Below are 66,457 nucleotides of genomic sequence, written 5' to 3'. Positions count from 1 at the left end.
ATGTTGTGAGAAGCTGCGATAGCTCACTCCGTAAGAGTGTCAGATACGTAACCTAAAGTGAAGATCCGAGGTGTGTGGTTCGATACCTCGTGACGGTTTGTGTTTCTCAGAAAGCTAGGAAACAAGACAGTCTGTGCTGGCGTCATTTAGCAAAACACTGTCATAATTGCTCTGGATGTAATGCGACAGGACTGTGTATGTCGTTCAGTGAGGTAGCCACTAACTACTACAAGTCTCAAAATGACCCTCCTGTTGACGAAGTGATTAACCAAACAAAGAAACTTTAATCCAGTGTGACTTAGATATTTGGTTATTTGACGAAACCTTTTAATTCAGACTCATGTCGCCTTGACCTTTGCTCAGATGTCCTTTTGTTTAATTCTAACCAACGTTGCTTCATTATGTCACAACTTAATATTCCTTAGTGAAAAACTACATTTGACCTTGTCCTTTGACCCAATGACCTTGACGTTTGGTCAGTTGATTCCTTAATTGATGGTGAATAGCTTTGTTTCATCAAGTTATCAGTAAAAAAATTACCTTAATTCTTTGTAGGTGATGACCTTGATCTTTGACTTTGATTTTCATATCAGTGTGCATATTTTTGTGAATTGAACACTTTGTGTGCAACTGAGTGTCAACAAATACCAAAGTTATCACCAGGAACAAAATGTAGAGACGGACGGACAGACGGCCGGACGGACGGATGGACGGACGGACGGACGGACAAAGTGATTATCATAGAACACTCGTACAATAAAATACAAGTTTGTGACTGTAAAATGGTAACTTCGTGATCTTAAAACGTATGTCCTTCACAGTTTTCTTTATTTCAGGTTTAACGTAAAATAGATTAAATACGGAATCTGGTATACTATTCATTTAAGGGCAGTTTTCTTTGTACACTCCACACTCCTAGGATACAGGTTTGTTACAGGATGTGGAGAGAGGTAACAACTAAGATTTATTTCTCTTGAACTATTACACTGAAGTACCTTGTATTCCAATGTTCTCCGCTAAGGGGCGCTAATTACGATCAACACCGACAAATACAACTATCGTATTACATCTACGACAAATATGTGACTGGATAGATAATCTTTTCCATGGATCAACGTTCTAAGAATGCGTGGGTATTTAATGTTTGTTCATTTAGTTTCCAATGAGCTCGTGGGTGATTATAAACAATATTTAGTTCTGTTTAAATTAAGAGCAATCCGGGTGACCTTGGCAGATAAAAAAGTGTATCTGAACAATGAACCTTAATACAGAGGTACATTTTTGTTCATAACTATACTTGTTTAACAGCTTACCAGTAGATGTGGATACGGTCTAGAAGGTTATATAAATGACAAAGCGTTACCTATAAGCTGCGAAGGAAAGGAGTAAATTAAAAATTCAGAAGACAAATAGTTCTTCACAATTTTGTACTCACCGGTTAGTGCGATATGGTTGTTTCTTGCGACGAAACTGATGCAGTAGTTTCAAGCTCAGGTCAACACTCAGCGTGCTCACTGCAAAGAAGAAATCAAATTTGATTGACAGGAGGCTAAACTCAATTAATGCAACATACTTAACAGGGTTTGTTTGAAAATAGAATAGTTAGATTACTGTACGAACGTGTATCGTGGTACACTTTAATTGTTAAATATGTACTATACGGTCAGGGACGTTATCGTGGTACACATTAACTGTTAATATGAACTGTGCGGACGTGTATTATGGTACACTTTAACTGTTAAATAATTTTTATGTACTGTATGAACGTGTATCGTGGTACACTTTAACTGTTAAATAATTTTTATGTACTGTATGAACGTGTATCGTGGTACAATTTAACTGTTAAATATGTACTGTATGGACGTGTATCGTGGTACAATTTACCTGTTAAATATGTACTGTACGGACGTGTTTCATGATACACTTTAACTGTTAAATATGTACTGTATGGACGTGTATCGTGGTGCAATTTACCTGTTAAATATGTACTGTACGGACGTGTTTCATGATACACTTTAACTGTTCAATATGTACTGTACAGACGTGTATCATGGTACAATTTACCTGTTAAATATGTACTGTACGGACGTGTATCGTGGTACACTTTATCTGTTAAATATGTACTGTACGGACGTGTATCTTGGTACACTTTAACTGTTAAATATGTACTGTACGGACGTGTATCGTGGTACACTTTAACTGTTAAATATGTACTGTACGGACGTGTATCGTGGTACACTTTACCTGTTAAATATGTACAGTACAGACGTGTATCATGGTACACTTTAACTGTTCAATATTTACTGTACTGACGTGTATCGTGGTACACTTTACCTGTTAAATATGTACAGTACAGACGTGTATCATGGTACACTTTAACTGTTCAATATTTACTGTACTGACGTGTATCGTGATACACTTTAACTGTTAAATATGTACTGTACGGACGTATAGTGGTACACTTTAATTGCTGAATATGTACTGTACAAACGTGTATCGTGGTACAATTTTACTGTACATTTTAACTGTCAAACAGTGCTCCAGATAACTTTTTGACATGAGGGGTTTTCACTCCAACCCCCACAAAGCAAAGGGGTTTTTTACCCCTCATGTCACAAAGTGAAAAGTATTTCTTCAGTTTTCAACTTTTTAAACTATGTTCAAAAATACCGTATACATATTGGATTCAACAAGAGGAAACATACCAAAACAAAAAAGACCCGTAGTAAATTGGTGCCAAGGTTTTATTTACTTAATGTTAAAACATGCACAGTACATTTGACTTGTTGCTGTTTGTTTAATACAATTCATTGAACTCATTCATTAAAGAAATTTTACATGTGAATTTTATGCTGAAGTTAATATTTTACTTGAAAATTAATAGGTACTATTTTATAAACTTTTAATCATGTTCAGCCCCTAAAACCATGAAATGCAAACTTATAATACACATTTGTTTATGAAGCTGAAGACTTTTTGGCTTTAAATAACACACATAGTCTTCTTCTTTTTTAGCATTCCACAGTTGCACATCTTTACTTGGAGCAAACTCATTAATATCTGGGCCCAGCATGTTAATTTTCATTAAAGTATTAAAGTATTAATGGTTGACGTCAATATATATAGGTATTTCTGACTATTTTTTGTAATATAAAACTAGACATGCCCCTGTCAATATATATAGGTATTTTTGACTATTTTTTGTAATATAAAACTAGACATGGCCCTGTCAATATATATAGGTATTTCTGACTATTTTTTGTAATATAAAACTAGACATGCCCCTGTGCTTCGTGTACGGACTTACCTGTTTGGAATTGGGTCAAAAATTAAAACAAAAACACACCGGAGAAGGCTAATACATAATACCTTTATTAGAATTTATCAACAGTGAACTAGGCAGGTGAGACATTGTTTTCTCATTCAACAAAACATTTCCGTTTATAATTGGCCTGAGCAGAATTTCGAACTCGAAAAGATCGATACCAGTACTATACTGTACTGTCAGTGGTGATATTTTACAGCGGTACTTCGCTGTCATTGATGATTTCTGATTGTGTAATCATACTGCCTACAGACAAGCATAGATATATATATATATATAAATCCTTTTGAATAGAATAACACCCGTAATAATGATATTATACACAATAGCCTGATGCTAACAAACCGTTTGAGATCTAGATTTCTACGTTTTTCATTCAATTTCGTTGTGATAAATGCCTAATTAAATGGGATATCAACACTTTAATTTGTATAATTTTATGAGTTGACATTTTAATCTAGATTAAAACACCTGATACACATGAATTTCATTTAAAAAAAGTCTATTTTTGGAAATGCAAATTTTATATCTCAAATCTAGATTATAGTGTACAGAAAAATAGAATAGAAATAAGAACCGACCTATATCTACCGTAATTTTTTGACATCATTCTATTTTTATTAGGCCTAGCTGAGTAGTCATAACGTTGCCATACCAAATAAACCCAATAGGATAAAATAAATGAAATGTGGTCTAGATCTTGCACAAAAAAACATTGCCTCTAATTCTAGCTTTTAGAGCCACAACCTCTTGCATCTTTGCTAACTAAGATATGTTTCAATGCTGCTACATGTACAGTTCATCCAGTTGGGCATTCTAATTTTGAAATTGATGATTTGATATCATAAATTAACATTAAATATACATACATATATGTATCATGCAGTTACAGTTATGTATATGGTACATATACTATTGTGGAGAATATTTGATGTAATGTACTTACAAAAAAATATAAGTTAAAAACAAAATTCCACTTCAAATTGATTTGAACCGTACATGTGAATGAATGTGTTTTTTTTTTTATAGATAATTTGTAGCTACACAGTATGGAGAGTAAACATATAACATAGAGTGCTATATGAAAATCATGTTCACTCTAATAACAAGTATAACAAGTCTGAGCTGATATGAGCATATAATTCTAAGTTTTGAATGCTAATTATAAATTAGTTTGATGTGCCCGCCAGTGATGCCAATGTATATGCCGTATATATAATGGTATACCCTGCCCTGTCTACATCCGCATTCTCGAGCATACCCAGGTGTTTTTTTGTACTTATATATTAATTACACAATTGAATATGTTTTAATGGAAATGAAGTGTAACTAGCTCAGTAGCTAGTTTTTTAATCGGATACAAAATGATAGATACTGAAACCTTAAACCTATAGTCAAAGATGATTAACATCTAGTTTATGTTATCATAAAGACAGTCTTAGGAATTAAAATTCTGTGTATATCATGCAGGTGAAACATTGAGATCTGTAGGTTATTATTCAACCCCTCCCGCCTTCCCTTCCCCCTCCCCTGCTGATAGGGTGCGACACCCTTATATTACCTGGACAGTTCAGGCCTCAGGGAATCTTTCAATACACTGGTCAAAGTGCAAAAGATTTACACTGGCATGTTGATTACATCTTCCCAAGTGTGAGGAATTAATCTTAAAATATGGTAGAAATAACTTCCATAACTGTGAATGTATTAGGTGGCTAAAAGAGTAGGATGAAGTAAGAAATATGTCTTATTGTCCAGTAAATCTATATAAAACAAACTATGATAGCAAGGGAAAGCAAACGAATATTTCATACAACAAATTGAATCTAATTAGTCAATCATATATAGTTCATAATCTTACATCAAGGAAAAGCAATAATATTAACTGGTGATGGCGTCACTTTTTTCTTTTTCTTTTTAAAGATATAGATCTATAGAAGACCACATAAGAATGGAAATCATCACATTTTACTGTGCCCTGCATGCACTCACAATTTCTTGCATATTTTGTAACATGTAATTAACCATTGATAATATCTTAAATCATTTTTTTCTGATTTTGTGTTATCAAGTTCATGTGGAATTTAATTTGCATAATGAGGATTTTGGAGTTATAAAACATAAATAAGTGAAAGCGTTATGTTATAGCATAAATATAAAGATTCTAAAAAGTTGAATGATAAGCAACCTTTGTGTTGATTATTAAATCATATACATTTTATTCAAGTGTCTTCAATATTTTGATTTATGTCTTACATTAAAAGATTGATATCCAACTCAGACGGCAATTAGGCCGTGATTCATGAATGATTACAAAAACTAATTTGAAGTACTTCTCGGTCAAATAAACCCCTACTATTTTACATACAATACAGTTGTGCAACATGAAGAACATTTAGGTCCATTCTCTGAAAATGATGCCAATTTTAGGCCCAGTTTCCTCCGTTTCAGTTAACACACAAGTCCGTTTCGCCACCTAATACAAGGGGCGAAAATCCTGCACCCTCCAAGTCCATTAACCTTCTCCAGGTTGATACCGCTACCCTATCAATCAAATTAAGTAACTCTGATAGATCTATAATGTGTACCAGACAGAATGGAACAACATACACTCGTACTTTGCTTGTCATTAAGATTATTGGAAATGATGAATATTTACAAATTATTCTTCAATTGTTTGATAAATATTAAGTAAACTTTATACTCATCACAATAAGAAATTGTAGCTGAAAGGTTCTTGCTTTTTCTAAATGAGTCAAAATATAACAAACAAAGGGCCATAACTCGTAAAATATATTTAAATGAAATAAACGCAACTTCATGATATGGCATACCCAGTTTGAAAAAAAAGATGGTTATTGATGGTGGGAAGAGACCTCCGAACAAACCACAAATCAAACTGCAGTTCAGGAAAACACAATTTTATGTCATGGTTATGAAACATACCAAGTTTGAAAACTTTGAAGAGATTACCAAACAAACCACATTGATACATGATGCCCAGGCCAATTTAACGAAGTTCTAGAGTGGGCCTAGTACACAACTTATGCCATGGTATATGTATACTAAGTTTGAAAGAAATGGATTATTTAGTGTAGGAGGAGGTCTCCACACAAACCCAATGTATTTGCTACACAATGACCATATTTGACAAAAATGCAATACTGTTACTCAAAAAATGTGAATGACGACAACAAAGCCCATTTAATTTGGCTTTGGGGATTCGAAGGGATAATGTAACTCCAAAACGTTATATATTCCGAATATCTGTAAAGTAATGTTTTGACACCTTTTAACTCTTAGACGTGCACCAAAAAAATATTGTTTTCACATAATCGATAAAGTTTAAAGCATGTCAAAAAGCAGCTTTTTGTCACAAAATCTATTAATTTGACATGTGACATCCATTGATAAACAGTGCTAGTCATATGACATTGACGTTTATTGATCAACTGTACTAGTCATGTGCCATTCACATGTATTGATAAACAGCTAACACCAAAACTACTAACATTTGAAAACCAACGTAACCGAAACTGGGATGACAACATTAGCTTTCCATCTTCTTTGAAGAAATTAACTAATGAAATTAAAAAATGATTCCAGCTCTACATCTTCTTTGAAAAAAACGAGCTAATAAAATTCAAAAAATTATTCAAAGCAGTGACTTATACTGTCATGCATTTTAAACACATCTTTCAAATTTTCAATGACATGTTCCAGATCACAAAATATTACATAGTCAGTATACATATCCACTCACAGTAAAATCCATACGTAGAATTATCCAATATCAATAATACTAATAGCGAATCTAAATATAATATCAAAGCATTGTAGTCAAATGATCTCCATAGAATAGAAACCAGATAAGAGATGGCCTGACTGGACTGGTTTGTGTTTCTTGCGCATGCACCAATTATTATAACAGTGCTTAACAGGATCTTTTATTTGACCAATAAAGATCATTTAATGGTGTGTGCAAAGATCTCGCACTCGGATATTTTACTTATTATGTCAAGAAGCCACTGAAGCAAAAAGTATTAAACATAAACACTGCAATTTTGTTACTGAGTAGTTTTATTTTTAGCTCACCTGACTGAAGGGCAAGTGAGCTTATGTCGTGGTATGGCGTCCGTCCGTCCGGCGTCAATTTTTAGCCCACCATCATCAGATGGTGGGCTATTCAAATCGCCCTGCGTCCGTGGTCCGTGGTCCGTCCGTCCGTAAACAATTCTTGTTATCGCTATTTCTCAGAAAGTACTGAAGGGATCTTTCTCAAATTTCATATGTAGGTTTCCCTTGGTGCCTAGTTATGCATATCGCATTTTGAGACCTATCGGAAAACAACATGGCCGACAGGCAGCCATCTTGGATTTTGACAATTGAAGTTTGTTATCGCTATTTCTGAGAAAGCAATGAAGGGATCTTTCTCAAATTTCATAAGTAGGTTCTCCTCGATGCCTAGTTATGCATATTACATATTGAGACCAATCGGAAAACAACATGGCCGACAGGCAGCCATCTTGGATTTTGACAATTGAAGTTTGTTATCGCTATTTCTGAGAAAGTACTGAAGGGATCTTTCTCAAACTTTTTTGTAAGTTCCCCTTGGTCTGTTGTTCTGTATGTTGCATCTTGGGACCAATAGGAAAACAACATGGCCGACTGGCAGCCATCTTGGATTTTGACAATTGAAGTGTGTTATAGCTATTTATCAGAAATTGCTGAAAGGATCTTTCTGAAATTTCATTTGTAGGTTGCCCTCTGTGCCTAGTTATGCATATTGGATTTTGAGACCAGTCAGAAAACAACCTGGCTGACAGGTAGCCATCTTGGATTTTGACAATTGAAGTTTGTTATCGCTATTTTACAGAAGGTACTGAAGGGATCTTTCTCAAATTTCATATGTAGGTTCCCCTTGGTCCCTGGTGTTGCATTTTGGGACCAATCCGAAAACAACATGGCCGACAGACAGCCATTATCGCTAAATCTTAAATTTTATGTATAGGTTCCCCTTGTTTGAAAAGTACTAGAGGGCTGTTTCTGAATTTACACAGATTAGTAAGACTTAGAGGAAGGGAAAAGTAGAGAAAAGATCAATCTGACATGGAACCTATAAAGATCATTCAATGGTGGGCGCCAAGATCCCTCTGGGATCTCTTGTTCATTTAAACAACTTCTGCTAATAACCAAGAGGCCCAGGGACTTGATATTACACGTTTAGCAAAGATTCTTAGCAAAGGTCTTCCGACATTTCATGACGCCTAAGCGCACTTCTCTGAATATTCGAACAGCCTCTAGTAAAAGCATTGTCTTTTTTACATTTTAAACACAACGAGCATTTTAAGTTCAGAACATTACATCCCTCTGAGTCCGACTGGCCCATAATCTCTACCTTCAACCATTCGTAACATTTAGTCCATGGATCGATCGTTCCTCGTTTTGACAACGTCCTGTGATGCTTTCTACCTATTCCTTGAATGATTTTGTCTAGTACTTCTCTGATGAATGTTTCGGTATTACGATCTGGGCGTTTTTCTTTCTTCGAAAAGCCCATTTCAAACAACGATGACTGGTTTTTTGATAGCGCCATTGTTTATAATCACGATCTTTAAAGCGCTTTCTATGAACGGTAAAAATACGCTAAGTTTACAAACGTCTCTGTGACATGCTACACATACATTCTAAACAGTTGAAAAATAGAGCCGGTAACTGACGCAATTATCCGGATTTTATTACGTTAATGACGCACGTTCATGTTTTTTTCTTGCGTTTTTTGCATAAAATAGCGCGTAAAAACGCATTCACGCAGGAGCACTGTTTAAATATATTCAATCAGATTGTTTTTTTTTTTGAAGAACAATTGTTACTGCTCTTCATATGCTTCCTACTGTAGAGGTTTGGTTAAAGTGATATCTCCAACTATTTCACTTTCGTCCAACCCTTCATCACTGTTGTAAGCCATCCCATCCTCATCACTTTCAATGAAAACTGGTGGCATTTCATCAGAATCCTCTTGCATTTGACCATCCTTATTAGAAGGAAAATCCTGTTTGTACATCATCTGGTATAGGTGGTACATACATGGTGTCCTCTTTACAAGTGATGTCCAGTTTGTCCTCAGCCTCTAAATCATCTGATATAGGTGGGACATATATGGTGTCCTCTTTACAAGTGATATCCTGATTGTCCTCAGCCTCTAAACCATCTGGTATAGGTGGGACATATGCTGTGTCCTCTTTACAAGTGATATCCTGTTTGTCCTCAGCCTCTAAATCACCTGGTATAGGTGGGACATATGCAGTGTCCTCTTTACAAGTGATATCCTGTTTGTCCTCAGCCTCTAAATCACCTGGTATAGGTGGGACATATGCTGTGTCCTCTTTACAAGTGATATCCTGTTTGTCCTCAGCCTCTAAATCACCTGGTATAGGTGGGACATATGCAGTGTCCTCTTTACAAGTGATATCCTGTTTGTCCTCAGCCTCTAAATCACCTGGTATAGGTGGGACATATGCGGTGTCCTCTTTACAAGTGCTATCCTGTTCGTCCTCAGCCTCTCCGTCAATTTCCGCCGATTCCTTTGTTCGTTGTTGTTAACGATGGCGGTCACAAAGGGGACAGTGGTCAGTGTGGCTGATTTCAGTCGAAAATCCGCCTCTCCGTGCCGATTACGGCTGTGCATGATTTGACAATCAGTTAATTGTAACTTTTGTCACTATGATACGATAGCAAGATGTTTGTTAATATCAAAATTGTGTGATAAATAATAATCGTTGTTTTTTGGCAAAGATGGAATTGTCCGTCTAATGTTTCTATCAGGAACTAACTCACGTTCTGTGCTGTTCTCAACCACTTGTTTGTCTTGTGGCAAAACTTTCAGTTCATACTGTTATAGAGCAGTATCTTCTATGCTGCTGAAGGCAAGCAATGTCTGCTCTTCCTCAAATTTATTGACAACTGCAATCAAACCATTTTCTGTTTTAACAAATATCTGACACTGCCATATTTCTCTGGATAGTAATGTATAATGTGTGAGTTCTTGTTGTGAGTCCACATGTAATCTTCACAATCAATGATCCCAATTTTCGAAGTAATCCTGTGTGCTTTAAGCACATGTCCTGGATCTTCTCCAAATACATTCCTCTCCTTTCTTGTCAAGGTTTAATTCCTTAGAGCACCAATAGCATGATCTCTGTTTTCAGTGTATTCGCTAAAACCAAGGGAAATGGATCCCTTACCAAATCTGCTAACAATTCGCTCGTAAGTAGCTCACGTGAGAAACTAACATGTTTTGTTCACATGAGATCTTGTGAGCATTTTAACATGTAAATGAGGTTAAATCTCACACGAGCCAAGCATTGCTTACATGAGCTCACGTGAGTCATGTGAGCATTTAAACATCAAACACAGTAGGATTTTCATTAGTATTTTGTCTTTCTCTTAACATCTAGGCACTTTCTGTTAATCTAGGTTGGGTCAACTTGAAATTCATCATCACATATTCTGAAACAGAAAAAAAAACCATTTAAACAGAAAAATTACAAGTTTAATTCAAGTCTACAAATATATTATAGCAAGCGGCTGGGGAAATGATTCACACAATTAAATCAATACTCTTAGTCCAAGTGAATACACATATAGATGTCATACATTGTAGTCTAAACTTCTTAAAGTACCAAGAAGCAAATTTTTATTTATTTATTCCCCACATATTGTAAGCAAACATCAGATAACTACTTTTTTACTATTAAATCAAGGGGACCATAACTCCGCAAAATAATGTCAATGTCAATGTACATTCTATATTATCATATGGGACCAGTCTGTGTTACAGAGGAACCTTCTATAGTTTTTTTTATCATATATCAAAGGTAAACTTACGTTTTTAGTCATTCACCAATAGAATGACAATTTAATGTACATGACTTTATGTTTTGGACAACACTACTCTTATTCTTGTCTCCTGGGCTTGTTATATGGCTAGTCATTGGAGTCATGGGCATCATGGGCGCGTGCTTGTGGTACCGGTGATGGGAGTACTCATGAGGATGGGTCTACTAGACATAGTTGTGGCTGGGGATCCAAATAAATTGCCCTGCAAGTCATCAGTTTGCCTGTTCTCCCGTCTTAGAATGACAGCCTTCAGGTCATCAATCAGTTTCTTTGATTCTGAGGCAGCTAAAATATTTTAAAAGTTTATATGATGACTTATTAAACACGAACATACATCAGCCTCCCAAATCACACATACGCACTCACCACATGCATGCATGTCCCACGCATGGGAGGCCGTCCTTAAATGACCTTAGCTGTTAATAGGACGTTAAATAAAATAAACCAAACCAAACTAAACCATATTTGATTATCATGATGATACATTGATCTTATAAATAAGTAAATATTAATTCCCTCCCTTTGTAATATGATTCAACAAAGAAAACTTACTTTTGTTTTCTCGGTGTAACATTGAGACATGGCGAGTGTTGTTGATGTAGACTGTCATGGAGGGTGTTGTGTTGATGTTACTTTGAGACACAGCGAATGTTGCTGATGAAGACTGTGATGGGGAGGCATTCCAAGTTGTAGTAGCAACATCAATTCTTAAAAACTTTAATTGCTAGCTTAATTCAAGTCAAATATAGTCCATTCTGAAGCTTCTTTTAACCTTTAATGTAAATAACCTGATGTTTGCCGATTGGATGCAATAAATCTTGTAAATAAAACAAATATATATATACAATGTAAAAAAAATTAATCTGCTAACTTGCAAAAAGTAAGTCTTATTATTACTGTAATTTTCATTTAAAGTTTACTATGCTAGACTGAGGCATTTTAAACATGCCCCTAAACCAAATTATAATATAACACAGGTAGGCTGATAATCGGTTATAATCAAAAATTAATTTCTTTGGATTTCCAAACAAATATTTTAAACTTAGGTAACAATAACTCCTTGCAAGTTATTTCTTTATCTCTTCGATGTTTCCATGCAATCTCTGCAAAAGTTTTTGAATCAAATGTTTCAAATATCCATATCTTGGACAGGAACCATAATTTTCGCCTGATGCAGTGCTATGGCAATTATTATATATGTTATCATCATCGAAATATGCATCAAAACTTGTGTTTAATATGTAAAAAAATGTTCATAATATTTAAACATCTGCACTTTTTTGTATTTCATATTTGGAAAAAAAATGTGGTTAAACACAGTTCCGCATGATGTACGAAAACTTGAAGTTTTTGTCCAAATTGCATGATATTTTTTATTTATAAGGATGGCAACAAACTGTATCTCTGGTAGGTTAAGGCACCATAATTAACAAAAATGTGTTTCCCTCCCTTGAGAAATATCCGTATAAACCACACAAACAAAATGTCCGCAAATACTGAAGTAAAGAAAGTCTAAAAGTTCACAAAACAAAGTTCCGTAAACTCGGGAATGATAGAGCCTTTTTAGGCTTTTTCAAAACACAGAGATACAGACAGGTCAGCTTAGAATCTCCAAGTGAAGTTAAAAATAGCTCAAACTAATTGACATTCATAAAAACAGATTAGATAGTGGCCACTTTTCTAAGTTATTTTTAAGTTCATATCCTGTAAAAATTCTTCAAAAGTTCTTCATCCCAAGTATATTCTTCTGAGGTTCCCAAGACCTTGTTCCATCCTTCCATTTGACCAGGAATTCTTTTTTCTGTTTTCTTGCTTGCACTTTAAGCAGCTTTGCTGCATATACATGGTCTGGAAAAAAGCATACTCCATTTGAAAAACTAATTATTACCCGCGAAACGCGTTTGCGGGGAATATTAAATTGGGCTCCGTCCGTCTGTCCCTCCGTCCGTCCGTCCGTCCGTGTGTCCGTCAGAGATTCTTTTCCGGGCTATAACTCCATAACCGTTCAACGCAGCTCCTTGAAACTTTCTGTATATGTCAGACTAGTGCCCTAGTTGTGCCTTTTGCTATTGCGGACCTTCCATTTTCGGTATTTTTTCTGTCACCATGGAAACTTAGACAAAAATACCAAATTACTGTTTCCTTTTGTTTCCGGGCTATAACTCAAAAACCGTTCAACGCAGCTCCTTGAAACTTTCTGTTTATATCAGACTAGTGCCCTAGTTGTGCCTTTTGCTATTGCGGACCTTCCATTTTCGTTATTTTTTCTGTCACCATGGAAACTCAGTCAAAAATACCAAATTACTGTTTCCTTTGGTTTCCGGGCTATAACTCAAAAACCGTTCGAAGCAGCTCCATGAAACTTTTTGTATGTATCAGACTGGTGCCCTAGTTGTGCCTTTTGCTATTGGGGACCTTCCATTTTTGGTATTTTTTCTGTCACCATGGAAACTTAATCAAAAATACCAAATTACTGTTTCCGGGCTATAACTCCATAACCGTTCAACGCAGCTCCTTGAAACATTCTGTATATATCAGACTAGTGCCCTAGTTGTGCCTTTTGCTATTGGGGACCTTCCATTTTCGGTATTTTTCTGTCACCATGGAAACTTAATCAAAAATACCAAATTACTGTTTCCTTTTTTTTTCTTGGCTATAACTCCAAAACTGTTCAACGCAGCTCCTTGAAACTTTCTGAATATATCAGACTAGTTGTGCCTTTTGCTACTGCGGACCTTCCATTTTCGGTATTTTTTCTGTCACCATGGAGACTTAATCAAAAATACCAAATTACTGTTTCCTTAATAACTCTTACTTTGAGCTTGATTTATACATGTATTTGGGTTTTCATACCAACTGCGGGGCGCGGGGGATAATGCCAGGCTTTGCGGCTCCTTGTTTTATATCAATATTGGAATCAGTAGAAGACTTTGATGTGAGCACAAGTACTGTCCACAAGCATATCACTATGAGCTACCTGTGTCTGGTCAAAAAAATTGAAGGTAGTAAAAGAAGAAGAAGTAATTCCCTGATATAGAGTTACCAAATTGTTTATTTGTTTAACGGTTGGATCGCTTTCAGCTTGTAGATATCCCATTTAACATATATATTGCGTGTTTATTGTTTGCGGAATGTATTCATTGAGACCTGCGTTTTTGGTCGGAACGGGTATCTGTCTTGGCAGGCTGTTCTGGGTTACTTTTGTTGTTTTGACAGGAAGTGTTGCCATGGCTACTGGATTTACAACCTTTACAATTATTGAGGAAGTAAAATTTAGGTCTTGAACAACCTCTTGGACTATTGACATTGTTACATATTTGTGTTCCATGTTGGAACACGATCTCCCGACCTGGTACATTTGTTCCTATAGTTTCGTATTTGTGTTCCATGTTTGTACACGATCTCTCAACTAGTACATTTGATCCATATAGCTACGTATTTTTGTTCCATGTTGGAACACGATCTCTCAGGTGAATGACATGTTAAAGTTGGAAGTGAAAACTCGAGAAATTGTTCATTGTGGGGGAAAGGGAGATATCTCTTAACTGAAGAAAACTAAGATTATTTAAACATGATCTGTATATATCACACAGTATAAAGGCTTCTAAAATTAATGTTAATCATACTTACCAAGTATAACACTTTAAATGCAATTATTGAATAAGGTGGGCCTGTCAACCATTTCCTCATCCGTGCATACCTGGCATATAATTTTAAATCTCTTTTGGACTACAATTAATCTCATTGTTTTATTATAAGTGTGTATTGGACAGGAAGGGAAAAAGAAACATTAACGTTATGTTTTGTTTTCTTTCATCAATTAAAATGTTTTTGTTCTGATTATGTGATTTTATGCTGCATGTGTTGCTCCGTTTTGTTAGCTGTGACATGTGTCACTCCTTTTTCTTAGCTGTGACATGTGTCACTCCATTTTGTTAGCTGTGAAATGTGTCACTCAATATTGTTAGCTGTAACATGTGTCACTCCATTTTGTTAGCTGTGACATGTGTCACTCCATTTTGTTAGCTGTGACGTGTGTCACTCAATATTGTTAGCTGTGACATGTGTCACTCCATTTTGTTAGCTCTGACATGTGTCACTCAATATTATTAGCTGTAACATGTGTCACTCCATTTTGTTAGCTGTGACATGTGTCACTCCATTTTGTTAGCTGTGCAAGTGTCACTCCATTTTGTTAGCTGTGACATGTGTCACTCCATTTTGTTAGCTGTGACACCATTTTGTTAGCTGTGACACCATTTTGTAATATGATAACATGTCACACCATTTTGTTAGCTGTGACACCATTTTGTACGCTGCGACATTTATATTGACCCCTACCCGAGGGGATTGACGGGCAGGCCAAAAAGGGTCAAATTTGTTTAAATACTTGAGAACTCAGGTAACTGTTACGGCCAATTGGGCCTCTTGTGTGACGTAACATTGGCGATATCTTATGGTTGTTAAACATTTTAATAATATACAATCTTTCTATATCTTGTGGTTCACAGTGACATGAAACTCAGTAACCAAAAGATGTATCCTCATTTCTTAATGAGAGTGAATGTTTAACTTTTTGTAGTATTTAAGCTTTAGATTTAAGAATGTATGGATGTAAAAATGAATTGTATAATGATGGTTTACTTTTTGTATCTTTTCGATAAAATTCGATAAAAGTTTAGTAGTACTTATTAAAAAGTTTACTAATTGAAGCACTCAGCTGTATAAGTATATTTCTAAGTTTGGCATTGTTTTATGCACAACATAGTTTTAAGAAATGCAAATTCTTTGTTGAAAATCCTCCAATACCATGTGCGCATGATGAATGAAGTCTGTGATTCTAAAGAGGTACTCCTGTGAAATTCTCATGAACATTTTATGAACTGTTTGTGGCAAATTGTTCGCGAACACTTCATGAACTGTTCGTGGCAAATTGTTTCTTGAACTGTTCATAAAAAGTGCATGACGAATGGTAAACCTCTTCATGAACACAATCTCTACAAACATTAAATTAGAATTAGATAATAAAGAGAAAAAATGAGGCTACAATATCAATATCCTCAAGAAAAATTTGTACTGTTAATTTCACAGCTGTTGTCAGCTATTGTTTCACTATATCACCTGATGTTGGCCAATTAATAACTTTTTCAAATATTCTTTGCTGACAGACTGTTAAGAATGTATTATATTTATTTGTCTGTCTGCAGTTACTAAAAGGGATAATAAAAATAGTCCTATATACTCATTATATAACTGCATCTGTATTCTTGTAATAAAAACCTTGTTCAAGTATACCAGTGTATATTGTATGTTTGCTTATTACCTGCTTCTGATGGGCGACTTTTAGTCGGTCAAGCCACTCCTGCATAAGCACAATTACAAGCCATATAAACACCTATCTTTATCTTAATTGAACGCAATACTTACCAACATCAGGTTGTCCTTCTCAACTTCTCTTGCGATGAAATAATACAACATTCCTTTTGCGAATCCAGGCTCGGGCTCCAAGCTACACAGATAAAGTGGCAAAGTTGAGATGAAATGTTGCGACACAATTAAGGGTGCCATAAATGAATCTTGGTACCGTGATGTACATGTATATAGTCAATGTAAAAATCAAATTCACAGAGAATGTACCACGTAAGTTCCAGCACATTAATGAAAAATATTTCAATGGCAGTCGCATTGAACAGATACAATGAACAACCACATAACATATACAGAAACCCGATACAAATGATGATGTCGGCGACACAGGGCCTGGACACGCACATCAATCCCCCTCCACACACACACACACTCGTATATATTTCTGTAATGAAGTCTGATACAAAGGATGACGTATGCGGAACAGGGGCTGGACACTCACATCGCCTTTTCCCGCATGAATATATACTTGTATAACCAAGTGCTATACAAATTATAAAGTCGACAACATGGGGCTGGACAAACGCATAGATCCCCTTCCACATATATACTTGTTTAATGAAGTATGATATTAGGTTGCGGGACTCTCACACTGATTCTCTCAATACGCATACAAGTATACTATCATGGAAATAATCTATTTGTGTTTCAGACCCTGTGCTGCCAACATAGTGTTTTATATCAGACTTCATTAAACAAGTATATATGTTTGGCCGAGGATCGTGTGTCCAGTCTCTGTGCCACCGACATCATTTTCTGTATTGGACTGCTTCACACAAGTTCATATATATGATTTGATGCTTGGGACAATCGATTTGTGTGTGCATCCCATATTGACCAATAATTCTATTTTGTATCATACTTCATCAAAAAAAATAATTTGTCAGGGCGGAGATCGACATTTGTGTCCAGACCCTGTGCTTACGACATATGTTCTCATATTGAATGTAAACGTATAACATACTTATATCGGTTCACTTATCATGTCATCGGCACTGATCTGAGACCGGCTTGTCGCTACACCTCTGTGCCTATAGGACCTGATAAGGGGTAGGTATTTATTTCATTGCAAGCAAGAACGGTGTTACAAAAAATAATGATTTTAAACATTTCCCAGTTCATATCGTCATTATACAGGACATCGATATTACATTTTAAAATGAAGACTGCTCTACCATTATCTTCCCTATCGTATGCTTATTTGTCCGCTACAAAATTGACCTGCTCGGGGCCCCTTGAAAATGAAATGCGAAATTCCAGCTATGTTGCATAGGAGGAGGATATATTGGAAAATGTACCATGTAAATTCAAACTTTAAAATACAGAATAAAAAAACCCAAGACTTAAAAAAAAAAAAAAGTCATTGAATCATTGGAATTGATGTATATCTGTTTAGCTCACCTGGACCGAAGGTCCGGTGAGCTTATGCCATGGTGCAGCGTCCGTCGTCCGTCGTCGGTCCGTCAACATTTGCTTCAAATCGCTACTAGTCAAAAAGTTCTTATTGGATTTTGACCAAATTTGGTCAGAAACATCCTTGGCAGAAGGGGATCAGATTTTGCATAAATGGTGGCTCTGACCCCCAAGGGGCCTGAGGGGCGGGGCCCAATATGGGAAATTGAGGCAATTCCTTTAAATCGCTACTAGTCATAAAGTTATGAATGGATTTGAACCCAATTTAGTCAGAAACATCCTTTGGGGAAGGGGAACAGATTTTGCATAAATGGTGACTCTGACCCCCAAGGGGCCAAAGGGGCGGGGCCTAATGGGGAAATAGAGGTAATTCCTTTAAATCGCTACTAGTCATAAAGTTATGAATGGATTTGAACCCAATTTAGTCAGAAACATCCTTTTGGGAAGGGGAACAGATTTTGCATAAATGGTGACTCTGACCCCCAAGGGGCCAAAGGGGCGGGGCCTAATGGGGAAATAGAGGTGATTCCTTCAAATCGCTACTAGTCATAAAGATATGAATGGATTTGAACCCTATTTGGTCAGAAACATCCTTTGGGGAAGGGGAACAGATTTTACATAAATGGTTACTCTGACCCCCAAGGGGCCAAAGGGGCGGGGCCCATTAGGGGAAATAGAGGTAATTCCTTCAAATCGCTACTAGTCATAAAGTTATGAATGGATTTGAACCCAATTTGGTCAGAAACATCCTTTAGGAAAGGGGAACAGATTTTGCATAAATGGTGACTCTGACCCCAAGGGGCCTGAGGGACGGGGCCCAATAGGGGAAATTGAGGCAATTCCTTTAAATCGCTACTAGTCATAAATTTATGAATAGATTTGAACCCAATTTGGTCAGAAACATCCTTTGGGGATGGGAAATAGATTTTGCATAAATGGTGACTCTGACCCCCAAGGGGCCAAAGGGGCGGGGCCTAATGGGGAAATAGAGGTAATTCCTTTAAATCGCTACTATTCATAAAGTTATGAATGGATTTGAACCCAATTTAGTCAGAAACATCCTTTGGGGAAGGGGAACAGATTTTGCATAAATGGTGACTCTGACCCCCAAGGGGCCAAAGGGGCGGGGCCTAATGGGGAAATAGAGGTGATTCCTTCAAATCGCTACTAGTCATAAAGATATGAATGGATTTGAACCCTATTTGGTCAGAAACATCCTTTGGGGAAGGGGAACAGATTTTACATAAATGGTTACTCTGACCCCCAAGGGGCCAAAGGGGCGGGGCCCATTAGGGGAAATAGAGGTAATTCCTTCAAATCGCTACTAGTCATAAAGTTATGAATGGATTTGAACCCAATTTGGTCAGAAACATCCTTTAGGAAAGGGGAACAGATTTTGCATAAATGGTGACTCTGACCCCAAGGGGCCTGAGGGACGGGGCCCAATAGGGGAAATTGAGGCAATTCCTTTAAATCGCTACTAGTCATAAATTTATGAATAGATTTGAACCCAATTTGGTCAGAAACATCCTTTGGGGATGGGAAATAGATTTTGCATAAATGGTGACTCTGACCCCCAAGGGGCCAAAGGGGCGGGGCCTAATGGGGAAATAGAGGTAATTCCTTCAAATTGCTACTTGTCATAAAGTTATGAATGGATTTGAACCCAATTTAGTCAGAAGCATTCTTTGGGGAAGGGGAACAGATTTTGCATAAATGGTTACTCTGACCCCCAAGGGGCCAAAGAGCGGGGCCCCATATGGGAAATAGAGGTAATTCCTTTAAATCGCTACTAGTCATAAAGTTATGAATGGTTTTTAACGCAATTTAGTAAGAAACATCCTTTGGGAAAGGGGAACAGATTTTGCATAAATGGTGACTCTGACCCCAAGGGGCCAAAGGGGCGGGGCCTAATGGGGAAATAGAGGTAATTCCTTCAAATCGCTACTAGTCATAAAGTTATGAATGGATTTGAACCCAATTTAATCAGAAACATCCTTTAGGAAAGGGGAACAGATTTTGCATAAATGGTGACTCTGACCCCCAAGGGGCCAAAGGGGCAGGGCCTAATGGGGAAATAGAGGTAATTCCTTCAAATCGCTACTAGTCATAAAGTTATGAATGGATTTATACCCAAATTGGTCAGAAACATTCTTATGTGAAGGGGAACAAATTTTGCATAAATAGTGACTCTGACCCCCGAGGGGCCAAAGAGGCGGGACCCCATATGGGAAATAGAGGTAATTCCTTTAAATCGCTACTAGTCATAAAATTATGAATGGATTTGAACCCAATTTAATAAGAAACATCTTTTTGGGAAGGGGAGCAGATTTTGCATAAATGGTGACTCTGACCCCCAAGGGGCCAAAGGGGCGGGGCCCCATATGGGAAATAGAGGTAATTCCTTTAAATCGCTATTTGTCATAGATTTATGAATGGATTTGAACCCAATTTGGTCAGAAGCATTCTTTGGGGAAGGGGAACAGATTTTGCATAAATGGTGACTCTGACCCCCAAGGGGCCAAAGGGGCGGGGCCTAATGGGGAAATAGAGGTAATTCCTTAAAATCGCTACTAGTCATAAAGTTATGAATGGATTTGAACCCAATTTAATCAGAAACATCCTTTAGGAAAGGGGAACAGATTTTGCATAAATGGTGACTCTGAACCCCAAGGGGCTAATGGGGAAATAGAGGTAATTCCTTCAAATCGCTACTAGTCATAAAGTTATGAATGGATTTATGCCCAAATTGGTCAGAAACATTCTTATGTGAAGGGGAACAGATTTTGCATAAATGGTGACTCTGACCCCCGAGGGGCCAAAGAGGCGGGGCCCCATATGGGAAATAGAGGTAATTCCTTTAAATCGCTACTAGTCATAAAGTTATGAATGGATTTGAACCCAATTTAATAAGAAACATCTTTTGGGGAAGGGGAGCAGATTTTGCATAAATGGTGACTCTGACCCCCAAGGGGCCAAAGGGGCGGGGCCCCATATGGGAAATAGAGGTAATTCCTTTAAATCGCTACTTGTCATAGATTTATGAATGGATTTGAACCCAATTTGGTCAGAAGCATTTTTTTGGGGAAGGGGAACAGATTTTGCATAAATGGTGACTCTGACCCCCAAGGGGCCAAAGGGGCGGGGCCTAATGGGGAAATAGAGGTAATTCCTTAAAATCGCTACTAGTCATAAAGTTATGAATGGATTTGAACCCAATTTAATCAGAAACATCCTTTAGGAAAGGGGAACAGATTTTGCATAAATGGTGACTCTGACCCCCAAGGGGCCAAAGGAGCAGGGCCTAATGGGGAAATGAGGTAATTCCTTCAAATCGCTACTAGTCATAAAGTTATGAATGGATTTATACCCAAATTGGTCAGAAACATTCTTATGGGAAGGGGAACAGATTTTGCATAAATGGTGACTCTGACCCCCGAGGGGCCAAAGAGGCGGGGCCCCATATGGGAAATATAGGTAATTCCTTTAAATCGCTACTAGTCATAAAGTTATGAATGGATTTGAACCCAATTTAATAAGAAACATCTTTTGGGGAAGGGGAGCAGATTTTGCATAAATGGTGACTCTGACCCCCAAGGGGCCAAAGGGGCGGGGCCCCATATGGGAAATAGAGGTAATTCCTTTAAATCGCTACTTGTCATAAAGTTATGAATGGATTTGAACCCAATTTGGTCAGAAGCATTCTTTGGGGAAGGGGAACAGATTTTGCATAAATGGTGACTCTGACCCCCAAGGGGCCAAAGGGGCGGGGCCTAATGGGGAAATAGAGGTAATTCCTTAAAATCGCTACTAGTCATAAAGTTATGAATGGATTTGAACCCAATTTGGTAAGAAACATTCTTGGGGGAAGGGGAACAGATTTTGCATAAATGGTGATTCTGACCCCCGAGGGGCAAAAGGGGCGGGGCCCCATATAGGAAATAGAGGTAATTCCTTTAAATCACTACTAGTCATAAAGTTATAAATGCATGTTGTAAACTCAGAGAGTCTGGACTTCATTATTTCTTTAAAGCAGTTGGGATCCCCACGCTATAACCATAAATAGCATTGTTTGAGGTTAACAAACAAAAGGAATTGAATATGAACATTATTTTGACATTTGGTCAAATCCAACCAGGTGAGCGATACAGGCCCCATGGGCCTCTTGTTTTTTATGGTTTGAACCCTTGTATAAGAATAGTTCTTCCATTATAAACGAGGGCCTTTAATTAGACGTTCTTGAATGACCTATCAAGTTAATTTAAAACTTAATGAAAAAAATTACGGCATCACTATTCACAAAGTAAAATGTTTCAGAAAACAATTTGCGGGTGACATATCTTTTACAGTATCAGATGATCCAGTTTCCTTGAAACAACCTCAAACATTTTTTTGTGATTTTGAAAAGACAGGTCTTCATATACAGTTTGATAAAACTCCAGCAATATAGCTTTGAGCGAGATGAGATTATTGGTCAGACCTTCTTCCCGAAGGCAATTTGATATGGCATCACCGTGGTACGTTTAAACCACTCGGTATGAAATATAATGTTCAGAAAATGTACACACCGATTTCAAAATGTATCTTACTTTTGGATGAGTCGGTATTATTAAAACTCTTGAAAGAAATGTTGCCTACGCATTAATGTTACATCGTCCAGATTGAAAAAACCTGACACGGCCATAGATGACCCTTGCTTTTAATAAGAGGTGAAATAAGATAGGGCTTCATAAAACGATGTGTCCTCAAAAACCCATGAAGAGGTGATATCACAACATGGTTTTTAATAATTACATTGATTTAAGCATATTTTTACAAAAAGCAAAGAATGCAAACGATTAGTACAAAAATGTACTGCTTGTTGAAAGTCCTCTTCGACATTATATACTTTTTTTATCTTCATTTAATTTTGATATCAAGTATAATGACAACCTATAGGTGTTACTTGAAAGAAATGTTTATTGGTATAAATGATCGTCATCGGGAAGGCTAAGGACTTTATTGAAAATTGTCAGGTATCTGACGGATTGTCCAAATCAAATATATTGTCGCTTTGAATGGTTTGGGATGTATAGTATAGTTCGGCTTGACAGACAAAATGAGAAGTACCGTGAAAAATTACACTGATTGTATGGCTAAAACATTGGCTTAAATATATTTGAAATATTTAATATCTTCAATTTTAGTTTTCAGAATGAATATTTCTCACATTTCCAGGACCAATGATCGACGCCCAATTGTAGTTTTAAGGACAAAAGTTTCTCACATTTGCATGACCAATGATAGACACACAGAAATGGGTTAGGATCGAAATTTTAATTTGCCCTTTTCCTATATTATTTTATTGATTATACAACAGTTTACATTGATATATATGTGACGCTGACCACAGTACAGAATCATTAGCCATTTGTTTGCTGTTACCGCTCTAACGCATTCTGAACTTTCATAGCTGCACAACTTAATTAAATCGTACGTGCACAGCAAATTTCCTTTATCATGGACGTTTTCAAGCTATTGTCAACACACCTCACTTTTATAGCAATTGCTTGTGCTTTCCATCATGATTTATCTGCAGCGGAAAAGTTGGAAAAGTGGCAGAACTTTGTTGGCATGACTGAATCAGACAGGAACGGAGAACTTACTGTCAAACATTCTGCTATGTATGGAGGCATCAATAACATCAGACAGAAACGCTCGGAGAGGGGAACGGAATCGACATCTGAACAAGAATGTACAAAAGGTAAAATGTTTGTTGGGTAATTTGTTTTTCATTATTCTTCATATCCGTCTGATATTTTTTGAAAAATCCATAGTAGCAAAACTTTCATCAGCATATTATAATGTAGGGGTGAAACTAGTACAGTATTGGAATTTAAAATTTCACTTTGTTCCTTGGCATGGAATATAACGTAACAACCAATACACAGATAATACATATATAACAACTGAAATGTATTGAAGTGTTAATTGCGAAATGAAAAAAAAATACGTCTGACTGTAACCGTGAAATGATAGTCCAGCAAAATTGTTTTTTGGTCTGGGTACAATTAATCAGGTATTAATTTTAGCATTTCTATTTCTATAATAACTAATATTAGATGTTTTGTACATGTGGCACATATTTTACATGTTTCTCGATTGATTCGGTGTTCTAAGTGTTAGTAAACAGAACATTTTGAAACTTCGCAGAGAAAAGAAATATCGACAGATAAACGAAAATAAAAATACAGAAATGGATTATCATTAATCTCAGAATTAAACAAGACACGCAAGAATGTACCTTTCACAAATGAATCAAACTGCGCCATACAACTGTTTTGTACGTCAATGACTCGTCATTGATCCTTAAGGACTCAGTTGGTGATCAAAGGAGGGGGGAAATAGGTTGAAAGAAAAAAAATGTTAAAATATGATTGAGGAGGTGAAAGATTTTCATTATAATTATAAGAACATATGAGCATTCGATGACTTTTCCAATTTAATAAAAATCATATTTCACAAGGTAAGACTTTTTTGTTTTACATCTACCTACGCGTGAATTTTGGCTCACCTGGCCTTGTGGTCAAGATATAAACACAAGCATGCTGTAAAATATATAGGTCCTGCGGTCTTTCCCCACCTCTAGGAATTTAGTTTATTGGTTTTATTTTCAAAACCTGTTGAGATCTTCCACCTCATAACCATATTAGCGTTACTGCCAATCAAGAGATAAACAATATCTTGTTATGAAATAGGTCAGGACAAATATTTTATTGGCTATATAATTAAGTCGTTCAGAACTCTAACCAACAACCATATATATAACATTGATGGGCACCACAAGTTAAACACAATCCAGTTTCCTATCATATTTTTTAATCCAATGAAGACAATTGAATGTCTACCAATCCATATACAATACTCCTTGTGTGAAAGAAAATGTGTATGTGGATCATTCTGTAGTGAAAAAAAACTTTCGAAAAAAAAGTTTTTTTTTTTTTTTTTAAACCTTTGAGATTTCCATCCCATAACCATGTAATGTTATAGTACCACTTGAAATAAAGAGATAAATATAACCAGTTTTTAATTTGCCACACGAGTAAAATATATTAACGGAACCATTGAATTTTCCTTAAAACTCATTTTAAAAGTTTTTAACGGTACGATTTTATTTGAAAAAATTCTGTATTTTATTTTACGCAAAACAGTTACATATGATAACATTGTATAGAACAGCCTCGACAAAGAACATATTGGACATTTGTCTGTTTTCAGCCTTATTGCTATTGCTAAAATTATTCCAGCTGTTAAGATGTCAAGAGATTTGAACAATGTGCGGTGATGTGTCGACAGCATCCGTCAGTTTTTAGACGAGATGTTTCCTCATGCTGTAGGTAAAAAAAACAGTCATAGAGCCGTGTGAAATGCTTTGAAATGACTGTCCCGTCTGATTCCAACTTTTGAAGAGTTATTATAACATTATTTTGCATGATTATTTTTTTTCGGTTCCCTTCATATATAACTTGCGTTCTTTTATCTATTTTATTTAATGCTGTGTCAAAGTTATTTCATTAAGACATACACCTATATAATATATAGATAAATGTAGTTTGACTCCTGTTGCACATTCAACAATTCTTGTAAAAAGTCGCATGAGTATTGCCTATAATAAAAAAAAAACTAAAATTGATTGTTTTTTATGAAACATGGTAGATTTAAAAAATGCTAATAATTCTTTAAAACAATTGCGACATCATTCAAAGATTTGCAGCTCGGTTTATTGTTAAACGCATCAGATCTAAGAACTATTTTCTCACTTAAGGGGCATCTAAACAGTAAATCCAGTCAAAGCATTGATATTTTACAGGCCTATAAATCCATATTATGGGGTCCCCGTGATTTGGTGTACGCCGCACCCGGTCCCGGACCCAATCCCCGTACCAGGAATATTGATATTATTTTATTTCTCGACAATGGGTCAATAAATAAATCTCATGTTTTTCTAATAAATCCTGATTAATATTTGAAAAATCGGACATTTAAAATAAAATGGAAGTATTTCCTACAACTTTAGTAATCGTCGATTTACATTTTTCAGAGCGTGATTTTGTGTACGCCGCACTCAACCGTGAAAAGTTACGGTTTTTGGCTGTTAATTCGTAAACAAGGGTTTATTTTTATGATATTTTCGATTCCATACATTAAGTAAACCTAGTTGTTGATACAAATATAAGTTTTAATTATAAAAACTACTTATTTCATTTCAAATCTTTGCTTTTTTTTAGATCGCGGCGATGATCACGGGGTTTTTTGTTTACGCCCGGTCCCGTACCAAGGGCAGACTACTCCCGATCCACCGCCCCGTGCTAAGTCTACTGGTTTATGAGTAGTGTGTACTGTCTGTATACATATACCAGATGCTCTTTAGCATTTGATGCATAATATGGCAACCTAGTTGTCTTATGAATGTAAATGTCTTTATCTTATACATAGTGACGGTCTATCATCTGAAAAGATCCACTAAAATCTCACTTACCTTTGATTTGTGTCTTTTTGGCAAATAAAGTTTTTTTCTGTTAGATTGTATCTTAAGTTAGGACTATTTTCCATAACAGGATCATCAATCTGGGTATCTTCTACCGACTGTCTAATACTTACTTCTTTTGAACGATCTTCTGTCTCTTCTATGATATTTGATAACTTCCTATGTGTTAAAGATAATCTCGACCTAGGTTTTTTTTTCGGAGTACCGATGTCTGATATATCGTAGAGAGTAGAAGCTGATGCTGATTTTTTAGGAGAAACTATTCTAGTGCTTGGTGTTGAACACATAAGTACTGATTCGCCTAACTAAGTTAACTTACATGTACATGTCTGGCGCTGGAACTATATCGGTATCGCTCATTTATCTTACCCTTTATTACATCTAGGCCATCATCAGGATGACAAACTATCTTTCGAAACTGTACATCGTCAGGATCTTGATATGCTTGTATTTGTATAGATACCAGATTGCACTTGGTGCATAACTACACATATATATATATAAATATTCGCAGTAGACTATACACAATATTAATTTTTTCTCACTTTTTCACTATTGTAATTTTCGCGAAATCTTTCACTTGTTAAATTAAATTACATCACAAAAACATCGTTCGATATAATTGATAATTAATGTATCAAGAATAAAAGTCATATATAAACATCTGGTATTAGACAATACACGCTACTCATAAACCAGTAGTCTTAGCACGGGGCGGTGGATCGGGAGTAGTCTGCCCTTGGTACGGGACCGGGCGTAAACAAAAATCCCCGTGATCATCGCCGCGATCTAAAAAAAAAAGGCAAGATTTGAAATGAAATAAGTAGTTTTTGTAATTAAAACTTATATTTGTATCAACAACTATGTTTACTTAATGTATGGAATCTAAAATATCATAAAAGTAAATCTTTATTTACGAATAAACAGCCAAAAACCGTAGCTTTTCACGGTTGAGTGCGGCGTACACAAAATCACGCTCTGAAAAATGTAAATCGACGATTACTAAAGTTGTAGGTATTACTTCAATTTCATTTAAAATGTTTGATTTTTAAAATAATAACATGAATTAATTAGAAAAACATAAGATTTATTCATTGAGCCGTTGTTGAGAGAAAAAATAATATGTATATTCCTGGTACGGGGATCGGGTCCGGGACCGGGTGCGGCGTACACGAAATCACGGGGACCATATTATGGTGCAATGTTACAGAAGTAACATGATGAACTTTTAGTATGTATCATGGCCAACCCTGGGTCTTGCTGTTGACATGTAATTTGTTAAGCTGTTGGTAAATTTGAACAAAACGTAAGAAAAATGCATGTTTCAGGGGGACATAATTAGCTCATTTGTATATCATTTATTGCACAAACTTGCCATGTCATTTTGCTCACAAGTGTCTAAAGTACAAAATAGGAGCATTGGTTTGACCAGCTTTGACGTTATCATATGTATAAATGCTGTTTTTATTTTGACCTTGAATTGCAAATGCCGGTCGTGAAAGATATCACACAAATATGGCATATAAGGAGGTAATTAAAACATCAAAAATGCTCTTATCAGACAATATAAAGTATTCTTGAAGTGACAAGAAGGCTACTTTATGAAAAAATGTTCAACCGTTGAGTTTGGAGTAAAATATGCCTATTTCTGAAAAAGGCTGCAAACTCACCAGTTTAACGAATTGACATTCAAATGTTCATGTAATTATGATGAGATGTCTTAAAAGTACGATATAGGAGTTTTGTTATTAACTGGAATGCCTCTATTAAGCCATATTTGTGTAATATTATTCTCAGCCGCCATTTGCATTTCAAGGTCAAACAAAATAAGTGTTTATACGTACATACAGTAAAATCTGGTCAAACCAATGCTCCTACCCTGTGCTATAGACACTTGTGAACATTACAGCATGGCTATTTTTCAGGTTTGATCATTTGTGTGACTTAGAATTATTCCATTCCAAATCTTACCACAAAGTTACTCTACAGAAGAAACTGGTAGCATCTATAGCATAATATTGGTGATTGTAAGAAGCTACATGTCCAAACAAACATTTTGGTATATTACATGACATTTTTTGTGCAAATCTTTAGGTATTTATTCGTGTTTGAAATTCAACACTATTCTGCTATATAGATGACCCTTAAGCATGGACAGTTTTCAGGCGATATCTCTATATTTTGTTATACCTGAGTATTACGCGAGAAGCTCGATTTTGTATGTAAAACAATCGGTAGGTCATTATTATCTATACGACATTAATCATTTGGCGGAAACAAATCTCGACTATGAAATCTTGAGAGCTGTTTCCAGGAAAGGTTTTCATTTATTGTTCACATAATTATTGTAGATGACTCAAAGAAAAAAACAACACCAGAAACAAAAAAACTTTTGTTTGAATTGATCGCACATCATTGTTAGCCCTTTTGATTCAATTGGGAAGCTGGACTTCATTTTATGGTCAAAATCAACACATGACCTGTCCTGATTTACTTAATGTCGCGTGCACTTGTTTTCCAAGTCTAATTCCGAAAGTGGATTGTAAAGTAGTGAAATTAACACATATCAATATACTATTTTCATTAATACATTTGTTTTATTTCTTTCATTATTCTAGTTTACTTCAATAAAACAGTGTTGGTCTTTATTAATGGGCGTTTCTATTGACATATTGTTTGTAAACTCATTACTAATTATTTAACTTTATAATTATTCCACCAACAATGTCAAGTAGTAGCTGTTGTAGTAGCGACTATTGTATTGGAAAAGCATTTGATACTTTTGTTTAATTCTCTGGAAAATAGAGTATGCTATAATAGATGTGTTCTGGATTAGTATCCGCTTAGTTAGTAAGGTATGTTGTCATTGCTGGAACTAATTGAGCTGGTTTTCATTATAAAGTTTTATATTTAAAGCAAGTGGGAAAAAAAGTATTGTCATTTAGATTAAGAATTAAAATGAGAGGGCTAGGAAGGGATCCTTGACTTGTCACGCATTTATTACTCTTAGTTGAGAGTGTTAATGTCAATTAACAAGTGTTTGTATGCGGTCTGTACGATAATTCTGGAACAAATAATAATATTTTACACCAATATAAATCGCTATAGCAAAACCTATTCGAATGGTTTCAAATATATAAAACTTTTCAGGAAGAGTAACTTGACATTATAATATTGACCATATTAAGTAACGTGGAGGTAACGTATATAGTACTTAATTGTTAATGCTGGATAGCAAAGTGTAAAAAAACAAACAGTTAAACTAACGTTGGGGACCTGTGAATTTGTTACATTCTAGGTGTGTATCATAATGTGATAGCACAGGGACCTGTCCTAATGCATTTATACTGTAACAAATTGGCAAGTCCCTGTGATGACGCTGATGATAGGGTAGTTATTTATTAAATACTTTTAAAGTAGCACCACACAAATTTCACCTTTTTTCATTCGATTTGCAAATATAATTATTGCTGTGACAGTTTCTATCTGTTTACCATAAAACTTTATTCGAATTTGGGCGCTAAGTCAATGCATTAGTGAACTGACAGTGTGTTAGAATAAACTTATGAATATCATAATTAAAATAGTAAGCATTTAATTCTGTGAAAATTAAGTGAAATTGAATGTGTGTGATTTCTGCATGCTACAAAAGCTATTATGCCTATTGTTGTTTGATGTTTGAATCTGTGGACGAAATACAAAACAAACAGTAGAGATGTATAATTACGATTTTTATTCTGGGACTTATCTATCAAGTGCCTACTATAACATTAGTGTCAACCCTTGGACCATGCTGTAGAAAATTCGGTATGTAACTGTTAAAGCCTTAAAATCATATGTCATATTTCATTATATATACTCTGACGTAATTTCTATATTTTGTTTACCCCTTCTACCTTACGACGAACGGTAATTGAAATTTGTCTATTAACTGTAAATGCTTTGCCTTTGAATGCTTGTTGACATAACTCCATTATCATCTTTCTCGATTATTCTAAAATAAGTTTACATTTATACAACAGGTAGACCGTCTACTAGTGTGGACGAGTTTATAACATGTCCGATGTCCTTCTGTCAACACACCAGCTACAGGTGTGCCATACGATGTCTAGGACAGGAATCTGGTGACAACTGTGGTAAGTTTATAACCATCTTTGTGCTATTTTCATGTAAGACAGTGTGTTCATCAGTCTTCAACTCAAAAAGGAATGCAGTTCATTGTTTAAATGTGTTATTATCTTGTTACAAAACTCACAAGTGTACAAGGAATCAACACTGTCAACATCTTGTTGGTATATATCATTATTGTGCTTCAGAGCTTTACTACTGTACAAGGGAACACCAATGTTACCGTGCGCTATTTATATGTTACTGAACAATACAATTGTACAGGGGATTGCCATGCTCCCAATCGTGCTAATATGTGTTATTTTTGTGTTACAGAACTATACAACTGTACATGGCACCACCACTGTCCATATCCTAGTCGTGGTGGTAAATACACTATTCCTATAGAGAAAGTTTGTGACGGTGTAGCCCAGTGTACCAATTCTGATGACGAGTCCTTCTGTGTCAAGCCATGCCCACAAAAATGCACGTGTACTGGTTTAATTATCAGCTTCATCTCTACTCCACTCAGTACTTTACGTTCTCCTTTTAAGAAAATCTCCTTTTTCATTAACAAGATCGATCCACCTTTAAAACTTTATGTCAACTTTTCAGACTTTTCATATCTTGCAATAAGAGGCATGAATGCAATACCAGATAATTTCACCAGAGGTTTATATAATATACAAAATTTGGTGTTAACGGAAAACAATATATCGTTTGTGGCTAGTGATATGTTCACTCACATGTCAGGTCTACGGTCATTAAGTTTATCATCTAATAGGATCACGCATTTAAATGGTAATATATTTAATGAACTGTCTGCTCTTAGGCGTCTATCTCTACATAAAAATCGGATGAAAATGCTTCAAGCTGATGTCTTTACCGGACTATCCACACTTACACATCTGTATCTAGGTAACAACCAGATACAAATCCTTCCACCCGATGTCTTTACCGGACTATCCACACTTACGCATCTGAATCTAGGTCACAACCAGATAAAAATCCTTCCAGCCGATCTCTTTTCGGCATTATCGACACTTACACATCTGTCTCTAGGTGAAAACAAGATAGAAATCCTTCCAGCTGATGTCTTTATTGGACTATCTACACTGACACATCTGTATCTACATAACAATCAGATTAAAATCCTTCCGACAGATATATTTAATGAACTCACCGCTCTTACGTATCTGTCTCTAGATAAAAATCGGATAGAAAACCTTCCAGCCAATATGTTTACTGGACTTTCTAAACTTACACATCTGTTTTTAAATAACAATCAGATAAACATTCTTCCGAGTTATATCTTTACTGGACTATCTACACTTACACATCTGTTTTTAAATAACAATCAGATAAAAATCCTTCCGGATGATATCTTTACTGGACTATGTAAACTTTACGAACTATCTCTAGAAAACAATCAGATACAAACTCTTCCAAATTATATCTTTACTGGACTATCTACACTTAGATACCTGTCTCTAGGTAACAATCATATAAAGAGCCTTCCGACTGATGTCTTTATGGGACTACATACACTATACTATCTTTCTCTAAGTCACAATCAGATAGAAATCCTTCCAGGTGATATTTTCAGTGGTTTATCTGTGCTTAGCTCGATCTTACTAAACAACAATACCCTATCCATTATACCTGTTTTACCTTCCTCTGTTAGATTGCTTGATATATCGTTCAATAGCTTCACGAGTGTTACCTGCTGGAGCATTTTCCAATTGTAGTCAATTAAACCTTTTGAATATCATAGGTAACAAAAAAGATATACAGGAACACATGTTTGAAGGATTAAATAATCTGTCTACTTTATTGACCGATACTCCATTCATGTGCTGTGTTAAGCCTCCGTCTGTTTCTGACAATAGATGTTTGAGAGATCATAAAAAGTTGGCGGATTGTTGGTTTGGAGATTTGTCTTGCAAATCAGAAGGAGATGCGATATCTTCATGTTATACATTGATAGGTTCAGTTGCACTAAGAACATCTCTCTGGGTAATTGGAGTTTGTGCTTTAATTGGGAATTTTGCTGTCATGTTCTACCGACTATTCATAGACACAGATAATCTTACAATGAGTTATTCGTTCTTTGTACTGAATTTGAGTTTATCAGATTGTCTAATGGGCGTCTACATGATTGTGATAGGCATTGTAGACATCTACTATAACGGTGTTTACGCATGGAACAACCAAACATGGAGAAGAAGTACTCTATGTACCACAGCTGGAGTTCTATCCAGTATATCCAGTGAGATGTCGACGTTTCTTATTCTACTGGTGACGATAGATCGAGTCATTGTCATTATGTTCCCAATGTCCCGTCTTTCCAAACAGAACATCTCGTGGAAACAGGCATCTGTGGTCTCAGTGTGTCTGTGGCTTATTTCTACCACACTTGCAGTCATCCCAGTTATTTCCATGCAGTCCTACTTCAAGGGGGAATACTACTCTCAGTCAGGGGTATGTCTCGCCTTACCATTGACTGACATCGAACAACCAGGTGCTGAATATTCGTTTGCAGTGTTTGTTTGTCTCAACTGTCTCGTCTTTTTAGCTATAGCCATAGGGCAAATCTGCATGTTTAAAAGTTTGATTTCAAGCCCAGGGCGTCGTATGGCCTCGTCACAGTCTCGTCAACGGGATATATCTGTAGCAAGAACTCTCTTTATGGTGGTGGCGACCGACTTTTGCTGTTGGTTTCCGATCGGCGTAATGGGTATGTGAATTTTGTAGATATTTATTTTCTGTTGTTTGACATATTATATATAAATCGATGCTCTTGGCGACAGTTCGAAGAAAAAATGTATATTCAATGTGTGTATACACCCCTGAACCACGTAACATTAAATATATTGTATAACGGTACCGATATTCGACCAGTATTTTACTTATCTAACACATGGTTTTATTCTGTAGCGTTCAAAAATTCAGTCGAGCTTCGTCATCTGAAATCTGATACCTCAAACGCAATGCTTACTCAAATTAAAAATGTAAAAATTCAGTTCGGACATAATATATATTAGTATTGATAACATATCTTTAATATACTCGGTTACCTCGAATACTCGGGACATCTCGTAATTGTATCATTACCCTACTGACTTCGAGATAACAAGGTTCGGATGTATAAATTACAAGTGTGGAATACTATATATGATTCTATCGGGTACTTTTGAAAGAATACTTAAACTTGCCACATCCTGAAAGACATTAGTATTTTGGTACAGAAGCTACTGTCACTCTACCTGTTGTTTTAAATTTCTGTAACCCTTCATACCACTATTGCAGGATATCCGCTATTATGTATGAAGTGATTTAGATTGAGTGCGTTCTCGTTGGTGTAAAGATTTTTCTTCTTAGATAAAAAAAAAAAGCAATTGGATTTCTCTGTATTTCACTATTATTAAATGGTCGGTGGATGTAATGTCAACGTAATAGGTCTTACTGTTGTCAGCAATATATATAGGCATTTTTTATTTATACATTTTCAGGAGTGCTTTCAAAATTTGGATACCAGATGCCGCACGGCGTTTATGCGTGGGTTATGGTGTTTGTTTTGCCAATCAATGCTGCCATCAATCCATTCTTGTACACGGCCTCAGCTATATGGAGGAAGCGACAAAGAGTAAGTTGCCAGGTTTTTAACAACAAAAAATGTGAATTACTCTTACCAATGTGTCTGTCGACACGATCAACCAACCTGTATCTCGGTTACTCTAGTGGAAAAATTGGGAATATTTTCGATGTGATTATAATAAAAGATGGCAAAAATGAAATTGCTTTAATAAAATAAAAAGATAATAATAATAAAATGCTCATGATTGTCATAGACGTAGAAAGCACACTGTATTATTCCAATTTGGCTCAATTTATAAGTAAATGAATTGCGAGCAGATTTTTTCACTTTGTCATCATTAAAGTATCTCTTGTAGGATCAAATTAACTCGTTACTGAATTGGCTAATGACTTAACTGTTTGAGGTACATCGTAGATTCCAAGACACTTCAAGACATCTTTTAAGTCAGTAGGCCATGTGGGAGATATCCCTAATTCGAAAAAATACATAACTAAATAAAAAAAATTAAAATTAAACAGCTCTATGGTCTTTTTCACAAGATTTCTCCCTAACTGAAGTGGTAGCATATCTGATTTGAAATCGGCATATCAATAATAACAATTTGTTTTTGTTTATATTATTAGGAACAACAATGACGACGTCAACGAAAAACAACAGAAGGATCAACGCGAAATCGAGTTGAATATATTTTAACAGCCATGTCAACCGAGTATGTCTGAAGACTCGTCAATTCTTCTGTCTTTTGTTAGAGGCGTGGTAACTGTCTTTGCAAGAAGTGTAATACAACTTAGCGAAAGAAAACGCTGGAAAGAACGCTGATTACTGTTTTCTGTTGGTAGATTTGTGAAATAAAGCATGACATGAAAATGTCCTGATTGTGGTTGTTTATTGTTACAAATATGTAGGTATCTGATAAAGTTTTAAAGTAGCTAATATATAAAGCTGTGAGGAAGGCTTTGGGTTCTGTTCCCTAGCCGAGACATACCAGAGTCTTTAAAAATGGTAGTTGCTACTTCTGCTTAGCGCTCAGCATATTAGGAGTGAGACGACTGGTTTGCCCGTTGTCAGTATAATGTGACCGGGTGGAATGTCCTGCTGGGTGTCTTCGGCAGTATGTTTCAGTGAGGTAGCACTATAAATCGGCAAAAGTTCCGGCCTATCATAAGGAAACTTAGCACGAATATACCGTAGCCTCCCAAAACACACATACTCACCACACGCATGCATGTCGCACGCACGGGAGGCCGTCCTTAAATGACCTTAGCTGTTAATAGGACGTTAATAAAATAAACCAACCAACCAACAACTTTCAAAATATTAGTAAAATTTGCATTTGTAATAATATGAATATATTAGTACCTTACCTTACGTTTTCTGAGGAGCATTCATGGCAACAGTATTCCTTGGTGTTGATAAAACATTGAACATGCAGTATTCGAATGTCAACAAAACTCTATTGTATATTTTTGTCATCTATTTAGGTCACCTGAGATCGATGTCTCAAATGACATTTTTTAATCGTCTTATGTTCGATAATTAAGAATTGCAAAACTGGGACTGAGAATCGGGGCAAAAAAGGTCAAATCGACTGTTATTTTCTTCTGAACAACCAAATAAGTTAGAATCAATTACTCATCGTAGGTTTTAAGGTGCTTTATCAAAATTGTCAATTCCATCACCCGGGGTCTCAGTATGCTCCCGGAAGGGGGTAAACTATAATATAGTTTATATAATGGTAAAACATATTTTTTAAATTTGATTTGTTGAAATGATATTGGAATTAGTTACAGTGATCAGTATGGTATGACATTTTGATGGCTTTCACATGTTAGCATGACTAACCTTCAAGAAGCTGATGGCTGACGCCAAAAAGGTCAAATTGACTGGAATACTTCAGAAATTGGGTTAAGGCCCATGGTCCTATTGTTTCGCATCTAATTACACAATTAATAAATTACAGCCTAACTTTGTTATATCAAACTCTGATATCACGAATGACCTACTTATCTCAAAGTACACATTCAGTGCAGACGGTAAAAAACATATATAATATACAATATTGCATCGAGTACTCGGGATATATAGAAGTTTTTCGTGTCACTTTGGAATTTTATATAACGAGCTTTTGGCGTATACCATGGTTAAGTTCTCATTGTAATAAATTCTGTCACAAACCATTTTCATCTCGCTGTGATTATTTTGATAAATGACTGCTTAAAATGGTTCTGAATTGTGTTGTATGTTTAACACTATACAATAAACCGTCTTTAGACTATATATAAACAACTTGTCATTTCGCAGGCGACGAAATAACCCCTTTTCTGTCAAATACACACTTTCTATACCGTATATTATAGATAGTGATATATAATATAGATATTATATATAGCCATTTCAGTGGTGACGAAATAACCCCTGTTCTGTCGATAAAATATACATTGCTTAGACTATATATAAAACTTGTACCCCCTATTCTGTCTATAAAATAAACACTTTCTAGACTCTGTATAAACCTTGCCATTTCACTGATGACGATATACACCCGTTCTATTTATACAATACACATTTTCTATAGCAAATATATCATAGGTGGAGCAATAGTGAAGAAACATATCATTTATGTGTCAAGTAATTGTTTCCTGACCAAGATTCTTTGCAGGAGACAAAAAGATACAAAATACTCCTTACTATAAGATGATATATATTCTTTATCATTCACGAAAATTAAAACATTTCATTTTCTAGATCATTCACGTCAAAGCAGATCGTAAATGTAAACAAAATATCGTTTTTGGACCAATACTCATATCTGACTTTTCTTTTCTCAACAGTAATTTGAAGATCTCGAGTGCTTTCTACACTTTTAACAAAACTGCTTATATATGTTTTTTCTAATCGGAATAACACAAATGATTTTAAGAAAAAAAAAGAAAAACTTATATCCTACAATATTTGTGCAATATTTAGATCAGTATGTATCACTGGAATGTAGTGTAGCTGCTGCAGAACATATTTCTTGTAAAAAGGTCTGTTGAAGTTTTGGTTTATTTTTAGCTATTCAAATCGCCCTGCGTCCGTGGTCCGTGGTCCGTCCGTCCGTCCGTAAACAATTCTTGTTATCGCTAATCCTCAGAAAGTACTGAAGGGATCTTTCTCAAATTTCATATGTGGGTTCCCCTTGGTGCCTAGTTATGCATATTGCATTTTGAGACCAATCGTAAAACAACATGGCCGACAGGCAGCCATCTTGGATTTTGACAATTGAAGTTTGTTATCGCTATTTCTGAGAAAGCACTGAAGGGATCTTTCTCAAATTTCATATGTAGATTCCCCTTGGTGCCTAGTTATGCATATTGCATTTTGAGACCAATCGTAAAACAACATGGCCGACAGGCAGCCATCTTGGATTTTGACAATTGAAGTTTGTTATCGCTATTTCTGAGAAAGTACTGAAGGGATCTTTCTCAAATTTCATATGTAGATTCCCCTTGGTGCCTAGTTATGCATATTGCATTTTGAGACCAATCGTAAAACAACATGGCCGACAGGTAGCCATCTTGTATTTTGACAATTGAAGTTTGTTATCGCTATTTCTGAGAAAGTACTGAAGGGATCTTTCTCAAATTTCATATGTTGATTTCCCTTGGTGCCTAGTTATGCATATTGTATTTTGAGACCAATTGGAAAACAACATGGCCGACAGGCAGCACCCATCTTGGATTTTGACAATTGAAGTTTGTTATCGCTAATCCTCAGAAAGTACTGAAGGGATCTTTCTCAAATTTCATATATATGTTTCCCTTGGTGCTTAGTTATGCATATTGCATTTTGAGACCTATCAGAAAACAGCATGGCCGACAGGCAGCCATCTTAGATTTTGACAATTGAAGTTTGTTATCGCTATTTCTCAGAAAGTACTGAAGGGATCTTTCTCAAATTTCATATATAGGTTCCCCTTGGTGCCTTGGTATGCATATTACATTTTGAGACCTATCAGAAAACAACATGGCCGACAGGCAGCCATCTTAGACTTTGACAATTGAAGTTTGTTATCGCTATTTCTGAGAAAGTACTGAAGGGATCTTTCTCAAATTTCATATGTAGATTCCCCTTGGTGCTTAGTTATGCATATTGCATTTTGAGACCTATCGTAAAACAACATGGCCGACAGGCAGCCATCTTGGATATTGACAATTGAAGTTTGTTATCGCTATTTCTGAGAAAGTACTGAAGGGATCTTTCTCAAATTTCGTATGTAGATTCCCCTTGGTGCCTAGTTATGCATATTGTATTTTGAGACCAATCGGAAAACAACATGGCCGACAGGCAGCACCCATCTTGGATTTTGACAATTGAAGTTTGTTATCGCTATTTCTGAGAAATTACTGAAGGGATCTTTCTCAAATTTCATATGTATGTTTCCCTTGGTGCCTAGTTATGCATATTGCATTTTGAGACCTATCGGAAAACAACATGGCCGACAGGCAGCCATCTTGGATTTTGACAATTGAAGTTTGTTATCGCTATTTCTGAGAAAGCACTGAAGGGATCTTTCTCAAATTTCATATGTAGATTCCCCTTGGTGCCTAGTTATGCATATTGCATTTTGAGACCAATCGGAAAACAACATGACCGACAGGCAGCCATCTTGGATTTTGACAATCGAAGTTTGTTATCGCTATTTCTGAGAAAGTACTGAAGGAACTTTCTCAAATTTTATATGTAGGTTTTCCTTGGTGCCTAGTTATGCATATTGCATTTTGAGACCTATCGGAAAACAGCATGGCCGACAGGCAGCCATCTTAGATTTTGACAATTGAAGTTTGTTATCGCTATTTCTCAGAAAGTACTGAAGGGATCTTTCTCAAATTTCATATATAGGTTCCCCTTGGTGCCTTGGTATGCATATTACATTTTGAGACTAATCGTAAAACAACATGGCCGACAGGCAGCCATCTTAGATTTTGACAATTGAAACTTATTATCGCTATTTTTCAGAAAGTACTGAAGGGATCTTTCTCAAACATTTTTATAAGTTCCCCTTGGTCTGAAGTTCTGCATATTGCATCTTGGGACCAATAGGAAAACAACATGGCCGACAGGCAGTCATCTTGTATTTTGACAATTGAAGTTTGTTATCGCTATTTTACAGAAGGTACTGAAGGGATCTTTCTCAAATTTCATATGTAGGTTCCCCTTGGTCCCTGGTGTTGCATTTTGGGACCAATCTGAAAACAACAGACAGCCATTATCGCTAAATCTTAAATTTTATATATAGGTTCCCCTTGTTTGAAAAGTACTAGAGGGCTGTTTCTGAATTTACACAGATTAGTAAGACATAGAGGAAGGGAAAAGTAGAGAAAAGATCAATCTGACATGGAACCTATAGAGATCATTCAATGGTGGGCGCCAAGATCCCTCTGGGATCTCTTGTGTTTAACGTCCTATTAAAGTCAGGGTCATTTAAGGACGTGCCTAGTTTTGGAGGTGGAGGAAAGCCGGAGTACACGGAGAAAAACTACCGGGCTACGGTCAGTAACAGGCAAATGTCCCACGTGGGTTTTGAACTCGCAACCAAGAGGTGTAGGGCTAGTAATAAGGTGTTGGGCACCTAAACCACTCGGCCATCGCGGCCCAACCATTACGATACAATATACCAGACAGCTTGTTTTGGATTTGTATTTATTTTATTTTAAAGATATCGACCTTCACCAATTGAAAGTCATAAGATATAAATTATTTAAATGTTAAATGTACCACACGTATACCCAATCAATATTGTTAAATGCTGTAATGGTGTGTAAACACGTGTCAAGTGGCAGTCAAACAAATACTAATAAGCTACATAAAATGATACTTGATATTTTTGAAAGGTAGTTTTCAGCTCCCCATGTTGTACCATTTCAACACACATTTACGTTCATGTACAAATGGAGTTTATTTTGTTGGACAATCTAACCCTTTTAGGGGGGGGGGGGGGGGGTTATCCTCTTATTGCACATCTGTCCAAGCACTTCACATCCATAACGTATTATCCTATATCCCATATCAAGCATCACGCAATTGGTCAGTGTTCAATTTTATCTCGTTTTTAATGTCATTGTCTATAGACAACTTGATATTTCTTTTAACGCCTTCCAAATATGTATACATCACAAATGATTCCCCTTCTGTTCATGTTTATACTCTGGTAATGGTTGACATTTCGTGAGGGATGCGATAACACAGATAATGCGGACAATGTGTTTTTCAATGGAACAGTTTCATTTCCAAAAGGCAAAATGATTCTCGCGTTACCTTACATAGTTAGAAATATGAATCGCAAACTCCTGCTATGTCGATCCTGGCCAGATGGCTTAACAAAGAAATTTTATCGGACGGTCAAGTTAATATATTTGACTTTTAATGTTTGAATTTTTTAAGCATTAATAATGAACACAGGGACCAGTCGAGTTCATTTTAGTTCAAATTTAATAGACAGCGTATCGGTTTTACTTGGATATTCTATGGTTATGAGTCTTGAATACGTCTTTCTTTCGACATACTATTCATATGTATCAGATGCGTATATTTTATCTTATAAACCGATCTTTTCTAGGTTTAAATCTCTTGAAAAAAAGACTTAAATGTCATCGATGTTATGCTTCTTCATTTCTTGAGTATCCCACCATTTTGTCATGTCTTGGTGATTTTAATATAAACTCTAACAATTTCAGTTGATAATTGACGTGCATGTCAATTTCACCATCGATAGAAATGGCTTACATTTCAGTTTGGGTAAGTTTCTGATAAAAACTTTGTCTGTTCCTAGCAACGGAATGCATGTAAAACCCGATCTTTGATAATGACGGCAATACCTATGTTGTGCAAGTGTTGAAATTTTTAAGCGTAAAAATAATGCTGCTGAAAAAAAATTGGTCAACTAAATAAATGTTTTAATTGACACAGATTTTACTGCATAAAAGATCAATGGTTGTTGGGAAAACGGCCAATTCCTATAGAAGCTCTCTCTCAAGGGTTGGATACAGAAGTGTATATTATGTTACAATTATAATATATATACATTAATTTAACAATACTATATTTAGTTTTAACGTGTTTTCATCAAAGCCTATGACAAATGTCACCCGGAATAGAATTAAGAATGTTTGAAAAAAAAAATCGATATATTCGAGTCATTCTAGGGAAAAATCTGACAAGCTTGCTGAAAACTCTATACAATAAACACTTTCTAAATCTAAACACTTTCTAAATCTAAACACTTTCTAAATCTAAACAAAATCTGAATATACATTTTTATCTGTATATAAAACTTGTCATTTCACTGGTGGCTTTTTTTCTTTCCTTACAATACACACTTTACAATATAAAACAGATTGTTTATCATGAAGTTTCATAACTTTTTATTTTGCAGCTTATATCACTTTTAAGCAGACCTCAAATAAAACCAAAGTATAATTTTTAAGCTAAATTTCTCAAAGTTGATATTAAGCTTTCCCTTGTGCGCTAATTTGGCACATTCACTTTTAAATTTGATCAGGGTATAATGGACAACGTTCTTAGATTCTATCAACTAAAATTTGTTGATAGAATCTAAGAACGTTGTCCAATTCCTAAAATTTGTTAAAGTGAGAAAATTAAAAGGCAATTTGAACTCAATTGGAAGAAATGGAAACCTGTTCTAGATCTATAGTCATCTGAAAAAGATAGTTCCTCTTTGCATATATAGCTTTAGGTCCCCAAAGACTGACATCGCCTGTTCTAGCTCCTTTCCACTACTTTTTATTTTTACCATTTAAAGAAATTTTCTCCCATGCTTCAGTCGTGTTTATTTTTGTCTGTGTGTGTGTGTGTGTGTGTGTGTGTGTGTGTGTGTGTGTGTGTGTGTGTGTGCGTTCTATGTGTGATGGTGTGTCCGAGTATGCGTCTGTCTGTGCGTGTGTCTGTTTTGTATTGTGTGATGGTGCGTCTATGTGTGTGTCTGTCGGTGTCTATGTGTGTGTGTGTGTGTGTGTGTGTATGTCTGTGTAATGGTGCGTCTGTCTGTGTCTATCTGTCTGTCTTGTCTGTGTGATGGTATGTCTGTCTGCTTCTTTCTCACTCTGTATAAATTTAGGTTAGGTTATGTATGTGTGTTAATTAATATGTAAATGATGTAAGTAGATGTGAGGCTTGTGGTTCAAGCTTAAAATAATCGTGATGAAGATGATGTTTTTTGTGTGATGATAAGGATGATGATGTTTAATTGTGATGAAAAAAATGATAATAATTTGAGTATGGATGATGATAGATGATGATGATGATTAAGTTTGATTCTTTTGATGATGATGATGATGATGATGATGAATGGATGGTGATGAGGGTGATGATGATGATGATGATGGTGATGAACTGATGAGGAGGAGTAGGATGATGATGATGATGATGATGATGATGATGATGATGATGATGATGATGTTTGATTATGTATGATGATGATGATGATGATGATGATGATGTTATTGAATCATGAGTATAGTTACTGTGGGTGTAAGAGTGAGAATGTGTGTGCATATATGTTTCAAATGTTTTGTATTTATGAAAAAAATCTTGAAAAATAAAAAAAATAAAAAATAAAAACTAAAATTTGTTATCGCTATTTCTTGAGAACTTACAGGGTATTATATTAAACTTCATATATAGGTTTCCCTTTTGAGGCAGACCAAGTAAAGGAAATGGACGGAAAGCCTTCATCGCGTTTTAGAAATTTGAAGTTCATCACTAGCCCTCCACCTCTTGGTTGATAGTTTGAAACGTACATTATCAATATGTAAGTGGGACAGTTGCCAGGTACTGACCGTGGGCCGGTGGTTTTTCTCCGGGTTCTCCGGCTTTCTGCCGCCTTTGAAACCTAGCACGTCCTTGAATGACTCTGGCTGTTAATAGGAAGTTAAACGAAACAAACCAAACCAAAGTATCGTAATACAGTTTTGCGTACAATGTTCATCTCTTCAAAATAACAATTTCACAATATAAAACTTACCAAAGTTACAAAAACAACATAAATATCACTAGGTCAATATTTCTCATTGATCAGAAATGAAAAAAAAAACAAAAACAAAATCGTGGTTGCTACTATTAGGGCGGTATCACGCAAATCGATGACGTCACCACGACCACTTATTATGTTCCATCATCGACACTCTTCTAAATCTCATCGCCAAACACTGAAAGGAATCTAAAAGAAAATGGTTAAATAAATAAATAACAGATTGAACGTAATACTAACGTATACATGTACACTAGTTCCACTCTCTTAAACAGAAAGTGTTTTATATTTTCCAATCATTAATTTGAATTTGAATGAAATTGAAAATTGTTATGAGGTTGCGAGTGAGAGATTACTTAGTCGAGTGACGGGGTACGTAAGGAGACTCCCTGTCCGACAAGGGACAAAGGGGTATACTTGTGAGGGACAGGGCACATACTTAGTAAGACACTGGGTACCAGTCATTGATTTGACGCTGGATACACAGCGGGAATAGAACCATGTGGTCCTCCTCGAATTGATCGCAGTATTTCCTAGCCTAGTACAGCTCATCCCGGGGAAGTTCTTTTGTCAGGTCGACGGACAGCTCCAGTCCGAGGACTGAACAACCTCATGGCATTGGATCGCTCCTCGAACTCGGTCACATTCTTGATACGGGGTCTGAAGCGCTTCCATGATGTTCGCTTAGCCTGACATGGAGCAGTTCCACAAAAACGGTAGAGGGAACAGCCTGTAGTAACAGATAGTGTGTTAAAACACATTTTCAAGAAATACAAAGGTGACAATAAGTAATCTATCTTAAAATATCATCCGCAGAATGGAGTTTACCGTTATTGTCCTGTAGTGAAAGGAACCGCGGAAAGTGGTAACGAATATCGACATTACTTACGAGTTCTCCATGCTTGGAACATGGCAAGCACGGCTGTCCATAAGTCCTTGGCGCGGTTTCCAATCATCGACGGTGCATACACGTACGTGTGAACTAACATCAGTGATATAATCCCACACAGAAGGGTGAAGAAAACCTCATTTCCGATTCTCTGAAACAAATAGAGTTATAATCAACCTCAAGAATTCTACTTGGGGCCTGTGCTCCTGGAATTAGGAATTCTTAAAGCGTCCAGAAGGAAATACGTCTATAAATTTCATAACGCATAAGCGAAATGACAAGTCATATAAACATCAATCTTTATCTTAATTGAATGCAATACTTACCCACATCAGGTGGACATGCGTTGGGGAAGCTTTCTCAACTTCTCTTGCGGTGAAATAATACAACATTCTTTTGGTGAATCCTGGCTCGGACTCCGCGCTACACAAATAAAGTGGCAAAGTCTGGATGAAATGTTACAACACAATTAAGGGTGCCATAAATGCATCTAGGTACCATGATGTACATGTATATAATCAATGTAAAAACAAAAATCACAGAAATTGTCCAAACTTACCACGTAAGGTCCCGATAAGCAGCATGGCCTTTCTGCATGGCGTTCAGAATTACCACAAATATCAAGAAAATGTTGATATCCATTGTTGTAATCCAAAAATTAAGATAAGAAGTAGATACTTGCGGAGAGACTTATCATCTCCGTCTTTGCCTATTGCTAAGCAGCTCAGCAACGTGAACATGACGTCACAAATGATCTTTCGTCATCAGTATCATGACGTCATACTATTGTCTCCTTCCGAAGAAGAGAAGAACGTCTACGCCAGCCGATGGATGTGTGTATTTTTGACGATTTCTTTGTTATTTTTAATTGACATTCCTTTTAATGCAAAGAGTCGTTGTGTTAATTAATTCCGGACATAATCAATTTCCTTTTCATCATGTTCATTATATGTTGATAGTATAAAGGTAGACAGTATATACGGAATTTTCCTTTAGTCTAGTGCATGACTCCCAGACATTGAGAGTCGCTAGTTCGAGCCCTAGCGGGAGCAGGATTCTAAATCAATTTTCTGTTTGTTTTATTTTTGTTTTCATATGCCACTTCAATAACAATATCAATGTGTACGTCATGTAACGAAATTTATTATGGGTTTGATTTATATACCAAAATATATTACGTAAAGCTGTCTAACAAGTCTATGTTTCTGTGTACTCAATGGACAGATACAGGCAACTTATTGAGAGGCTATAGATGATTTAAGACTACGAATTGTGCTACATATTGCACACAAAACATATTTGATGACACAGCAAGTTGTGTTTAATACGTGTACTCATACTGGTATTATAATATCTGTTTTAACTACGAGATAGACGTGTCATTGTTGTCTTTGGACCACAGGTGTGTACTGCAAATATTATAGAAGGTATATAACACAACCAATATGATAAGCGTGTGACGTTTCGATGACTGCACTGTCACCTTAATCACCTTCATCAGACTAATGACCAGTACGAATCGTGCTAGCACGGAATTGTTTAGTGTATGAGATGGTAATAGATTCGATCTACTGTTTAGGATGTTTCGTCTCGATTTTGTTCCTATTGACCTAGGTTCGAAATAAGTGTGACGAGGTGGTAAAAATAAAAAAATCAAAAGAATCCAACAAGTGTACGAGATGGTACGATGTACTGTAGTCGAATCAACTACAACACGTAGCACATGTTAAAGTGGGTCGTTTATTAATAACACATAGCGTAGCCGATTCGATATTAAAACAAGTCATACAGACAAGTTTGTAGGTAGCACACCTTCATTACCTTAACGACTTAATTGTTTCCTGTCTTTCTTTTGTTATAGTTTCATTCTCTCAGACCTTTTAAAAAAGCTATAATGTAATATTTTCAACAATTAAATTAATCTCTTTCGATGACCAATATTTACGTAGTTGTGTCAAGTATTTGTCATATTCAGTACTTAATGAGATGTGTATTGTTCAAATCTCCATGTCAGACGAATATTTTGTGGAGAATATGATATCAACAATAAATATCAAGATAATCTCACAATTCCTTCAGCATTAGATGAATGGGTAATGTTTGATAACAGGACAAGGCATAGGAAACACTAATAATAGTCAAGTCTGACCTAATTCCATTCAAAAACTTGATATTAGGGATTAAAATAATATTGATTTTTGTAGATTTTACCAAGTGATTGACGATATACTTACATTACTACGCAGGTCATTACTATTGTTGTAAAGATTGCTTAATATATGCTATTGTAACAATGTTACGCTAACAATGGCGAGTATAGTCCACAGTCACGCCGCACAGTACGAATATACGTCTGTACGCTTGCTTGACTATGTGTGAACTACACGGACGAGTGATATTCGCTTTACCACATCACTTCCGGTCCGAGTTGGCGAACACTTGTCTCTAAATAATACCAACTCGCACCAATTGATCACAACACTCTTCCCCATTTTAATAGAGAAGTCATCGGCAGAATCAGTCACCTGGGTCCGTACTCGGTTCCCCTAGTTCGCTATACCCGAGTCTTTGTGGAGGACGTCTGTCTCGAATGGCGTGTCCAGAAACCTCCCTTGGATCCACAGAAATCATTTGATCCGCCAAGCCGAGGACGCCGTCCTCCCCACAGGCATCGGTGACGGGGAACGGATCATGGCTGTCCCCTGCTTCGCCCGGAAAGTTCAGGAGCTCGTCCTCATCTTCCTCACATGTAACAGTTGCTGGGAACTGAGCATGCCTGTCCCCTGCCTCTCCACCAATCTGAGCTGGAAAGTTCAGGAGCTCGTCCTCATCCTCCTCACATGTAACAGTGGCTGGGAACTGAGCATGCCTGTCCCCTGCCTCTCCACCAATCTGAGCCTCGGCTGCCACGGGTTCCGTGTGGGTCCACTCACAGAGGACTTTGGCTCTTAATCGTTTGGCCCAGATCGGAATGTCAAGTGACTTATATCGCTTGAGACGGTCGTGGTGAATGATACTTTCATTCTTCCTGTCGCGAATGCTGTAAAGGACTGGTGACAGAACTTTTGAGACTACATACGGTCCTCGCCATGGGGCTCGAAGCTTCGGGCTCTGTCCAATCTTTGTTGAAGAATCTATCTTTAATACAAGATCCCCGGTCCTGTACGAAACCTGCCGACAACGTAGATCATAGTCTCGTTTCTGCCTGGCCTGCGAGGACTTCAAAAGGCTTCGGACCAGTAAATGAGTCTCTCTGATGCCCCTTTCTAGCTGTTCAACATATAAGTCCGGCACTGGACTTTTGGTTTGTACTGCCGCTGTTCCGACCATTAAATCTAAAGGCTGGACAACCTCCCTACCGAGCATTAGGCGATTAGGTGTGAAACCAGACTGGCGATGATGCGTTGCCCGTATAGCGCCAGCAAGTTGCTGTAGGTGGGCATCCCACATCCGCTGCCTCCCTTTCGCATGACACCTGATCATCTGAAGGATCGTCCTATTGTACCTTTCCACCTGACCGTTTGAGCATGGCCGGTATGGTGTCGTTCTGGTCTTTGCTATCTCTAGGAGGTCGCAAACATCCCTCATTATCTTACCGTCCATGTTCCTCCCTTGATCCGTATGGATTTCAAGAGGGACCCCGAAACGGGAAATGAAACCATCAACCAATGCCCTTGAAACGGTTTCTGCGGTCTGATCTGCCAAAGGAAAACATTCGACCCACTTGGTAAACTGATCAACAACGACAAGAACGTACTTATTTCCCCGTTCACTGACAGGTAATGGACCAAGTATATCAACATGAACCCTCTCCATAGGGACACCCGCGTGAAACTTTCCAAGTGTGCCCTCGATTTCTTGGAGGAACCTTTCTGAAAGTTACACGCTTCACATTGATCCACGTACCGTTTACAATCGCTCGTCATGCCATACCAGATATCACTTCTCCTCACCCTCTCAAGCGTTTTCGTTTGGCCTAAGTGACCTGACAACCTGAGGTCGTGTACGCTATGAAGAACCTGACTCCTCATCTCCAATGGCACCAAGAACAATAGTCTATCTCCAAACTGATCCTCCCATCGGTAAAACCAGACGCCATCCCGCTGAACAAGCTGCGAGCCACAGAGGTACCAGTGACGAGTAGGCGGACTGCAAAGTTTCAATTCATGCTCATCAGGCTGATAACCGGCTTCCCGCCAGTGTATCAGCGGACCGAGATCATGGTCATCAAGCTGACACTGCCTAAGCTCTTCCATTGTCAAACCTTCCAAACATGACGTGTCCCCACCGGAGACCACCTTAGTAGTCCTGACATCAGCGAGGGACAAAGGAATCACATAATCCACCTTCTCTTCAAATGTTTCCCATTGACTCCGAGCTCTAGTACAATAAGAGCAGCTCCCCACAAGGCAGATCTTGCAGAGGAACTGTTCATTGATAACTAAGGCACTCCTCAATCCGGTCCGGAACGCGTGATAATGCATCCGCATTGCGATGGTCCTTTCCTGACCGATGATGTATGACCATATCATACGACGAGAGTTCCTCAATCCAACGTGCTAACTGACCCTCGATGTTCCTGAAATTGAGGAGTCCCTATCAGACTATTGTGGTCCGTGCGGACAACAAACTTCCTGCCAAGCAGATAATGTCGAAAGTGACGCGTGAAAGTGACTATGGCAAGCAGTTTCTTGCGCGTTGTGCAGTACTTTCTTTGAGGGGGTGTTAACACCTTGCTCGCAAAGCCAATCACACGTGTTTGTCCGCCTTGAATCTGGGAAAGCTCCGCAGCAATCGAAGCATTCGGCGCATCAGTGTCCAGGACGAACACACTACTCGCATCGGGATGCGCCAATGTTACTGCCTCCAGCAGAGACTTCTTCAATTGGTCAAATGCTCCCTGGTGCTCGTCAGTCCATGTGAATCTCGATATTCCAGCTATGTTATGAAGAGGCTCGGCGACTTTAGCAAAATCTCGAACATGGTCCCTATGATAGTTTACATAGCCTAGAAATGATTCGACTTCTTTCTTTGTGGTTGGAACAGGCCACTCTGCGATGGTCTTACTGCTTTTGGGATTGACGGACACCCCATCCCTGTTCACCCTTTTCCCTAAAAACACGACTTCTTCTTGGAAGAGATGACGCTTCTTCGGTTTTAACTTGAGGTTAAAATCTCTGAACCTTGTGAGCACATCTATAAGATTTCTAAGATGCGATTCGAAATCCTCTCCCAGTACGATCACATCGTCCAAGTATGCGAGACATTCTTTCCATGTGAGTCCATGGAGAACGAGCTGTATCACTCGGCTGAACGTTGCTGGACTGTTGCATAAGCCGAAAGGTAGACGCAAATGCTCGAATAGACCGTACTTTGTTATGAAAGCTGTTTTGTGGCAATCACGTTGATCGATCTCTATCTGCCAGTAACCCGTAGCCATATCGAGTGTGCTCATAAAGGCACTACCCGCCACGGAATCCAAGCAGGCTCCGATATTTGGAAGAGGGAAAGCGTCTTTCAACGTCACGTTGTTAAGGGCTCGGTAGTCGATACAGTATCGCAAGGACCCATCCTTCTTCCTGACAAGCACAGGGGGAGACGCCCACTCGGACGCTGACGGCTGAATCACTCCCTTCTCAAGCATTGCCTCTATGTGCTTCTCTTCTTTCGCCTCAAAACCTAAGGGAGTTCGTCTCATGCGTTGTCGTATAGGCTTCGAGTCCCCAGTTTCTATCCGATGTTGAATACCCCCCGGAACAAACCTAGATCTAAATCACTATCAGCAAACACTTCCTGAAATGACAAAAGAAGCTTTGCTACCCTCAATGCTTGGTCCTGTCGTAACCCACTAACAGAACGGTCGAAAAGGTCACCAAGATGAGGAGGAAGCGCTGACCGCACCCTTGCCAATTCCTTTTCCAAATCTCCGCTTGGCTCAACAACAACCTCCCGGACAATCGGAGATTCGACCGCGTCCGCATCGTGGCCTATATCATCAACTTCTAATGCAGTGCCAAAATCAAACCCTTTCCTCAGGGTGATATAGTTGTCAGTAGGATTACACAGCTTAAAAAACATATCATTGTTGCCAGACTGTAGGGTGGCTGGAGCAAGTAGGCCATTCAGGTCTCTATGGGGCTGCACAACTATGTCACCCGTCGATTCTTCCTTCCCATCTAATGCACCTTTGGCATATGTGAAAGATGCTGGTGGAACAACAACTTTAATTTTGAGACGGACTTTAAAAATGTTTGCTCCATCGTCATTGGAATCCTGCACGCATATTGCAGCGTGGGATTCACCATTCAACTCAACAGTATATGTTGATAAGTCAATAACAGCTCTATGCTTATCAAGAAAATCAAGTCCCAATATCATTTGGTCGGGTATACGAGCAACAACCACCGGGGCCCGAGCACGAAGGGAGCCTATCTCAATGCATGCCCCCTCCAGGATATGTCCTTTGACCATAGAGTCTTCCCCGACCCCACGTTAACAAATTGCACGCGACAGTTCAGGTACAACATCAAGGGAGTTGAACAACTCAAAGCTGACGACTGTAGCCTGAGCTGCTGTGTCCACAACTGCTCTGCAGTCCTTACCTTCCATCCTGATAGGGAGAATCAACGACTTTCGATGTCGTGAATCACCATCTGAAGGATATAGGGAAACTTCCCGCAATAAAATATCGGCGCTTTTTTTAACTTCAATGGAATTTGAAAGGGCTGAGGGTTGGCCTATTGCCTCAGCCCTTGGTCGTTTAAAGGCACCGCAGTAGGTGAAGGGGATCGAGATCTCCGCACACTAGAGTTCTTACTTTTCGGACATTCACGGGCAAAATGTGTAAGCTCACCGCATTCAAAGCAGCCGCGCCCCCGTGTCAGGGAGGGGGATCGATTGCCGGCCCTTTGCTGGACAAGCCTCAGTAGTGAGTCTATCTGATTCCGTATCTTCGAGAGCTCTTCCTCCGTTTGCTTGACTCTCTCTGTCAAGTTGTTTCCTACTAGCCCCCGGGCAGGGCCAGGAACCTGACGTATGGAAGGGCCTTCCCGGTCTTCGTCAGTATGAAATGAAACTCTTCTGACTTCTGTCTTCGGCTGTTTTGAAGGACCATAGATGAGTTTCTGATTTGTGATCGCGCTCTGAACTAGGGTAAGGGTATCATCGAGAGTTTTTGGGGCTTTGTCAAGCACAGCCAGAGCTACCCGTTTATCAGCCAGGCCCTTCAGGAAACTATCTGTGGCCATTATTTGTATAAAGTCCTCCTGTGCCCCTGGGAAACCATCTGTAGCAAGCTCCTGCGCCCTCTCCGCATACTCCTCCACAGTCTCATCCGGACTCTGGCGCAACTCTGCTAATTCCCTTCGGACAATATGCGGGAGATCCTACTTACCGAATCGCTGATTTAGCTTTGAGCAGAGGACCTTAAAGTTATCACGCACGTGCGATGGCCTGGAGCTGAAAAACTTAAGAGCCTTGTCACGGAGACACTCAATAAGTTTATCTAGTTTCTGCCTATCTGACCAACCATATCGGTCACCAATGTGGGAGATCTGAACAAAGAAAGGCTTCCACTCGGTCTTGCCGTCGTAAGTGGGGAGCCTGACCTTCCTATCCATCTCATCACTTGCCAAAATTGACCTCCTGCCCCCTACCCCAGAACTTTGGTCTTTACTACGCACCTTATCAATTGATCCAAGTCCTCGATGCGTTTGATTGTAAATGGCGTTTGGAGCAATATCATCTACAGAACCGACGAGCTGACCAAACCCTACCTATGCATCCTGCTTGGCAAGAGTCTCACGAAGCAAATCGTCCCTTTTCCTTCAGCTGAATTCTAAATGTTTCCCTCATTTCCTCCACCCTTTTCATCATTTCAATTTCCTTCCTCTCCAATTCCTCAGTTCTAATTCTAAAGTCCCTTCTCAAAGAGAACTTTTCCTTCCCCCACTCTCTCTGCCAGGTCCTTGACCTGTTGCAGAGATGCTTCAAGGTTGGTGCTCTCCCGACCACCAGAAGCCACGGGCTCCAGTGTCACCACACCCTGATTGACCAGAGGGTCCCATATTGTACTAGGTACGCTGGCGAGACCCTTGAGATCTTCCCAAGTCATCGACCCATCACACTCGTCACGTTTTTGTAAAATAGACTTGGCTCTATTGGAACCTATACCATGAATGGTGATAAGTTCATTATATGTCGCCGTATTGATATTCAGTGCCATGTTTACTATGAGTTTACTAACAACAAGAACCCACACAACAGAACAGACTGAATATAGAACACCAACACGTGCGCTAGTGACAAAGAATACGGCCTCGGACTATTACCAATGCACAGTGATTCGTGCTATAAATAGCTATCAGTGAACACACCTGAGTGTATAACTATACACACAATGAAATCAATGGTAAATACTGCAAGGAGCAATATTTATCAAAAACCTTATGCTTCCGACACCAAATGTTGTAAAGATGGCCTAATATATGCTATTGTAACAATGTTACGCTAACAATGGCGAGTGTAGTCCACAGTCACGCCGCACAGTACGAATATACGTCTGTACGCTTGCTTGACTATGTGTGAACTACACGGACGAGTGATATTCGCTTTACCACATCACTTCCGGTCCGAGTTGGCGAACACTTGTCTCTAAATAATACCAACTCGCACCAATTGATCACAACACTATTGATAGCTTTATATATTTATATCATGACCAGGAAATATTACATACGACATATGTACAACATGTATGTATACAGATGGACGAACAATATGTACCTACAAAATCAACATTCATTTGTGTTCCACATAAAACTCTACGGGTTCATCTTACTTCTCCTGACAGTCACATCATCGTCAGGTACGTATCTACCAGGCTAATATTCTTATTTGTCTCCCATGTATAACCTCTCTTACATATACTTTGTGTATATCATCTGTTATGTAATATTAGCTATTTTGCTCGATAACAGGAAGGCCGATGGGTAAGGTTGGAGGTTTACGCAAATGTTTGGACAAAACCAAAACATACAGTAACGAATAACAAAAGCTACCATAAACACACTATCAAGCTAATCATCTCTCGCAACACACACCCACGAAGGAGAATAGTTCTTGCAGTTACAAAAAAAAAACGAGTATATTATGTTATGCATTTAAACCATACTACATTGTAACTACAATTTCGTAACCATTCGGACATTTTTGAGATACTGGACCAAAAACACACACACATAAACAGAACGAATTTGTTACTGCAGACTCTGACCATGCGGACGACACATGACACTGACGTGCTACTTAATCACGTTGGACGATCGGAAGTAAAGCTCTAAGACAATCAATAAAACATATCTTAATTGAGTCACAAAGCTTTTTAAATACGATCGTGTTATAGCTACATGTAATAAATGTTAACACACACGTAGAAAATCTTACATGAATGACTATCTCATATGGAATTCATTAACGAGTTCAATAATTTGCGAAAGGCTGATGGCATATCAAATCATAGAACATATTTTCGCATTATATATGGTAAGAGAGTAAATCGCGATTTCAAATATCCAAGAAAATACCAACTCTGGTGATTATTCCATCGATTTCATAATTTCTTGCTTTACAAAGCGTTTATTTCCTATATATCATATCACATAATCAGAAACATATCTGATGGCAATATGTTGTCTTTAAATTCAGACATCTGTAAAACTCTGTACTTTATATCGATACCCATAACTTCACAAAATAGGGTCATTCACATATGGACAGCAATAGGTCAGAGGTCGAAGGTTGGAGGTCATGAACGTGTACGACAATAAATAGAGTTTTAAAGGCGTGAGAACAGTAAGTAATTAGTATAATTATTTAATACATGAAATCGGAGATGAATTCCAATATTTATTGAAATATCCTTATTTGAATAAGAAAAAAAATATATCTAGATGATTATGTATACGAATAACCAAATGTTATAAAATTTTCAGAAAAAAAATGTTAAAAAGTTAAGAAATTTATGTAGATTTATTAAAATTATGTTTCAAAAGTCTCATGATCTGTCCTCCACATCAAATTTGCTTTGTTTGTTAATATGTTTTTCTCTGCACATCTAATCTTGTGTAGAGAAATGAAATGAAATTTGAAAGTCTTCGAACTACTATGTGTGAGTCAGTCTGTACACAATCACAGCAGGTATCATATGACTGAATCACGTGACTTATCAGGTCTATTCACATGATTCTTATCAACAAAATAGCGGCCAATATGACACAATCTGTTATTGCTATAGGAGTATATGTCTCTGATAGCGCTCATCATTCGCGAGATTAAAGTTATTTTTGGACGAAATCGTGTATTCGCGAATGTATATGAAGAAATAAGTTCGCGAAATGAAGTACATTGTATTTACGAAGTGTAAGTGATTTACATTAACATTGTCACGAATATACTATTCTGTTGATAACATAATTCATATTGATGAGAATTGAGGCGAAAACTCTAAATAACCTATAAATATCAGATAGATCAAATTCGACTTGGACGATATTCCATGTTCCTTCAAAGAGACAATTGTGCGAAGTCATATTTCATCTGTAAGGTCAAAACCGCTATTATAGTGTTACTACACAATGAACCTTACGATGTGATATTATATGACATAGCCATATTTCATGACAGAGTAGGCTTGTTGAGATACGATGTAATTATGATATTAATCACTCTTATTTACAGAGTTAAGAAAATCTAAACACTGGAAAGTTTCGTTTCCTGTTAGAAAATCGTACTGCATATCTTGCATGGTTAACATATTAATTCAACAGTCACTCCACTTATCCACTCCACTATCGCCAGTATACTACACTCATGTTTTAAGTGACAAAACGAGGAGGTTTAACAACGACAAAAGGAAATATACTGGATATCATAATTGAACGAGGAAGGTCGCTATGATATATGCTGATTTGATCAAAATATCAAACTAACAACTATCATTCAACGAAACCGAAGCGATATGTTTGAAATTACAGTCGAACCCACTTAATTTGAAATCGGATATATTGAAATATCGTTTAATTTGAAGTGAAATAAAATCCCCGTCCAAATGCCTTCTTTGTCTTTGTATTGTTTCATCGGTTATTTTGAAATCGGTTTATTTGAAATATCGTTTTATTTGAAAGGAAATTATTGCCCCCGGCAATGCTGAACCATTGTTTATGTATCGCTTAAATTGAAAGTCGCCACGATTGGCTTAGATTATATAATTACCGGTCGTTACGGTGCGTGCGTCCGATCAATAGATAGGTAAAAATGAAATGCTGATTTACACAATACAAATATATTGCGACTTTTGATCATTAAATGCGTTCGTTATGAGCATGAATCTTTATTTGTTTACGAATATACCTCGAGGGACACAGATTATTTTGGCTTCTGCTACATATATACATCGAAATTGACTCTCATTTAACTACACGCGAGACAATTACAAATGCCGAGGCCATTCTTAGGGATTCGACAGAAAATGATAACAACGTTACCAGAACAGTGATATTGACAACGACCCTCAAACAACTCGTGAAAATCCATCTATCATCGACGCATATGTCCGATTTCAGAAGGTAGTTTCTTGGAAAGTAGCCCGGATGTACCGGAAACTGTTCTCACGTGAGACTATATTGAACAATGATGTGATGTTTGACGTAGCGCGGTACTGAAATATGTCGGCAAAAGGCTGGATCCCGGTTATATTGAAAACCGGTTAATTTGAAGTATTTTCTCCTTCCCCGAGCATTTCAATATAACCGGGTTCGACTGTAATCACTTTTTAGGCGGTTGTGACGACGACAACAACGACGACGACGACGACGATGATGATGATGATGATGATGATGGACAGTCAGCTTGTTACTGCTGAGTTCTATCATTTTCTTACTATGTTGGATCAACGGCTAAGGAGATTTAACATAACAATCGACCCCCCGGTTGGAATTTCAAAATATTATAAATACAAAACGGTTTGGGCATAAGAAGCTTAAATCCGGAAAGTTAGTTTCAGAATTAACTCTACGAATAATGGGAGCTCCTTCGCATAAAAAGTTGGCTTTAGCAATGTAGTTGTTTATGTCAATGGGTATCAGTTTGGTTAACATTGGTGACCTGGAACTTTGTTCAAAGTCACATGAATGAAATTCGTTAAAACATTACAATGTTTGAGTGAGGATTGAAATTCAACGATTTTCCACATATGACACACCTTTTATGTGAATTATGACCAAAAAAGAAATGCTCAACAGAGATTAGTGGATGTCGGTTGGTTGACATCAATGAAGTCTGTGTAAGCATTGTCAACATCATTTTCTATGTCATCTGGAGTGCTAACACAAAGAGGTTCATCAAACTTACATTGCAATGACCTTTGTTTGGGGTAGCGCTTGTAATATTTTCGACACGTTATACTTTCTTCTGATATACTGATGCTCTCAGTATTCTAAGATAATATACATGTCGTATTTGAGCCATGAGGTAAATCTTTCAATTCGGTTTTGCAACTATGACACATCTGACATGGGTATTAAGTAGGTGAACTTGATGGAGATTTGTAGTACTTGGGAATTAATATAGTATGTCAGACATACATGTAAGTAAGTTTAGTGAAAAAAAATACTGTATGAAAATACATATACATGTAAGAAAATAACTTGTATCGGATATCAAACACGGTTGGCATTTCTTGATTAACTTGTTCAGAGATAAATAAAAATATAAAACATGTTCATTCATTATTCGTAATTAATAAAGCAAACTGTAATGATAATAACATGTTCATTAATTTTATTATATTGAATATTTTATTATCTTAAAGTTTTTATAATATAATCTCAACCTTAAGTAGTTCTTCAGAGGATAGATTCCTTTTGCAATAAAAAAAAATATCATTTTGAAGTTATAACTGGCGAATGTATTTTCAAATTATATGTAATAAATGTGGTTTGGTATTACGCAAATATAGAAAGTGTAGCAGTGCTTTGTATAAAAAAAACAATGATAATAAGATATTCATGACTATTGGAATACTGCATCACACATATTTGGCGTGTTAAACAAGCACTTTACCGGTTTTGAAATTACATGAAATGTATTCTGTATACAGCTATATATATAGAAAGATTTTATAGAGACGTATTAGATATTGACTGTAATTACAACTACACAGAATCAGGTTGGCAATGTTAGGTATATGTTTAACTTTGTGAAAATTTGCATGTATTCTAATTAAAAGTATCACTACGCTTACTATGACCATCAGTAGTAATAATGACTGAACATTTTGCAGTTTTGGCTTATTTTTATGTATCTAAATATGGCGAAGAATAGCAGAAGTCGAATGTTGACCCGACCTTTCATACATCAGAAGGGTCAGTACCCCAAGATAAGCAATTTTTACTGTGACAGGGTGATACATTTGATTAGAGGCAGCGACAGAGTAGGGGGGAGACAAACAGACCGGCATGTATGTATGTCCAATTGATAAGTCTGTCCCAAGGCACCTCGTCGAGTGTCAGGAGAGGTCACGTTTTAATTGAAGTGTCAAGATCGTTAAGTATAATAAGAGGAAACTTATCATTAGACTGTTTAGATTAGGCAATGTTTATAAATGAATTAATGCATGATATTGTTCTATTGGATGAAGATTGAAAGTTTAAGGCTTGGCAGATAAGGGGAGCCAGTGGCGTGAGAATGTGTGTACCTGGACAGAGTGATTAGGATAATAGTACGTAGCATGCCAGTCTAGTGAGAAAATGCGAGTAGAGCAAATGAAAAAGTGTATGGATGTTGGACTCATATATTGTAAATAGAACCTGTAAATATGTGGAAAAACTGTACATAGAAAACTATTGGATTATCGTTGTGAAATCAACAAAACAGTGGCTTCGTCACATTTGGTGTTCAGATGTGGGATAATTAACTAAGACACACGGAGCATTGACAATACAAATGACGATATAAAGGATATATAGTTGTAACGGAAACTACTAATACAAAATGTCCCGCAAGAGTCAACGACGTCAAAAGGATCCTACGGAAGAAGATTGCGAAGTAGTCAGCAGTTCAAAAGGAAAGATAACTATAAGATTTGAAACTACTTGCGGTATCAATGTTAAACCATCAATCTTTTGCGGTACCTTGGAGGGTGATATAGATTCGTGGATCAAAACTTTAACAGAGAGCAAAAGGATGGAATGATATCAAAAAGACCGTGATTTTACCGGCATATCTGCGGAACAGAACCGCAGAATTTTATGATGCACTGGAAGAGGGCCTGTCGTATACAGAGTTGTGTGAAAAACTAACAAGGCGGTTCATACCCACAGAACTCAAATCAATGTATTACAGTGCGTTTTTTAAGCTAAACAAACGTCCGGCAGAGTGTCGATGATTTCGCATCCAAGATCAACAAGTTGTCAATCAAGGCCTACAGTGAGATGCCTCATGAAAAGGACGATGTAAAAGAGCTAGTGGCTAGTGAAATGTTTACCTGTTAATTAATATGACCTGAACTTTTGGGAAAAAATTCAATCGTACTTTTATCAGTAAATTTATATCAACATTTCTTATGGACAGTAACCTATCAGGCTACATATCTATTTTGTCACTTCATAACATATTGGCCAATCAGTGGCTGCCAGATATTTTATCCCTTGCTCAACTTTCAATACACAGGGGATGTTTCAAAAATCTATTTTTTTCAATTGGTTGGTTGTTCCCTTAAACAAGGCCGATGCTAGGCCCAAATGCACCTCTCCGACCGTTCAGATTTAGCTAATGGAACTTTGTGGAGACCAAATCAAAGACATGATATTCAGTATTTGTACTGATACAGGCTGCTATGATTCATCGCTGATGAGGCAACAGACTGCGCGATTAAGGAGCAGATAACTCTCTGCATCAGATACTTTGACAAGAAAAAGAAAGATGTTAGTGAGCATTTCCGTTCAACGAATAAGCTTAGCTGCAACATTCTAAGCATCATTGAGGGGCCGCGGTGACCAAGTGGTGAAAATGCCCCAACACTTTATCACTAGTCCTCAAACTCTCGGTTGTGAGTTCTAAATCCACGTAGGTCAGTTGCCTGGTCCTCTCGGATACTCCGACTTTCCTCCACCTCCAAAACCTGATACGTCCTTAAATGAACCTGAATGTTAATAGGACTTTAATAAAATACACCAAACCAAACTTAGCATCACTGCGCAAGTATGATGTTGACTTTACCAAAGTGCGAGGACAAGGATACGATGGCGCTGCTGACTTGGCAGGGATTCACCTTAGAGTCCAGGGAAGGACAGAGGTCCCCAAGGCTACGTATACTGCTTGTAGGACTCATCCTTCAATCTGACCATTGTTCGTTTCTGATTCCAGCAACAAAAATCATTTGCATTTGATTATTTAGCGAAACCCTTAAAGAGCCCTCGTAACAACCAAACATGCCCTTTGTGCACTAAATCAGCCGTTTTGCAGGAACAGTCCAACGATCTTGTTGAGGCTGTCAAAGAATGTCGCGTTGTCATCAATATACTGCGAAACAAACGTATAGACGAGTGTTTATGAATCTCTATGACAAGTCGTTGGAATGAGTAAGGGTCAATGATACAGAACCCCTCATATCTATGGTGTGACGGTAGACAATGCTATCGTGTTAATGATCCTGTAGTACGTTCACCAGTACTAGAAATGAAACCTTTATCTCACTTTTTATACCATTTAAATGAGGAGCTTGACTCGAGGCTCATCATTCATGAACAGAGAAAATCGTTGCACAATGCCTGCTCCCTTCCATGATGCCTGATTTGTCAGGTGAGAAGGTATTACAGCTACATGTCTCACACGGCGATGACACCCCTGCAGCAGAGGACGACAGGGAATTAAACTGGGAGTTCAGCGTTGGTGTGCCAGATGGGCTGTTGAGCAGGACAAACTGGATACACGTACGCCAGAACCTCGTTTGTATCATAACATATGCAGGTGCGTGGTAATACTCCTTGGCATGCCCATGTCTCCATCGTCAGCGGGTCGTTCATTTAACTTTATGCGACGATTGAAAACCTACCTTAGATCCACCACCATGAAGAACGATATGATATCAGTTCTTGCCATTTTGCAGGCCTATCAGCATAGTCACTGAGTCTGCCGCAAAAAAGTCAAGACGCCTGCAACTGATGTTCAACTGAATATCCCAGAATGAAACATCTCATTGAAACATTTGAATTCGTAATTTTTTTAATTATTTTTATGTTGGCCGTGGTATCTTGAGTATAAGCGGAATTTATTAATGAATGATGGCTATTTTCTCATTTGAAATACTCCATTTTGTTAAGATTTGAATAAATGTGTCATAAACCTGGTATATTTTCAACACAAGAAAGGAAGTAATTTTGCTCTCAGAACACATCAAAACACCGGAAATATATTATTGGGTTTTACCATGTAACATATCGATGGACGATAAGTTTCGTTTTCTTGAACGAGACGTAACACAAAAATATAGCTTCAACTGCCGACAACATAACATTTGCGGGTTCCAAAGATGGGTAATATTCTCCTTAATAAACCTGCGCAGTGTTCTGCTTACGAGTGGTAATGTATTCATTCTTGTAGGGCTTATCGAATTGTAATAGCATTGTTTATATGCAGGTGCCCGTAAGATTGAACAATATAAATGTTAGATATCAGAACTAAACATATCCTGACTATGGATAAACTAATAAAATAAACATTAAATGTCCGGAATGGGGTTACTTCCTCGTTGACCATAACATAATTTAACAATTATAATATTCCATACGTTTCCAGATGTTGTAACCCTGTCCGGGTCGTCTGAGTACGCTGTCCCAGGGACCGAGTTTACACTGACGTGTGATGTACCAGGGGAGACCAATCTTGTCCATTTTTATCGCCGTCCTCAAGTCACTATTGAGGTAGGTGGTATACAAGTAAACGATGGCCTATGTATAAATACCCTAACCAACCCAGCCGTTCCTTGTACACCGGATGTCTGTTCCTGTGTAAGGTCTAGAGGCCTTGGTACAGTGTTCCAGTGGATCATGCAGCCACAGACCGGAGATCATGGATCTGTGTGGTTCTGTAGACGCATAAACTTTAACAGTCCTAACCGTGCACTGGACAGTGCTGACTACACACTGAGCGTGGCAGGTGAGTTACTAATGTTACATCAACGTTATATGCTTACAGGTATCTTGATAGCAATTGATACAGGTATTACGAACATTTACGATTAAGGCGATATGCTATCTACTGTACGAAAGGATGTTTCAGTGCTCGTTACAATTATTGTGAATCGATAAAGGCAGATCCATAAATTTAAGCAAAATTTTTCAATATCCCTCCTTTTAACATATTGTAAATTTACGATAATCAAACGACATTTAACTTTAAAACATCCAAAGCAATTTTCAAAATTCTTGTAGAAGGGCACAACAAATATAAATATGTGTTATTTCGGCTGTCTTTAACAATTTGACATATGTCTTAAAATAGTACAATTTACTTGACACAACTCACGTGATTACCGTTTTAATTTATTTGCGGATATAATAGAGTCAAATGATATATGACACTCTGATAATGAAAATTTTGCAGAGTGATATTATTTCAAACAGTTGGTGTATTCCTTATTGCAAGTATTGCAAGGTTGTACATATAAAGAAGGATCTGATAGAAGAGTTCGAAACATACGTGGGCAGTTGCCAGGTACTCACCGTAGGTCGGTGGTTTTTTTCTCCGGTTACTCCGGCTTTCCTCCACCTCAAAAACCTGGCACGTACTTAAATGACCCTGACTGTTAATAGCGAGTTAAAAAAAAAACCTAACAAACCAAACTGATATAAGTAAAATAAGGGGGCTATATAAAATATTACAGACGGCCCCGGTACCTCCATAGCTTTGTCTCCGCCGGATTCAATCTTCACCAGGACAGAGGGGGATATGTTACCGGTCATCACCTGTACAGCGGACTGTATACCTAGCTGTACCTTTGTCTGGACACGACCGGACAACACCAACTTTACTGTCTCACCTGTGTTGTCACTGGGGCAAATGGACAGAACAGAACATGGGACGTACAGATGTACTGCTAGGAATGTTGTCGGAGAGTCAACTATACTAACTGATGTAACTGTACAGTGTAAGTACATACATGTAACGAGACATCGTAACTTCTATTGGCAGTGATTCCATATACATGTACATGCATCATCACACTAATACCTCATTGTTGAATTCAATTACTTATGCCAGCCTACACATAAAAAATCAACAAATAACGGAGAGACACTGCTGTGTAGCATTACAAAAAATAACTGTTTATATCCGAGTCATTTATACTAAAACGGTGATTATCCAACAAGACAGAACAACATGGAAAAAATATAAATATTACGAAAAAAACCAAAACAAAACAAAAAAAAACAAAAACAAAAAAACAACAACAACAACAACAACAAATTGCTTACATGTAGAAGGATAGTCAGTTTACACGTTTTACTCGTCACATCTGTTTTCATTTGATATTATTAATTATAGTTCACGAAATAAAATGTTATTAAAATGTTATGTTTTACGGAAACCACGAAATTACAACGCCACACAAATTGGTTTTACAGTTCATGTTTGTCTGTTTGTCTTGTAGGAGATGTCTACCGTAGTCAATTTCATATCGAAGGGAAATTGAACCTTCTCTCGAAACATTGACATGCCAGCAAAAAAATATCACGATACGCTCATGTTTCTTTTTATCGCAAATATAATAGACTAAAAATATCACTAGAGAAAATATTATATTAATTATTTATCTTAAGTAAAGATTTACCTTCATTAGATCATAAAATCCTTGAATAAAGACAAAGACTAGAAATTACAGGTGATGTAACAAGTAAACGGCCTCTCCAATTATGGAGAACACGTATGAGTAACGTGTATGGAAGAATAAAAAAGATTGCTTACAAGTTTTGTTAAAAAACACTTTTTGGTGCAAGTGATCATTGATATTTATCAAGACCAAGACCAACTAGGAACTGGCACTAAAACCCGTAAAGCTAATACATTGAAGTTCCATTTTTCTTAAACGGAACTCGGAACTGGTTCCTAGTTCCGTTTTCCTTAAACGGAACTCGGAACTCGGAACCAACTTCAGTCTCCCGTTAAAATGTGTATATATAGGAAATCGTGGTAATATTAACATGTCCTTGAATGTGAAATCAACTAGCACTTTTGAACGCCGAAGGGACGCATAATCTGTCCCTACATAATGCACCAGCCCCTTTTCTTGGAATATACCATATCTAAAACAAAGGAACTGCAATTTTGACTTAACATTACTAATAAAGGGAATAAGGAGTTGGATAAAGGCTTAGTTCAGCAGTTTCCTCCAGTCTTAAATCTAAGAAAAAAAAAGTTATGAGGATTTCTTATTATTAGCCGACACTCTTTGAAAGAATACAAAACAGAACTTTGATAAGTCATTATTTCCTCTGGAGGTGTAGGTAGGGGTTTCCTTGGATCCATTTACAAACAAGAGATTCTGCACGCGCGGATTAGGTTACTACTAGAAAGAAATAAAGTATATGCATTATTGTCAATAGACGAGTTACAGATAACAGTCCAAAGGTCGTGTTGTTTCAGAAGTCCATCATCATTGAGGACTAAGAATTGCCACAACAGATAATATGTGATAACACTTTTTTGTGATATCACTTATATCAAGGACTGTTCAAATGCAATTGGGATATTCTCTCCTTTTAATAAAAGTCGAGAGTTAGGAGGACAAAACATAGCTTTTACAATGAGATACATATGTTGTTTATCTTACAGCAATTATCAACAAGTTGTTTAGTCTTTTGATTCTTTCCGTGCTTTTGAAAGTAGCCATTATCGGGAAATATTTCACGCCTATGTTTTGTGCATTTCATAAGCATTAAAATCTCGTGTTGTCGGATACAGAGAGAAAAACAGAAAAGGTTTCTTAATTGAACAACATCTTCAGTCAAACATTTCGATTGAACACAAATCGAGGGAGACCATATATCGTAAAACTTACTCCACCAACTGACCGATAAGTTGTGAGCCTCATATTGAAGGATTTGAATTTTGCCGGACATATTGTATTATTTTTCACCATAATCCCCCTTCAGTATCTATACACTTTTGCCCACGGCATTTAAGGGCCTCAATACCACTTTTATAGAACTCCTTTTCTTGGCTGTTCAAAAAGACATCCACTGCATGTTAGAGTTAAGGTTAGGGTTAACCCATTTTGTCCATTTTGCCAAAGCTGCTTGTTTAATTTAGAGGGCTACCTGATCGATATAAACAAACCAAATGAGACCAGTTCTTCGGTACACGGCCATATATAGTCAGAGAACAGTAGGACTTAAAGAGAACATTATTATGTACCTCCATCAATAAGAGGCTCACAACATATCAATCATCCCTCGTATATCTTGATAAAAGAGGAATTGGCTCGAAAATTCTACAATTTGCATATATATAAATATGTGTGTGTGTTATAATTAACGGTAGGTGGTCCTGGCACGTCAATGACTCTGTCCCCGTCCGACACTACCTACATCCGGACAGAAGGGGACACATTACCGAACATCACCTGTATAGCGGACTGTAGACCTAACTGTACCTTTGTCTGGACACGACCGGACAACACCAACTTTACTGTCTCACCTGTGTTGTCACTGGGACAATTGGACAGATCAGAACACGGGACGTACAGATGTACTGCTAGGAACGTTGTCGGGGAGTCGATTACAATTACAAGTGTTAATTTACGGTGTAAGTATTTTGTTTTCATATTTACATGTTCTTTGCTGCCGTTGTATCCTCACTCATTGTCATATCCTTGGTACATTATTCAACTCAGAGCTCCATTTTAAAGGTTTGTCTTGTGTACAATCCTGTATAGAATCGATACAGCTTATAGAAATTATTTTACTGACATAATTTTTATTTGTACAATGATGAAAGTGAGCAGACAAATTAAAGTCATAGCGTCTACGATATTATTTTTTGAAAATGATGCCCATTTTTTACGGAAAAGACTCTTAAGTTGTTTTCACTGAAATCATCGTAATTGACCCAGCTTCGTTGCATCGTTAATATTCCAAACGCTAAAGAGCTTACCTAAATTTCTAGATAGTTTGGTTTTTAAGTGGTTAGTGTCAAATATATTTAGGCGGAAAAGCTGAATAGGCATATAAAAGAGATTGAGCTTTATCAACGGAATTGTCAAATATAGTTTGGTCCTCTTTCACATGCTACGATCACGCCTCGAGGTTTTTGTTGATTGGTTACCAGGTGCGCACGTGCAGCTATCAGATTAGTTTGGAGTTTATTCGAGGTTAAATTAAGTCTCATATATTTTTTATGTATTACGCATTGTATAATTATATAAATTAAAACAGACCATATTTTGTGAAGATTTATCTAAGATCCTTTGTGTTCAAATATAACAATATCATTTATAAAACATATAAATGTGAGATAAGCAAAACGCTAGTTTTGACTCTAAACTATATCCTCATTGTCCAGATGTGTTCTATGTATGAACTCAACGAAATTAATTCAAAGTGAGAATTTAGGAGATTTTAAATAGCAAAATTAAACCCCAAAATCCATTATAGATAATTGAACAAATATGGACAATGCATCCTACAAAACAAGATTGTTGAACACGTGCTACTTAATAAGACAGATGTGCTCTAAATAGTGCGACCAAGACATATATCTTGGACTACCATTTGCGTTCTTTGACATAAAATATAGCAGTCATTGTCGAGATTGTCGGTATGCTGTGGTAACTTAAATGGAATGTGAGTTTTAAGTCACCTTTAAAATGGTCACCGGAGAGTCGTCTGAATGTATTGATATTTAAACCAGCCATCAACTCTCTGTTATTGTATTAGTACATTCACGGGATACGAAATCACTTTAGTCTGTACCCTGCTTGGATAAACAGGCCACTACAACCTACAAAAATAGTAAATGACCAATCGGTCAAAACTAAGAAAACTTGGGATGAAAATACAGTAAATTCTTTGAGTTAGAGTTTTGTGATCCGCCTTTCCGGTATTTTTTTTTTTTTTTTTTTTTCTTTATGGGTTTTTTTTCCAGATGGACCGTCAACCGTACGTCAGACTCCATCAACTGTGACCTACACT

At 37.2% G+C, this 66,457-nt stretch overlaps 2 protein-coding genes across 2 annotated transcripts; both read left to right on the top strand.

Annotated features, from left to right (window-relative positions):
* The first annotated feature begins 23,560 nt into the window (after nt 1–23,560).
* LOC117341877 (insulin-like growth factor-binding protein complex acid labile subunit) lies at nt 23,561–32,443 on the top strand. Its single transcript, XM_033903738.1, has 3 exons — nt 23,561–23,804; nt 30,611–30,724; nt 31,032–32,443. The coding sequence occupies exons 1-3, from the start codon at nt 23,561–23,563 to the stop codon at nt 32,441–32,443; spliced, it is 1,770 nt and encodes a 589-aa protein (XP_033759629.1).
* Nucleotides 32,444–32,564: 121 nt separating this feature from the next.
* Nucleotides 32,565–35,163, top strand: LOC117341606 (G-protein coupled receptor GRL101-like). The gene is made up of 3 exons (XM_033903456.1): nt 32,565–33,432; nt 34,208–34,341; nt 34,917–35,163. The coding sequence occupies exons 1-3, from the start codon at nt 32,751–32,753 to the stop codon at nt 34,926–34,928; spliced, it is 828 nt and encodes a 275-aa protein (XP_033759347.1). The 5' UTR covers nt 32,565–32,750; the 3' UTR covers nt 34,929–35,163.
* Nucleotides 35,164–66,457: the final 31,294 nt, after the last annotated feature.

Source organism: Pecten maximus, chromosome 14 (genome assembly GCF_902652985.1).
Source record: "Pecten maximus chromosome 14, xPecMax1.1, whole genome shotgun sequence".
NCBI classification, from domain to species: Eukaryota; Metazoa; Mollusca; class Bivalvia; order Pectinida; family Pectinidae; genus Pecten; species Pecten maximus.
Note: the sequence above shows the minus strand (reverse complement) of the source record. Positions and strands in the feature narration are given on the sequence as shown.

Coding starts and splice junctions, on each gene's coding strand:
- LOC117341606 (XM_033903456.1), top strand. CDS start 32,751: ATGTTCTACCGACTATTCATAGACACAGATAATCTTACAATGAGTTAT. Junction 33,433..34,207: donor GTTTCCGATCGGCGTAATGG/GTATGTGAATTT, acceptor ATACATTTTCAG/GAGTGCTTTCAAAATTTGGA.
- LOC117341877 (XM_033903738.1), top strand. CDS start 23,561: ATGGACGTTTTCAAGCTATTGTCAACACACCTCACTTTTATAGCAATT. Junction 23,805..30,610: donor TGAACAAGAATGTACAAAAG/GTAAAATGTTTG, acceptor TTTATACAACAG/GTAGACCGTCTACTAGTGTG. Junction 30,725..31,031: donor GGAATCTGGTGACAACTGTG/GTAAGTTTATAA, acceptor TTTGTGTTACAG/AACTATACAACTGTACATGG.